General features: G+C 34.4%; 2 protein-coding genes across 3 annotated transcripts; one reads left to right on the forward strand and one right to left on the reverse strand.

The window, feature by feature from the left end:
- The first annotated feature begins 13,477 nt into the window (after positions 1-13,477).
- LOC123564692 (N-acetylglucosamine-1-phosphotransferase subunits alpha/beta-like) lies at positions 13,478-28,656 on the forward strand. 2 transcript variants are annotated; one of them, XM_045358436.2, is made up of 9 exons: positions 13,481-14,073; positions 14,898-14,959; positions 17,230-17,334; positions 17,663-17,834; positions 19,334-19,504; positions 20,292-20,596; positions 23,141-23,275; positions 23,505-23,609; positions 24,285-28,656. In XM_045358436.2, the coding sequence occupies exons 1-9, from the start codon at positions 13,903-13,905 to the stop codon at positions 24,418-24,420; spliced, it is 1,362 nt and encodes a 453-aa protein (XP_045214371.2). In that variant the 5' UTR covers positions 13,481-13,902; the 3' UTR covers positions 24,421-28,656. The 2 variants fall into 2 exon arrangements, with proteins under 2 accessions (XP_045214372.2, XP_045214371.2); XM_045358437.2 differs by lacking the exon at positions 23,141-23,275 and having other exon boundaries at positions 13,478-14,073.
- Positions 28,657-43,316: 14,660 nt separating this feature from the next.
- On the reverse strand, positions 43,317-54,892 carry LOC123564693 (N-acetylglucosamine-1-phosphotransferase subunits alpha/beta-like). Its single transcript, XM_045358438.2, has 9 exons — positions 54,701-54,892; positions 53,993-54,075; positions 50,040-50,144; positions 49,255-49,426; positions 48,678-48,848; positions 47,937-48,241; positions 47,450-47,584; positions 47,099-47,203; positions 43,317-44,523 (listed from the first exon to the last, which is right to left on the reverse strand). Exons 1-9 carry the CDS (start codon positions 54,806-54,808, stop codon positions 44,385-44,387), a joined length of 1,323 nt encoding a protein of 440 aa, XP_045214373.2. The 5' UTR covers positions 54,809-54,892; the 3' UTR covers positions 43,317-44,384.
- Positions 54,893-72,089: the final 17,197 nt, after the last annotated feature.

Consider the following 72,089-nt stretch of genomic DNA (forward strand, 5'->3'; position numbering starts at 1 on the left):
TGTCGTTTAAGTTTGCTTAAACGAACCCGATCACCAATTTTAAATTTTGGTTTACTTTTTGGTATCTTTAAATTACTATATAAATTAAAATAAACAGTACCTTTATTCAAGTTTTTACTGGCTTCAGTCTGTGTCATTTTTATACTAGAATGTTTTGTTTTGTTATATTTGTCAACCATATCCTGTAAATTATCTAAATAAGTATAAGTATTATTTGCTGTAAAATATTTCCACATTATTCGTTTTAAACTTCTATTAAATCTTTCAATTACTACAGCTTTTCCTCACTAAAGGTATGATACATGTTAATCTTATTTTTATTCAGAAATGATTCAAACTTTTTACTAAAAAATTCTTTTCCTTCATCTACCCATCAATTTGTCGGCTTTCTTCCTTCTGGAATTATTTTTTCAAATGCTTCAGTAACAGATTCTCGAGTTTTATTCTTTAATGGAATAACCCAAACATATTTACTGAATATATCAATAAGGGTTAACAAGTACTTTACACCTTTATTATATTTTGAAAAAGCTTGCATATCAACTAAATCAGCTGACCAAGTATCATCAATGTCATGAACAATCACTCTTCGTTTCCTAAATTTTCGTTTAATTTGTTTGTGTAATTCGTCTGCTAATTCATCGCCCCATATGATTTCGGGGGTCTTTTTGGGTAAATACTCTACCCCCTTTTCCCGTTTTTTGATTTTTTCCCCAAACCGAGTTTATATTTCATATTAATTGCAGGTTTTACAACTAAATGTTTGGCTATCTTTACTCCAAATGTTTTTGATTTAGTGTTATTTAAATTAGACAACATTTGTTTATCGCATGTACTTTTTTTACACCACTGCCGTAGCAGAAGTAGTGGGTCTTGCATACTGCGTCCAGTTCATTAACAGGAGGTCCGTTATCCAAAGGATTTCCTGGCCCACAATAGTTATATCCTGGGAGTGTTAACCCTTTCTTAGGTAATAAAGGTAACATTGCTTATGAATATCTAAATTACCCCCTGTACTTTTAACAAACTTTGATTTCATTCTTCCACAAGATGAACATGTAGCCATTATCATTTTTCTCCTGTTTTTTTGTTTTAACATAATGAGGATTTATATTATCAGTAAATCTTCTTTCTTTCAAACAATATATTTTATTCTGTAAACTCATCTATATCATATGTATTTAAAACTTTTTATTTTTTCATTTGATCAAAGGGACAAAATTCCACACGGCTTAACTTATATAGTAACTAAAATCAGGAACATGAATTCTCGCCAGTGAGATTAATTCCCGCCAGTGAGAATTGCCACGTTGACAAATATGAATGTCAAGTTCCACGCTGACAAAAATGACAATTAAGTTCCACGCTGGCAAAAATGACAGTAAAGTTCCACGCTGGCAAAAATGACAGTTATATTCCACGTTGGCAAAAATGACTCGGGCGGTTATTGATTTCTCACTAGAGAGAATTAATGTTAGTGTGTAAAGTTAATATCGGTTTTTACGATACTTTTTAAAGTTAAATATATATTTTTTAAAGTAAAATATATATTTTTCAGTACTTTATTTTAATCTAAAAACTCCAGAGGTGTATTTAGTAGAAATAATTTACCAAAAACAAAATTAAATAAGGGGTATGGAATAATCAATTTAGATGACTCTATGGGACCTGGAACACATTGGGTTTGTTATTTTAATACTTTTTACTTTGATCCATTTAGTTCGGCACCACCTAAACAAGTAATTAGGTATATACCAAATGTAAAGTACAACAATATTCAATATCAGAGCAAAACGAGTGTATTATGCGGATATTATCGTTTATTTTTCATAAAAATGTTACAAAACGAAGTACCGATGTATGATTTGTTGTATAAAATATTAAAACCTAATAGCCAAGGAGAGAATGAACAGGTAATAATAAATCATTTCTATTAATCAAGTTGATTGTTACTGTTTATTTTTAATACAAAAAAAATTGAAAAAAATTGTTTTTAAATTTTTCAAAAAATGGTAAAAAGTACGCCAGAAGCGTTATATAACTACTAACTTTAATAAATGTAGTATAAGAAATGGGGGTTTGGTGAACAAATGGAACAAATGGAACGAGTGAAGTAAGTGAATTGAGTGGAATTTTGTCCCAAAACTCCCATTTCTTATACTACTAGCAACAACTGATCATATCTATTAAAGTTACACGTAGCGTTTACATACTTGTAATGCATAATTTGTAAGTTTATCTAAGCCTTCAATGAGGTATATGGGTAAGCAGTCTAGTAGTCCTGTGGTCTTCATATTGAAAGGTCGTATACTAATGAAACTTTGGGTTACGTAATCGGCTTTGTTCACTGTTAGAAAGAGCTGCCATATAACTGCTGTTTTTACAATACAAAAATATTGGATTTGGAACTCTCAGTTTTATTGGCGGTATTGCAGCAGTGATAGGCCCCCAACTTGTTTACTTTGTAAGTATATAAACTTTATATTCCTCAAATTATGAAAAAATAATATTGCAGTTTTCTTGTAAAGCAGTTTCAAACTTCTGTGACGCCTTCATGGGGAAGAATTGACCTCATGACCGATATTGCAGAAAATCGATATCAGGGGAGACAACAGCTATATGGTATTGGTAACAGGTGACCGGTATTGCGATGTCGATATCTATTGCCTCCGGGTATTGTCACCTGGATGTTTATTTCAATATCAAGTGTAATAAAAGAGACGGTTTTTCATAAGATAATTAAACAAGCTTAATTGAAATGTCACTGGAGTTACAAACTATGGAAAAGGGATTTTTCATTAGAAATAAAACAAGTCATTTTTATCAAAAGAATGTTTAATATGTAATTTTGCTATCTGTAAACCATTTAGATTCAAGTTAAAGGCAAAGATCGATGAAGTCTTCTTTTTTTCTCATTTTCAACCAAATCTGAAATGTAAATGACCCTTAATCTCTAGAAAAAAGGAGGTTCGTATCCCTAGACACTTCCTTTTATATTTATATAGCACTAGCATTGATATTTTTACGGCGTCTCCCATCTATAAAATACGCTGTCGTTGAAAAATAAAATCTGACATATATATTTAAGAAATATGATCTGATTTTACATTTGTTTTAAATAACGCTGTCTTTAAGTATAATATGTGTAAAAGACCTAAGTAACAATGCCCCCCCCCCACCCAACCACCAAAAAAAAAATCGAACTATGTTTTATAACTTTTACGGCCATAACACATTCTTTTCAAGTCACAAAATACAAATAAACTTGACGATCATATTTTAGAATTGACATTTTAAAATTGTCTGATTGATATGTATTATACCTGCTGCCACTACCACATCCATTCTTATGTCACAAAAATACATACGTAAGTTTTTTTGTTTTGTTTTTAAACAGCTGTTTACAATTTATAATTACACAGGTGTAGGTTTTGAATTTTTTATTCTGAAATGGTTGAACATCATACATATTCAGTAATTTTTAATAATAAAACATATTGGCAAAATAGGAAGTTTAATGAATCGAAAATTATGGTATGTTTTGTAAAATTTAAAAAAAAAAGATAGTGGCAATCAGCGTGGTACAGGTATGTTGCCGTATTCTAGCAGACATTATTCATTTTAATATGACTACACATATTCCACCAACATATGAAAACTGTTTGCAAAATAAAAAATATGCGAAAGATTAAAATCGCATGATAATTATACCTTGTAATTACAAAAAGAAAATACCCGTAATTCAAAACGCAATTATAGCCTTATCAGTGTTATAAACGTCTGTGTTGTTTTAACGTTCCTTATTTAGAGGTAATTGGCAAGTTTTATTACAGGTCCAATAAAAAGGATTTATGCGTGATGCATACAACATTTTTATTACTTCTATAAACTATCATTCAATAGGATTACAGTATAGAAACTGGTTTCATGTAAAATTATCTTGAATTGAACGTTAACAATAAATTATGAAAGTAAGTTAATCACGACGACATTTATGATAACTGAAAAGATTATGAAACCAGGTAAAATTTTCACGAAACAAAAATATATCATTAAGTTATTGAAGTAAAATTCAATTCTGTTTTAAATGCAGATATTATTTACATTGCAAAAACATTCTTGTACACAAAAATACTCCAGACATATTTTCCACCTTTAATTTGATCAAGGCGGACCTTGAATTTATTTACTAAAATTTATTAAGTAAAATATATACAAAAAAATCTATATTTTACCTTTTTGTACATATTTTAATCTTTATTTACGTCTCATTCATGTACAATATCACAGGTACAAGCTTACATTTCAAAACATAAATAAAATTAGCACATGACCGTTCAAATTTGAACTACAAGAGACAATCATGAAATATTACAATATCAATTTAATCATAAAATATAGTTATAATTAAGTTACTAAATAGGACGTGTAGAAAAAACTGCTGGTAAAAACCGAGAAGCTGATATTAATATTGGCTTTTAAAGGCCTAAAAACTGCCATAAAGAAAAAACAATGATCTTAAAAAACTGAAAAGCAAAACACCACTAACGTGTATCTGGTAAAAAAAAAGATTTAAAAAATCAAGTATCATAACAGGTCAGACTTGTTATAAACTGATTAATACCAACCTCTCGTTTTAGATTTTATTATTAGTCAATTCTCATCCATATACAAATAAAAAAAAATCATTTAATACTAGATGCCCGCTGGTAATGTCGAGGCCGCCTGCTGTCAAAAGGACTGGGAGTCGCACAGGACACTTAAAAGTCCAGGCAAAAATCCTTATAAGTAAAGATAGGTCATAATACACCTAAAAATTGGATGTAAAGTGCATGTTGTACTACACAAAAGTGGCCTAGATATTTCCCTACTACCAGCTATTTATATTATATTTATTTTTACAAGCTATTTATAGAAAAAAAACAAAGGGAAGTAATTCTAGCTTCTTGCGTATGACACTTCGTTTCTTGATGGTTGACACATGGCCAAGTTAAATCAAAATCCCTCCATGCATAAAAAGAAATGCTTTGGATCATGTCATTCCTGTATATAACCCTTGATCTGTAAGTATGAACTCGACCTTAGATCTAGTGATCTGATTCTTGCGCCTGACATCCCATCTCATAATGGTGAACATTCCTGTCCAGTTACATCCGAATTTCACCATAACTCCAGTTACATCCGAATTTCACCATAACTTAAGATGAAATTCTTCGGACCAACTCATTCTTTAAATTGACCTTTGACCACCTACTGTGATCTTGACCTTTAGGCGAGGGGCATGTGATTTGTGTACAACACTCCTTCTAATTGAGATAAAACATTCCTGCTAAATATAAACAAGATTGGTCCATGCATGTCAGAGTTATGGTCCGGACAGAATCGGACGGACGGACGGACGGACGGAAGGACACCCACAAGCATGGACATGCACTGGCCCGCCAAAAAATGGCGACTCAGATAATCTCACCGCAAGTCGGCTCAACAATAAAATGTACATGGCGAGATAGAAAATTATAAAAATATTTTTACATATTAAACAAGTGTACATTATTTACATTGGTAAAATTGTCTCCTTTGAAGTATTAAGAAGCAGGTTTTGGCTAAAATTCTTATCATGTTATTATCAGTAAAAAGCAATTTCATTTTCTCACTATTACTTAAACTCATAAAATTAGTAGCAGAAACTCTGGCACTCTCAAACAGGGTATTTCTTATGTCACTATACAAATTGCATTCAAGCAGTACATGGATCTCATTCTCAATGTTACTGTTATTATTGTCAGAACAAAAAGGGCAAAATCGCCTATCAGCAGGCAAACATTCATACTGCCCAGTTTCAACACGCAGTGGAGCAACTCCAGTTCTAAATTTACACAAAGCTGATCTATGACATTTTGGTATTATCATATTACAGTACTTTTCAACAACATAGTCCTGTTTAAATGTACAGTAAGTTCTAAATTTGTTACCACCTCTTCCAGATGTACCCTGAATAGCATTGACCTGACTGAACCAATCATTTAACCACTTGTTTGGTTTAAGGTACTGATAAATCATCATACTGTGTTAAATTATATTGACACAATTGCTTACGCACATAATGAAACCAGTTTTTACAATTAGCAGATTTACTGTTAGCCCAGAGTGCTATTCGCTTATTAATTCGGGAAGAATTAGTAGTCGATAATCGCACCCAATAATTAACCACCACTTTCCATTGACAAATGGACACGGGTATCCAACCCATATCACCCGAGACAGCCAAAGTCGGGGTATATTTTCCAACTCCAAGAAAAAATCTCATAGCTCTATTATGAACTGCTGTAATACAGGAAAAATTTTGTGACCCCAAACTGAAGCCCCATAACTAATAACTGGCCAAACTAAAGAGTCATAGTGTTTAGTACAGACATCATAAGGAACATCACCAATAACCTTAACTTTGGCAATGAGTAAACCCAATGCACGGCTAGCACTCTGAGCTACCATCTTGGCAGTAACATTAAAATCTACTATTCATTAATTAACAAACCAAGATATTTGTAATTGCTAACATATTCTAAAATACTACCGCCACATGTAAACACAGTACTACATCTAGGTACAGACTGTATACGAAAATGGACAATATTACTTTTATTGACGTTTATCGACATATCATTTCTGTCTGACCAATCATTTAAGGCGTTTAACAAAGTTTGAAGGTTCTGTGCACTATCTGCTAATAACACAATATCATCTGCATAAAGCAAGATGCATACAATATCATCATTTATCTAAACACCAATATTCAATGATTGTAACAAATTAAACAAAATGGGTGACAGTATACAGCCTTGTCGTAATCCACAATTTACGTCAAACCAATCAGTCTTATGGACATTAACTCGGACACAAGATGAAACTGAGTTATATACGGACTTTATGGCAAACAGCATTTTACCGCAAATACCCACATTTTGTAATCTACGCCACAGTTTCTGTCTATTTATAGTGTCGTACGCTTTTCTAAAGTCAATGAAAGATGTATATGTAGACAGCTTGCATTTTTTACGAGTTTCTACAATATTTGTTAAAGATGATATATGATCTATGGTACTTCTTTTTTTTCTAAAGCCATTTTGCTCCTCTGCTAATATGTTGTTACTTTCAACATGAGAATTCAGCCTATCATTCAAAATTCTACAGTAGACCTTATAGATCGCCGAAGCAAGTGCAATGCCTCGATACGAAAGTGGATCTCTGGGATCTAATGTAGAAGATTTAGGGATAGGGTTGATTACACATTTTCCCCATATAGACGGAACAATACCATTGTTAAAACAGAGATGGAATAGCACATGTAAGAAGTATACAGCAGTATCATTATACAACACTTCTGCTGGAATTTCATCTGTACCATACGCCTTGCCACGTTTTGCCTTCCATATAGCCTTCTGAACTTCAGAAACAGTAATAAACCCATTAAAAGACCTTTGGGTACTTTCATTTATAGCATTTACAGCATCCAAATAAAAAATGTCATTACTATTATTATTTATAAAGAGAGAGCTAAAATCCTTTTTCCATTTATTCAACACATCTTTAGTAGATGAGGTCACTGTCCCATTATCTAAAATAACTTGCTCTGGGATAAGCTTTTTCTTACTTTGACTAACTCCAATTTTACCAATGAACTTCCAAAAATTATTTTGATGCACCTCACATTCATCTTACAGCTTAACCTGCATGTTGTACCAATATTTCCTCTTAGCCTTCTGCACTTCACGGTCAAAATGTTTACGTGTTTTAATAAATTCTGCCTTAAAAATATTCTTTAAAGTTTTATTATCACAAGCTAACCACTTTTTCTCTGCAATACAAAGCTTTGACCACAAGTCAGTGAGCGACTCATTCCACCATTGTTTACCTGGTCTATGCTTCCTATAGTTACTGGAAATATCTGGATTAACAATTTTATGTGGGATACTTGAAAACATATTACTCTTAATCATTTTACACCAATAACGATATACATCATCTATATTATTACTATTTACCTCCTGACTTTCTAACTTATCAATAAGACTATTTACTTCATCTAAAACAGCCTGGTCACTCAAAAAAGTGTTAGGAACATTCTTCAAATCAAATTTAACATAACTAAAGTCACTGTTTTCAGAAGACTTTACATCAATGTTGTCAAAATTTGTAACAATATTCCATGAAAGTAAAGAATGGTCCGGAATGCTTGTAGGGGCAATATTTGCAATATTTCCAGTGTCTGTTACCATGTCTGCAGTCAAACATACAGTAAAATCACATAAATTTTCATAAGATATTATACAATAATCTACAACAGATGCTCCATTTACTGATATTGAAGTAAAATTCTGTTCACAATCACTTCTACCATTTAACATACACATATTAGTATAAATCAGAAAATCTATAAATAACTCTCCATAGTTATTTGTACCATAATCAATAATTTTACGTTGAGGTAAATCATCCACTCTAACAATAAAATCATCAGCATTGCCACATCTGCTATCAAAATCACCACAAACATATATGGAGCCATAGTTTTGGTACTGATACACACAAGCTAAAAAATGATCATAAAATGCACCAACGTCAAAATGACGAGAAGAATTTTCTGGTGGAAGGTAACACACACATGGCATAAGAATGTAATCATGGTATTTATGCTGTAATTTTACCATAATATACCCTCATGGCTATTATCTAAAACTGACACATCATAAAAATCTAATAATTCATTTTTAATTAAAAAACCGACTCCACCAGAGCCATTTCTGGCATTTTTATGAACTAATTTACGGTTTAAACCAAACCAAGTATACCCTTCAATATCTAAAACTTCATTGTTACACAAATGAGTTTCTGCTAACCCTAAAATATCAAAATGCTTAATTACAATACAGGAAAAACGTAAAATAAAGTTATTAGATTCTGTATTCACATTCCAGCCACGAACATTCCAAAACCCAGCTTTCATCTATCTCCGGTCCTGTTGTCTGCCCCCGTTGTTTCTTTGGCCACGGTTTCCTCCTCTGTAGTTACCTCTGCCCGCACGCTGCATGACAGAATTGCCCTGAAAAGAAGAGTCACTGGGACCATCAGAACCATTCCCACCCTGCCTGTCACTTTGTTGGTTATTACCCCGCCTGTCATTGTAGGAATTATCACCATTCACCGAGTTAAAACCACCCCGCCTGTCATTATTTGAGGAATTTCCCCGAGCACTATCAGAATTGGTTCTTTTAAACACACGCGAGCCCTTTATCACTAAATCATTCTGATTTAAGACACTTAGAATGGTCCGGAAATTGTCAGACATTCTTCGCTCTGACAATGACACATCATGGTTAATAAAAACTTTGCTATACTGCCGACTTTCTTCCAACCTCTTCTTTTGTTGCATAATCTTGCGTTTGTCATCATGCGATTTGAACTTTGCTATGACCACCTCTGGTTTCCTAGAGTCTCGGTTCTTTTTTCGCTCTGCTTTTTCACATTCTACCCCCGATACCTTCAAACCATCTTTAATCAGAGTATTTACTTTGTTGACAGTGTTTTCAGAAGTAGACTCTGGGAGCTCCCGGATGACAACATTCAAAGAAATGTCTTCCTGGTGTTTAAATTTTGCTGATGCGCTCGACACATCCTTTAATTTGTCATTAATACTGTCTAGCTCAGTTGCTACCTCGGCATGAATATCACGTTTTACATTGTCAATGTTTACCTCAAACTCTTTCCGTATCTTAGCCACTTCTGTAGACACTCTCTTATCAAGCAGTTGTGCTACTTTTGTAGAAATTTTCTGTTCAAGACCATTCTCAAGTAGGTCCATGCGTTCGTTCAACGCTGAAAATTGCATATTAAGGTCTGCAGATAAATCTGCGATTAAGTTCCTGACATCAACAACACCTTGCTCTTGCATTCCAAATTCAGAGCTACCTGTTATTTTTGCCTTTTTCACTTTCGAAACACTATAAGATTCCGAGTCACTAGTTGAAGGCTCTGATCTATTCCTTTTCTTTGGTGATCTAACTCTATTGACCCTTTGTGTTGACATAATAGAGTCCACATATTCAGCTGCATCATTCTGAGCCATTCTATCTTCTAATTTCTGATAATAATCACCCTACTAACTGTTATTGATAATATAACTTCAGAAGTTCAATCACAACAATATGACTGTCTATTCCGAGATTATTTCCACATATAATGCCACATAGAAGGAAAAAACACTGATCGCGGAAACCGGCGACAGACAGGAACAAACCGGTGCAGGATTTAACAACTCTCCGGATCGAAAGTCCGGGTCAACAAAGTCCACCTCAACAGAGCGCAATTACACAATATCCTCTGATTTCTAGTCTATATACACTCTAATAATGTTCATACACACAAATATGCCTTTTATGAGCGCTCCAAAGTCCTGCAAATAATTATTTCTTCTAAATTTTAGCACGTGAATGAAAATGGCGGTCGTTTTCAAACAACTGAGTAGAAAAATAGCGACAGTTTGCATTTGTGATCCAAGGGCCGATAGAAAAGCTATCTCTTTTAATGTTTAATTGACATAATTGGCATAATTGACACTGATATTTAAATGTATATGAAATAAGGTGAGAACAACAACATAAGAAGAAATGCGCATCTCTTTCTTTTTAGAACCGAAATATTAATTGCAATATTTAATTGCAATATTTAATTGCATTTCTTATATTGCTAATTTGTGATATTAACACAAAATGAATTACTCGCGAAGTAAAATTACATTAAATGATTAAATCATTACTTTAACCTTTTGATCACAATACCGTATGTTCACGCGGCATAAATATATCGTCTGTTTATGACGCTACAACAACAACTTCGCGCTGAAGTTAATTTTTCTTCGAAATTAGTGGAAATAAACCGTCTGAGAACGAATCAAATTTTTATTTCACAAAAATGAAATAAATATCATTCAAAAGATAAATTCAATGAGAGTAGGAAATTTCTTGCATCTAAGCTTTCATATCAATGGTTTTATACAAAAAAAAAATGCTTTGAAGAAACGCATGTATGAGATTTTTGCACATTTCATATGGAAAAAAGAAGGGAAAAAATGACGAGATGATGGCATTAAACTTCATGTGAAGAACGAATCAAAAACTAAGATAAAATTTAATTTAAAAAAAAAACCTTGTGATGAATCAAATGTTGAACTTTGGTAATATTTTTGCACCTAAGGTTTCTTACTTTTAGTAATTTTGTTATTAAGTAAAATGTGTACATGCCCTTCTTATTTCTATATAGAAAGTCTGACCGCTATCGATTAGTGGCCGGAGGAATATTCTTCGGTATGTCCCTCAGACACAGAATACTGCATAAATTGCCGTGAAACCTTTGGGTATAGGGTCTGCCCTAGTTGTAAGCCATAGTCAATTTTAATCACGGAACCTATATTTTTTGTAGTCGTAAGAGCAGTGATCATTTGTTCCTGATTAACCTTTAGAGATTTTAGCAAATTAAATTTCATAAAGCGTTATACGTCAAATGAATGCATTCATTAAATGGAGTGATATATTCTTTTTCAGAACGAGTTCTTTCCTGGTTTGTTATATCGTACCGATTTATGTCCATTACATACCATGATATCGGTATTTACACAACACAGATCGATAAACTTTTATGTAAATGCGAACTTTTGTATTTTTTGGATTGTTGGGTTCCAGTTATGCCTACACAATTAAGGTCATATGGCGACTTTCCAGCTTTTTAATGGCAAAAGAAGGCCCAGCTTTCTCATTTAGGCATTTTAAGGCGATGGCGTGTTTGAAGACATTAAAAGCCGCTGCTACTATTTTCTGTGTAAAAACAACAATATATATCAAATTTATATCAGCATTTCCAGCCTTTCACGTCTTGTGAGACTACCCTTGTCTTGAAGATCAGTCTTTAGGCAATCAATAAACAACAAAAATGTGGGGGTGACCATAATGCAATGAAACCATAGTCACCTGACTAAGACACGTAATGAAAACGATAATATTGCGTAGGTAGACATCAGGAAATACCTATTTTCACTTTTATTTTACTGAGCAGCTTCTATGTACACTTAGAAGCATATAACAGCTTAGAACCATCCACAGGCATTCCTCTAATAAAGCTTATATCTGGCATGAAATGGCCATAACCAGGCGGGAAAATTGCACTATATACTTACATTAACTACATTCGAGTGGACAACGAAGGCATATCCGCCGAATTACTACTTTCGTACCTAGAGCCATCGACATTCCGTAAATCTGCTGGAAGTAATCATAAATGAAAGAATTCTACACCCAAAGGGGACCGGTGGTCTAGTGGTTAAGGTGTCGGCCGCTCAACCCAGGATTCGTGGGTTTGAGACCCATTGGGGTCACGGACAAGACTTTTCATATGGTACTGGTGTTTCAGAAAGCGGACACGAGAGTGTTTCAAAATAGCTTCAAGCTTTCATCACAATCGAGCTAAAATAAATTAATATAAACTAAACGGGTTTCTGAACCTACTAGGATGATAGGCAAGTGATTTGAATTAAGCGGCCACAACCATCGGATCAAGGAGACCACCGTGGGAAACAAGAAAAGACTAAGATGTTTTATATCTTCAAAATGTTTGATGGTAATTCTGTTACATTTAACATTACATTGTAGACAACTCAGATTTCTTTGCTTAATTATTTTTGTTTTATTTGTTTCGTACATGAATACCTGAACTATTCATTAACAGGCTAAACTTTTCTCAAAATCGGGTCTTTCTTTTTTCTTAAATTCACAATTCTGTCAACTGACTTCTTTTCTTTTTTTATATTGTTTTCCTTGAGATCAAATTTGATTTTTATTGCGTGCATAGAAAAAAGCAAATTTCGAATCCGCAAAACAAAATCTCACACTCTTACCCTGGTACCCGTCTTTCTGTTATTCCATCTCTCTTCTCTTTACAGCTCATATTCTTCTCTAAAACAATGCTTTTATACTTACTTACGTAGTATTATTGTGTTGTCCATGATAATGCCTTAATTCTTTCTCTATTCTCTCAAAACATCAATGAAGCCGGCTGTTACATGTACATACATTATCTCAAACTATTATCTTTGACTAACTGATCAGTTCGTGAAGATCCTATTATCTTTGACTTACTGATCAGTTCGCGAAGACCCTATTTTTATTTATTTCATAAAATAGTTTGATCGTTACTGAAATATTTTCCAGTACCTACCTTTCAAAATGAATTTTCATATTGTGAGTAAAATATTGATATCTGAAAATATGTGCTCTATAAATGTTCCCTTGGTGGTAAATAAATATATCCAAAAATTAAATAGACAAGCAGACAAAAGCCGATATAGAATTAAGATACGAAATGATAGCCTGCTGTTTCATTTGTTATTTCAATATGTTAATGATTAGACGCTTGTGTACAAATACTGTTAATGATTAACGCTATCACTGCTCAAAACAATATAACAAATGTTGCCAGTGTGAAAAGAAATCCGTAAGTACATTGTATGTAGAATGGACTTATGTACGGATAAACAACAATATATCGTTTTTTTTTACAAACATGCAATGAATATTGTTTTGTTTTTTGGTTTTGTTAACAGTGTATCCTTGTGTGTAATTCGTACCGAAGATGATAGTTCTTTGGGCATTCTTTCGTGTGGAAAGGTATTTAACGAAATACACTATAGGTTAACAAACATGTCATGAGTTAACGAATTTTATAAAAACATATGTGCGAGAATTTCAATCAGCTGAGTTAAACTAATTAAGCGCGAAAATTAAACATTTTTGCTGAAGTTTATTTGTGTTTCAATGACTTGTGAATGTATGTTATACAATAAGAAACATATACACTATGCAATATTTGGAAACGTTCAAACATATGGCAATGTTTTCTATGTCATTATTTTTTCATACGATACTTTTACCAAGAGCTGTAATGCATCGAAATAGACTCACTTCTATTTTAATAGTTTGTTTTTGGATATTCTCAACTTACCTTCATATTTTGGCGGAATTAAATGTGGTAAGTGAAAAAGCTTATATCTATATTTAATTATTTATATATTATATTATATGATTACATTTTTCTTCCACAGCTTATGCTCCTTAGAAATTTAGACTTTGCAAAAACTGCTGTGGGGCCTCAATGACCGAATGGTTAATGTTTGTTGACTTCAAATATATTGCCACCTTCCTTTTTTGGTACAAATTGAAATGCTGATTGTTATCATGTGATGGCTCACGGAAGGTTGGTAGTTCACATAAGGCACCATTGCCTGAAACAGTTTCATGTTGAGAATCCTTGGTCTTTTTCTACTAATTTGGAAAGTCACCAGATAATGTAATTGTGTTGTTGTAAGAAAGTAAATAATGTCACTTTAACTTCTAAAGTTCAGGCTCTATCTTGCACAGAACATCGAGCAAAATTTTCAAAAATACTTTTTTTCTTTTGTGTTGATAGCTATGTGTCTAATATATTTCACCAAGTGAATATAGTTCCAGTAGTGAAAATGATACAAAACATGTATATTTCAGATAAGTACAAACTTGCGCAGTGCAGAGTGCAAATAGCAGTATAAAATACGAAATGATGTAGATTTTAAATAAATTACGCATTTATCCTTTTTGTTACCCGAACGACCTACCATATAGGATAAGAGACTTTGTTTCAAAACAAGCTCGTCTACGGCATCATGTTTAATTCCAAAGGTGTAAATCGGGATTGAATATGATCATTATCGACTTTATGGAAAACCTTTTGGTCCTCTTGTTCATTAAACCTAGGCACATATTACATTGTTTTGTCAGACTGTATGCTTGTTTACATGTTGTATATTTTTATTCTAGATAGAAGAGTATAACACAAGCTTGTACGACGACGGTGTTACATTACGCAACATTATGCAGATGTAAGTCAGTATATGATAGAATTAATTTTATTCTTCTAGAACTAATGCATAATTCTGACACGACCGGATTCAATGTCCTATTAAACAAAGAAGGCTGAAAATTGTGTATTATTATACAATAATTCATTATTCTGACGTCACAATTATTACGTCATGGCGTTAAACGGCATAGCGGCGCTCTGAAAAAGAAACCAACAGAAAACAAGCAAATATGTGATGGATGTCATCAAGGATGTAATTCTACTTATAAAAAAGTCCGTGGTAACGTGTTAGAATCGAAATAATGTATCTCATTAAGTGATCTGTACTCGAATAAAATCATTGTTTGGAGTTCAGATGCTTATCATTATATCACTCGGGGGCGCGTATAATTCCTTCTCATCTGAACTCCAAACAATGCTTTTATTCAACGACAAATCACAAAGTGAGATATATCATTACTTAAATAATATTGCTTACAGTGCAGTAACCATGTATAAGTTTGTCACATTTCAACAGAAACGATTTCTAAGTGGTATCACACCAATCAGATGTTTTTATACACTTCCTTCTCTTGACCTAAATTGATAAGAGTTGACCAAGACATTCTTTCTTCAATATTGACATTGACATATAACAAGTTTCCGGACAATTAAAGTTGGGTCTTCAATCTACAACCATTTTGATCGGTTGACAGTGATATTTACAACGTCTAATCTATGCACAGAAATCACTTGGGCGGTAGGTGCTAGGCTACTGTTTTCACATTTTCCTTCATTTCAGTTTAAATATAAGACAATATTATTCATGTTATACATTATTCTAAAGAATTCCAAGGTAAATGGATTTTTTTTTCATTTTCAGAATATTTTGTTTAGTTTGATTTTATCGCCAAAAAATGAATATGATGGTGTATTTTCGATTGTAAATTTCAGCCATTTTTATCAACAATTATTTTAAATCGATTCTGGATTTATTTTTAAATGGATTATTCAAAACTTTCAGAATATCTTAGCTAGCATAACAGCAACATGCATTTCCGTGCATTCTTTTTTGAGGGGTTGAGGAATTCTAAACAACTTTTTCGAAAATTGTTATTTTGCAAGATTTTAACAATAGGAAAGTACATTTTTGACCATACAAGTGACATTATTAAAGATATTTTTAAAGTTCAGATACATCCTACTACTACTTTTAAAGACCTATAGAATGAAGTATGGTTTATTTTAAGACCAAGCAAAATAAAACTGCAGTTGAAAATACAACAACAACAATAACAACAAACAGTGACAGATTAGATGGACCAAACTGAAAATACCACCATTTTAATTTATCACCTAAACGTTATTAGTGTATTATCAAAAAATCAGATATAAAGCTATCGCCATCAAATGTTTCTGATGTAAATAAATCATGTGTGTTATATACTTTGTCGTGAAATACTGTGAAATATTGATGAAATATAACTCGTATTTTCATTGTGTATTTTTCTTTTCAATGAATTTCTTCTGATTCCCGAAAACGCCCTCAATCATACCGAGTCTGTTCATATGTTACTTGGTTGCCTTCTGTGCTTCCGAAAGATTTTCGCAGATTTTACTGGCACCATTAGAAGATAGAAAATGCATATGTTTAGAGAAATACTCTTTTTCCGTAAAAGTAAAAATACGACTAACGATACGTTCTCTCAAGATACATTATCCTGTGTGTATACGAGTATATGGCTTTATGTTTCTGTCATACGAGGCGAGACGAAAGTGAAAAATCACAGGATTTTTTTTCCAAAATGTTTGAAAAAACGATATTTTACAAGTTGCGTAGCAACGAATTACATATATTCACACAAAATGAAATGAAAATAAAAACTATATAAATGATACATTTTTAGTGTTTTTTTTTTATCTTTTATATGCTGAATGCTTTATACAAGTCTTTATTGAAAAGAACAAGATTTCATCTTTCGCGCTGCCGATAAATGACATACATGCAAATAAATACCGACAACCTATAGACTGTAGCAGTTTTGTAGGTCGCAGCCGCTGGGTTTAACTTCAGCCCACACAATTATAAGTCATATGGCAACTTTCAAGCTTTGTAAGGCTAAGGAAGGCCCCTGGTACCCCTTATGCCCCTTGTGCATTATTTCTGGCACGGGCAGGCACTTGGTATAATCATTTACCATTCGTAAGCCAGCTGGACAAAAAAACTCAACTCGAACCCATAGCGGCACTCAGCTATGTAGGCCTTCTGAAGCCATATACTTTCAGTAATAGTTTCCTATTCATTTTAAGTTCTCATGGCGAAGATATTGATATCGTTTACACATGGGTTAACGGATCAGAACTGCAATTTATCAGAGACTTGGATGATTACACCACAAGTATAAGCAAACCCAGGTACCATTTCAGTCTTAGACTACAAACTATTGAAATTAGATATAAAGTACTAGAATGAATTCAGTTAGTAATTAATGAATATGTAATTTTAATAGTAGTTTATTGAAAAGAGTCATACTTGAGAAAAATTACCCTTATTTAAATGTTTTATCTTTTTCATCATTTACTTGATTTAGTTTTAACAAATCATGTATTTTGTTATGTTAATATTTGGCAATGTCACAAATTGTTTTTAGAATATTTTATAATCCATAGCATATTAACAGCAAAATATATTTTACCTGACTTCTTTCTGATATATCTTACATTTGTGTATACAACTCTACAGAGCAGATGTGTTGGCGTTAAACAGATACTTTGACTATGGCACTCTGAGATATTCATTGAGGTCTGTGGAAAAATACGCAAACTGGATAAGACATATCTTTCTCGTAACAAATGGACAGATTCCAGACTGGCTCAATCTCGACAATCCTCGAATCACTATTGTAACACACAAGGTACCAAATTGCTAATTTTCTACTCACTCGCGACATTCCTCGTACCAGAATTGTAACACACTGTTTCTTTTTGCCTTTTTGCGAAATCTTTGTTTCTCATTTGTAATACACAAGATATATTTCTTCTTTTTTGCTCACTAGCGACAATCCTCATATCTTATCTTTAAAAACATTAAGTATCTATAACACAAGTTACATTAATTGGCCATATTTTGCTTTAATCTCTTTTAAGGTGCTATTTCTAGAGATATTGTTAATAACCACCGCATTTTAAATCATATAAACATTTAGAAAGACTTGATTTTTACCAAAAAAATAATTGAGATATATGTTTGAAGAGCTTTGTTATATTTCGAACCACTCTGAAGGTAAAAAACTTTATCATATACATACTAATGAAATACTGCAAAATATTGATGAAATATAATTCCTATTTTCATAGTGTTTAGTTTTCACTGCTGTGAAACATACTTCACTATATTTTCACTGCTGTGAAACATATTTTCTATATTTTCACCAGTTTCCGGAACTATTTTTGTTTTCTTGTCAGTGACCCTGGAATCATTTGAAATGAAAAAATGTATATGGATAGTGAAGCAAACTATTTCAAGTCAAAATATAGAATTTACAATGATCGCAACCCGTCTGTTGTACATTCTAACCGGTGTATGTACGAGTGCACGACATTTAACATTCCGCAAAGGGACATTACTCGGGAGACGGTTCGAAAACCGCCAGAAAATAAAACCACAACAATATGTCGAAGTTAACAAGATTTCAAGATTTATTTAGACCATGGGTTATTACAACCATGTGATCAGAACAATAACAGCGTACCAAAAAAAGTAACTAAACATGTTTATAAACAAAATAGACATAAATTTTATGCTGTTTCATATAATAGGAATTACTAAGGCACAAAGGTTGTGTTATTTTAAAGGGGAATGACTATTTGACTTTAGATAATAGAGTCTTACAAAATAACATCAATTTAACAAGTTCTGGGAACTGTGAGTTGTACGTAACTCGTACAACTACACTTTCATATCTAAATAATGTAAAGGTAAAGTTTTTCCTTCATTTAAAAATAAGACGAAATTTCGACTGTGCGGAAAATGTATTGTTGTTTTTTCGCTCGTTCCAAATGTAAACAAACGACGTTTTCAATCATTTGTATAATAAATAGAAAATTCAAGTTTTTTTTTGCATGAATATGGTTTTTATTTTTATCGGATGGTATAAAAATAAAATATTTCACGAGTGGCGTAGCCATAAGTGAAATATGATTTTTTTTTTCATACGACGGGATGTATCTTGTCTATATGACAGAGTTTCAATTTATATATTATTATAAAGATTTTTTTCAAACACATTTCAAGCTGCATATATTTAAACTTCATATACAATACACCTTCGCGTATGTTATATAGTATATAAATCATTCGCTAAATGCGAATTACAGTGTATGTATTACATTATAATCATCATATTTATTCTAGGAAATATTTCCTGACAAAAGTCATCTTCCGACGTTCTCGTCCCCAGCCATTGAGTGTCATATACACAATATCAAAGGGCTTTCAAACAATTTTATATACATGAATGATGACATCATTTTAACATCCCGACTCGAACTGTCCGACTTTTTCACAGCAGATGGCAGATATAAGGTAACGAGAGAATGTTTTCATGATTTTAACATATTTGTTTAGTTATGTTGACAATAATCGAGAACCATTATTTGACAAAGAAACACTAAATATTGAGAATTGAAAACAGAATAAGTGTATACTTAGCTGATGGTTTTATTAGAAATATACAGAAGAACGCCATGTCAGATAATTACTTTATTGTTTCTTTTTACAACAGTAAGGAAAAGCGTGTTAATCAGTTAATATTCTAATTATTAAACGTACTTAACTACCTTTTTTAATCCAAACATCTCTTAATTATACGAATTTCTTTGAACAGCCTCTCTATCAGGGGTAGGACGTAAATGGTGGTTTAAGTGAGGAATTTGAATTAATAATTCTAAAGCCTTAGTTATCATAAATTTGGTCGAACTTTTACTGTTTTTTTTACACACAAAAAAAGCGTTGGAAAAGTGGACTTAAACAGGACTTCAACTATTTATCTCCGTATAAAGAGTTCAATAACTTTTTTACGGTGCCAGGTACAGACTCGGGGTAAATTATCGGGAGGAGATAAATAGCGTGGCCACAAAATGCCATGTTTCCAAAGTAAAAGAAAAACTCACATACTTGGCAAAATATCTGCGTGATGGTTTGTCAACAAAATCCGCCATATTTACCCGATAGACACAATTTTCTCACTTAAACCACAGAAAGACACCATGTAAGTCCCACCCCTGTCTATATTTCTTGTCAAAATACATTTTGTATGCATCCAGCAAAGGTGGAATCGGTGGTAATTTTTAAACTTTCTTTACATTTAAAGCTACGATTTATGCACGAGAAACTGGAACGGTGCAACAAATTATGCGCATCAAATAATGTGAGTAACGGTGTATGTGAGCCGGAATGCAATACTGCCAGCTGTGAATGGGATGGCGACGACTGTATAGGACAAAAAGTATTAACATATACTGAAAATGACAGGTTTTTCATGTTTGACAGCTGGACGGGCTCAATGATGCACTCCCATTTTCTCTTCAATAAAGCCTTCGGTCCTGCGAATAGGTACATACCTGAACATGGACCACATATGTTTCATAAAGATATTCTCCGTCTTTTACAGAACAGGTAATATTCATATTGGATATTATGTTTATTTAACCGGATACAACTGAATCTAAAAGGAATCATATGGAAAAATTAGACCCATCGAGTTTTCACACGAGTGAAAATATTTTATATAGCGCAAAGAAGGAGCCCTTTACTTTATTTAAATTCATGGAAAAAGTATTATAGGTATTTTAGCTTTGCAAACAATGTGATAATATTCAATGCATTGTCTTTCTTATGAATATTTTATTTTAAAAATGAATTTAAAAGAAAATGGTCTTTTTGCGTATACTTTATGTCTGTCTATCTACAATTAGAAATATAGTAAAATATGGATAATTTGCTGACATTTCTTCTGTTTAACAAAGAATAAATAGATTCTTATGTGTGCTTAAAGACCTTTGCAAACGACTTAGTAATCTATATTCATTTAGCTATTGTTTCATACTAATTTTAAATTTCTAGGTGAAGAAGAAAATGGTCTTTTTTTAAGCATTTTGCAGATAAGTATAGGTTTTTTTTCCTTATCGGAAAGACTCGAACATTCTCGTATGTTTCCGTCAATTCTTACGGAATTTAAGCTCCTTAACGGTAAAGACTGATATCTTCTCATCCGCTAAACAGCACACATGTACGGATTCATAAATTAGTGGACGCTCCATAATATGATTTGGTTACAGCCAATAGTCAATTTTAAACAGCTTGAGGATCGAAGTTCAAAATTTAAAGTTAGAAGTAGAAAATCAAAATTCAAATTTTTAAAGGATTTCGAGACAGAATTGAAATAAGATTCAACAGGATGACCGAAATTCAAATATTCTGAGGGGAGCGGTCGTCCAGTGAATAATGTGTTCTCATATGACACCAGTACTGGGTTTTCCCGGAAGCAGACTGTTTAAAAGATAGTTTCACATTCAATACCAGTTTTAAATTCGATTGCTTTGAAAATTCGAGCATGCTTGAAATATAATACCGAGAATAATCTATTTAGATTTTTAACAAGGAGCTGTGTTCAATAAACGTTTGATGCCCCGGTGGCCTCCTTGTCGATACAAAGCAACCTAAGTCCAAAACGAGGTCAAATTCAAGGTCAAGGTGAAACTGAGGTCAGGTGATGTCTGAAGATGAGGAATGGTCACAGGTTACATCTGCATTAGTATGAAGTCATTCTAGTAAGGGGTATTGATGCTAGACGAAACGGTCCCATTTGGTTAACCTCGTACGGATGGACGGACGGACGGACGGACGGACGGACGAACGAACAGGCGGACAGGACTATCACTATATGCCTCCCGCATCAGCAGATGCCGGGGGCTAAAAACTTGAATTTCGATATATTCGATCTTGCACGATTTTTATTATACCCCCGGCACCTACTGATGCGGGAGGCATATAGTGATTGTCCTGTCCGTCCGTTCGTCCGTCCGTACGAGGTTAACCAAATGGGACCGTTTCGTCTAGCATCAATACCCCTTACTAGAATGACGTTATACTAATGCAGATGTAACCTGTGACCATTTCTCATCTTCACGCATCACCTGACCTCGGTTTGACCTTGACCTCATTTTGGACTTAGGTTGCTTTGTATCGACAAGGATGCCACCGGGGGCATCAAGCGTTTATTGAACGCAGTTTCTTGTAATCTTTGAATCTTGAGCAGATCGCAGTTTCAGTATTATACTGAAATTCAGCTTTTCAAAATTTGAAGTACGATTTTCGAGATGGCTCGACACTGATTGCTTGCTCGATATTTGACTTTTCATTTCAATATCAATCTTGGAACAGGCCGTTCATTCAATACGAGATCGAAATTTGGCTTTCTGGAATATTATAAATTTCGATCATTGAGCTTGCCCGAAATTATTTCATAATCATGAACATCAAAGAAAGTATTATAAAAGCGAGTTTCCATCTGATTGTAAGAAAGTAGAAATTATTTTTGGAAAGTCATTGTTTGGTTTTATAATAATTTGTTTGTTAAGAATACCGTTATAAATGGTATTCTGATTAAACCACCGATAGCCATTTAGGTTTCTATTTTCTAATCTATCTTTGCAATCACTGTAAATTAGACTTAACAATATCCCTAAATCCATATGATCAAAAGTATTAATGTAACGGCACATTGGCGAAAAAGGGTTAGACATCGGCCTGAAATACGGAGTAGGCCGAAAACTAGCGAACAGTCTTGACAGCCAATTTACCTGGCCAAAACGTATTATCGGCTTTTGTGGTGATTTTCACGATGGGTCTAATTTTCCCATATGTAGAATCTGATTTCGGGATGTGTTGCGTGTTTCTTTTTGCTGTTGTTTTTTTTTTTTCATGAAAAATAGCGTGCCTTGTTTACAGTAGTTTTAAAGCTCATTCAAGATGGCCATACAGTAATTAACGAACTATAACACTCTTATAACGCAGTAATAGACATTCAGTAAAAGGGACAATTTAAAGCAATTGTTCAGTTAAAACAGTTATGTCTAATTCCTCGACGGCTAATAAAAAAAAACTATTTTTTCCATGTACCATTATGTATTCTGTCCACAAAGCTGGATTTCTTTGCAGCTTTCCATTTGAATGGAACAAAACATCTTCAGTCAAAATTCGACACCACCTGACGTTTCAATACCAGTTTGCATACAACAATTTCCTTTTAACATTAGAAGAAAATGGAATGGCAAATATAAAAACAAATGTGACGTAAGTACATATAGTAAGTGTTCTTGCACAGAACTAGCTGTATTATCGTTTGTTGCCTCTTAACAATTTCCAGTCAGAAATAATGAATATTCGGCCAAAATAGTCAGCTGCTGGATTGGATGTAAAAGAATAAGTGTCCGAAAACAAGAGGTGTTTCTCAACAACTTGTTTATGTCTCCGAATTTAGCAAGATATAGATCATAATTTTTCTTCTTCTGTGAACCTTCAGTTTTGTGAAAGAGTGCTGCAACAAAGACATACTTGAACTTGATAACAGAGATTTCACAGCTAGAAGAAAACAACTAGATGAAGCAAAGAAGAGGCTCGTACTCATGTAAGTATAAATTGACTAACTAACAGCAGTAACACCAACGGCAACAAAGAACATATATGCATATATCGCGGACACCTCGTCTTCTATGCAAAAGTACAAGGTCAACGATCTCTCAGCGTCAGACAAGTTCATAGAACAAAAACTTCCCGATACCGAACCTTATAAAAGTATATATATATATATATATATATATATATATATATATATATATATATATATATATATATATATATATATATATATATATATATATATATAGTTGTGAAAATGAATGGTATTTATACAAAAATACAATGGCCAAATGGCACAACTAGTCAACAAGGAAACATCAAACAAATGCAAGAACGCAATAGGGCTTCGCCTTTGGACGTTCAGTGGCAAAAATGCCCTATAGGGGAGAATAATCCGTTTAATGAGTCATATCAAACCCCTCTCTTATTTCTATTTTCCAAACATTTCCCCGTCTGTGGAATCACAGTATGTCAAACACAAAATGCACGTCCATTGATCACCCCTAATTGTTTAAATTGTGTGGGTAGGTGTGGGGGGGGGGGGGGGGGGGGGGGGGGGGGCTTAACTTGAAAAACAAAAGATAATAAACTTCATGAGTAAATGTCTTAAATGTTTTTAAATCTTCATGTTATGTAACGTATATAAATTATCATATTTATTCAGACAACCAAGGTTTTTGGTAGTAACAACACGATTTTTGCGGATGATGTATCCCGTCGAGAGAGAAATGTTAGTGAAAGACATTTCAGGCTTCCTTCATGAATTGCTACCCACACCATCTCTTTATGAAATCTCCTGAAGTTGAAATGTGTGTGCTGATGAACCAAGGACATCATACGAAACGGCGTGTTATGAAAGGTTAAACCAGGCACGAGTCTTTACTTCAGTCTCCAAAATTAATATCTAGATGATAGTTCGTAAGCGAGAGGTATTATACTTACTGGTGACAATCAGAATTTTGTAAGATTACTCATTCGGCTATTCACATGATTTGGAGATGGACAGCCACCTCGTTGCAATTTTATGGAAACTGATTAAACAATGCATGTTTTACATTTTATATCACTTTTATAACCATCATCATACTAGTATATGAAAGGTGATACTCAAATCTTATTGCAAAAACACTCCGAGAGAAAGAAGAACAAACATCCTTCACAATTCAGGCTATACATTATAAGAAATAGTTGTCTCAATATGATCAGTGATACAAATTCAAATATTTTACTGTTTGTTGAAGAGGTACTACAGAGTAAACAAACATATAATAATGTGTGTAAACACAAACAACAGCACAAAAAGTGATATGATAAACATAAATGTAAAGCTATGCAGTACAGGGTGATCCACATTTACTGATAATATTTCGTACATATGTATTGCACATGAATATTTTCACCAACATTATCATGTTTCATTTATTGTATAGTTTTATCTGTAATATAACATGTATTCTAACATGGCTCGATTAGATTTCCAGTTGAACAAAGAAGGAAATCAAGCTCTGTATATTCTGCGATAAACAACGGTTGACAGGCGGACCGGTAAGAGAGCATTATGACGTCAAATTGTCACATGACGTCTGATAAATTACTACTCACGTAAATAAGGTCCGGCATAATATTTATTAAAATATGTCAATGAGCATGTCGGAATGAAAACAATCAAGGCCTTCTTGTGTTTTATCGTCTAATTCACCACGGTTCATCGTTAAGATGCTTCAGTATTTAACCACTCGGGCTAACGCCCTCGTTGTTCAATTCCTACGCAACTGAACTCTGAATCATGGTACATTAGACGATAAACCACTCGAAGGCCTTGATTATTTATTAAATATATTGGATGCATTATGATATTTAATACAATTTCGTATGTCACTGATGTTGACGTCATAGGCATACAAAATTGTATCATGGATCACCAGGTATACTAAGTATGGCCAATAATTTTATATATTTGATCTGAGATCTTTCGTAAGTAATTGCTAGAAAATACAATGACTGCCACAATATCATTCCAAGATCTATTGAGTCTAGAACTGAATACATATCTTAAACTTGACTGTATAACTTATTGCGTATTGTTACCGAGTGATATTTATCACAACCATAATATTTCAGCATTTTATTGTATACTTTCTTTTCTGATAACTTTAAATATGAAATAGATATACGCAAATGGAAGGTTATTTTAGCATTTTTTAAAGTTATACATGACTTTAAGAAAGAAGTTTTAACATAGTCCATGATCATGCTGTTTTCAGATGATACAGTTGTACTTGGCAATTCACAAAGATAAATAGACAAAAGTCTAGATTTACTATATAGTTGTTGTACTGAGTAGTAGTGCTTGGTGCTACATGTAGTGGTTTCAGAGAAAGTAGTGCTTAGTGCTACAGTGCTACAGGTAGTGGTTTCAGAGAAAGTAGTGCTTGGTGCTACAGGTAGTGGTTTCAGAGAAAGTAGTGCTTAGTGCTAAAGGTAGTGGTTTCAGAGAAAGAAACCGCTTCTTGATAAACTTTAGCCGTGGGGATATTTTGTTTAGCTGAGAAAATTTAATTTGTCTACGAATTTATGTTTGAGAACAGTATTTAACAATACGGGTACTAAGAATAATTGTTCATTCGTTTTATTTGATGCAGCCAAGATATGAGGGTACTGGAAGCTAATAGTAATTGTAATGATGTTTTTGAAAGTTTGTGTGAAAAATTTAAACACGAGTGTTTCAGCCGTTTACGGCTTACTCGCACGTTCAACAATATATATTCAGCTAAATACGTAAAAATGAATATTATTTTCGTTTACTGGAATTCATTATCACGATTTTTCAAGACGTGTATAAAGAGTGCCTTGATAACGATGGCAAAAATAGCTGGTTAACAATGTTTAAATTTTTCTAATTTGAAAATAATCCATAAAGTGTTAATAGTGATATATATTATTTAGAGTTGTGCAAAGATTATGCGACATTTTATTTCGTGGAGCGTGCGTTGTATGAGTACAAATGCTTTACTTATACAGGTTTACAGTGTATGATTCAGTGTTTTTTCCTCAGAAGATGTTCAGACCTTGTTAGGGACAATTCTGTCGAAAATTGCATGCGCATATATCATTAAAGTTTAACAGATGCTTTGATTTGGACCATAATAAAACAATGTTAATCATTTAAATTTGAATGACAGTTTATCATGTTCATATGGACTTACGACGTTTTAGAATGTAGAGTGAATACACGCTTTCCATGAAACAAGATCTGTAGAATCCCGTGGGACTGGATGGTGAACGAGCCCATAGTGCGAGGGATTCTGCTGTTGTTACACGGAACAAATGCGTGCTATCGCTATTCTCGCATAAAACATAACAAGTCTAGAATATCCAAAAATAAGACTATCAAAGCAGACTGCTGCACGTGGTTATGGACACATGTTTTATTTATGCATTTTGAAAAGGACTGGAACAGCATATTAAAACACGTTCACTAACAGCGCGCGCTCATGATATCTTTGGTCTCCATTATCGGCAAAAAAAAAAAGGTTATATGCAGACAAGTGTGTTTTCGTAAACATTCGTGTTTTTATGTGTTTTACATGTCTCTGTATTTAAAGATTGTGTGTTTTGTTTTATTCATATCCTTGGTTGTGCAATAGATGTCAGTGTTAGTGTTTGCGGAAATAGCACAGTACATAATGCAGCTGTAGCAGTGGTAACGAGAATAATTATTGTTCCTTTCCTTTAATGAAATATTTGATCACAAAAACCGAATCTTACTCAGAAACTGGCATTTCGCCTTAACATTAACAGACATATCTTGTCTTTGAGTAGTCATTTATATCTTTTGTTCATATAGTCCATGACAAAGTTTGAATATTTCCTTTTCCTCATGTATACTGAATACAACACAATAATTAAAAGAATTTCCGGAGTTGTAGATAATTCGTGAATTATCAAAATTTCTTTCATTGCTTTAAAACTTTAAACTGTATTCAAATGTATTGACTGAGTACGAAATACAGTTCAACATTAGGTCAAAATGAAAACAAATTTCATAGACTTTTTTACGTTCTACGTTCCGGAATAATTGTTTCGAAAAACTTCTGCAGATAATATGAACAAATCTTAATTTGTAGAATTTTCTGTCATATTTTCTGCATTGTTCATGATATATGCTAGTTGTTTCATAAGTTGATACCATATTTGTTTGTTTCAACTTCCTGTTTTTGTTGTTGTTGTTGTTTGTTATATATTTGAAACTCTTATAGCTGTCATAAAAGAAAAAAAAACTTTTTTCATATCATCGCAGTTAAATCATACATTGTGTTACATTATGGAATATATTATACGTGTGCATTCTGAATGAATTTTCAAATGCTTGATGTAAAATTAATGTAGTTATATTGTTACTTATTTAGTGATAAAATGTTGTCTACATAAACTAGAATATTTATTATAGCATTCATTTTTTAAAATGCCTTTTTAGTCGTGACTACGCATAGCCACGATCGCTTCTTTGAAACGCAGTTGTCATTTTTTTTTCAATTTTAAAATACTTATTTCGCCGAAGTGATCAACAACATGAAAACATGAAAATTATCCACCCGGGATCTGAAACATTCATTTGTTGGGTCTTGTTGGCGTGCGGATATTTGGCCATATCTTTTGTGGTTGAAAATGATAGAGAGTTATTTACCTTCAATCAATCTATATATATAGTATACGGGTGCTGGATTTATTTTTGGGTCCTTCTATAAAATTAATGGTTTTCTATGATATATAGCATCATTATTGACCAAACAAATGCGCCGAATGCCTATGGTCACTTCGAATGAACTACCGTTGTTAGGAATGAATTCAATGTTGTGTACGTGTGCAGGTCGTGAGTGCGTCCACGTGCGGTGAGTTGCGGTTTGTGGAGGCTGCATTTGTTTGGAACGTGGCTTTCCCTGTTGGATATTGATCTTTGTTTTTTATCTATCTACAATAAAATACATATTCGGATGAATGGAAGAAGAAAATTAATAAAGTCCTATTTTCATTTTTCTGCTGTTTTGTTATTTCTTTGTGGAGCAGGCTAATACTCCAAAGTGTCTATAAGATAGTAATAGACGCTAACTAATGGAGGTACAGTATCAAATTGACACGGCAATATATCATGAGGCCAAATTCCTTATGTAACCACAAGGCTACACATATATGTATACCTTGACAATGTAACTAAAATACAAACTTGAATAAAACACTAATTATTTTAGATGTATGTGTTTTACAACTGCGTCAGATGTAGTATTTTGTGTGTTTTTGCTATGTATTTTAGACAATTTTGAGCGGAAATTAAACGGTAGTAAATTATTTAGAGAAAAATGGAAATTAAATATCATAAGGCAGTTTTAATATTCCACAAACCATGTATTTCATATGGCAAAACATTCACTTTTACAACAGATGGATTATAAAAGTCTTAAAATGGTCAGAGATCACTGTTTTGTAATTTAAGAACTGGAAAGAACAAATTAAGAAATGCACTGGGAAAATTAAGACAACAAATCGACGATTTTTTATATAAAAGTTACAACCCATGGAATTTCACAAGGTAAAATATGTTGATAAAAACGGATGTGAAGAAAATAGTCCCTGCATGTGTGTCTCAAATGTCTCAAAATCAGTCAGAACAATTTGAGGACTGTTAGTAAAACACCTGTGATATAACATGGATAGATTGCTTTTCTCTAGCTTTGAAATATAACAAAACAATAAACTAACAGCCAGGGGAAAAGTGGAATAGTGGTGTTAAGTGTCAATGATATTTGTCTTACTTTTCGCCTACTGTGCTCGGTCAGCTGTTGAGGTGCCTCTTTGGACACCTTTAGAAATTCACATGACTGTCACATATGTTTCGACATGTGTGTATACATCTCAACCTAACAGTATGATATAGATGTAAGGCATGTTCAACAGCTGGACTAGACTAGTTTCTGGATTGGGAATAAACTGGTTCAATGAGCCTGTTGTCTCATTTATGGTGCTTATGTCCATTTTCTAGTGTTATTGTACACAAACTGTGACACTGTACACATTCACAATCTGTTTGGGGTTTAGTAATGGACCTTGAAGATTGTTTAACTTACTTGCTTCGAATTGTACAATCTACTACTAATTCTTAGGTAAGAATACACCCGACAATAAGACTCTTTATCTGAAACTGTACAGCATCAGTGTGAGAGGGATAAATTCAAACGTACATGTATGCTATGAAACGCGGCAAGAAATACCTAAAGTTTGTAGAATGCCCACTGCGGTTTTCGTAATGACTATGAGGGAGAAAAAAGAAATCTGATGCCTTACGATGTTCTAATTTACAAAGAAGCAGAGTAAATTGTAACGATTGTATTGCAAATATATAAGCTATAAGCTTGTTGCGTGTAGATAAAATGTTTCTTTTTTATGTTCGACCTTTTATTTTTCATGCAATCATTTCAAAGAGAGATTAAACTGAAGAATTATAACTGTTATTTGTTTTAGTTGCCAACTGAGTCAGAAGCTACTGACGACATTTTAAAAGACTGCATGTATGAATACGCTGTAGTAATGTTTGTATATATCGTAAACAGAACAGAAGTATGTACAGTAAACTGAACGTATATGGTCTCGGCTTCCACATGACTTTGGTCCTCTTTTATATTCCATCAACGAAAACATTCCTTTCTGCATCAAGACACTAGTCTATTAGTCTAGTCGATTCAATTATTAATCACAGAAGAAGGGTTGAATCAAAGGCACTGTTTGAACTCATAGGTTCAGAATATTGCTTGTAACAAGGAACGCTTTGTAAAAGTGTAATAGATATGTATATAAAAAAATTACGCAACTAGGCTCCAATTGTAGTATATTGTGATGAAAATAAAAAAAAGTTCACACATAAAAATATCATGGCTTAGAAAAGTATAAGAAAAGTATAATATGTTGATGCACTGAGGTCAGTAAAAAAAGAATGCAGGTGAACCTTGTTACCCTCACTTTTAAACATGTGAAACAGGAGATAGTGGATAAAATAAATACCAGTTTGTTTGCCATTGACAACAGTGTCGCTTATATCAAATATTTCACTTACACAAGTGTAGAAATGAATATTTCTGCATGCTTTATGACTGACCTTGTACAAACCTGAATGTGTTTATTACAGTTTGACAGTTGTTTTGTCCTTTTTTCTTTCTGAGAAGTTTCCGGTATGACACTTAAACAAGTGAAAATTCTACGCTTAAAATAAGAAAAAAGAACAATGCTATTATGCCATATAAAGAAGTCATACCATTCTCTATGATATTTAATCAGTACACATGTCTTTCAGACATGCAAATCATATATGAACCTAATAAATCCATAGATCTTGTACAAGGTTATATGAACAATGAATCAAGCGAGGGAGCACCAATCAATTAGAATTGACTGAATCATGTAAACATGGTAAAGATAAAATCAGGTAACATTTGTCTTCAGAAATGTGTTCAGTTAGTGGATAGAACTTGATTAACTTATACATTGCTAAAATTCTACAATGGACTGGTCTATCATTGAATTTGGGCAGTATAATTTATTATTTGAAGGGGTGTCAACTGAAAATTAACTGACTGAATAGCGAACAGTGCAGTCTGAGGCTGATCTTGGTCTGCACTGGTCGCAAAGGCAGAATCACATGCCGCCAGCAGGCTAAAGGCTAATAATCATGTACGTGAAAAAGCCTTGATAAAATAACCGGATAGATGTTATGAAAAGCCACATAACAGTTGAAAATGAACACCAAAATAAATTATCTCATTAAAGAAGAAAAAAAATGAACATTGACACCTTATTTCCCTATTCGAAAGAGTTATTTATAACGTTACTATAGAAGGTAGTGGCCAATTATAGTCATATTTTGTATATAAAAGGTTTGTACCTGTTCTCAGGTGTGTCGCTCCGTTTTTCCGAACCAGTATAACTAATCAAAGTCTCGGGTACAATGAAAAAGCATCTGGGTGACTCAGAGGATGAGTGTCATTACGTAATGGCTTGGATGGGCAAATGACTGCAATGATAAAAATTCCTTTCGGGCGTTTCAATTTCGTTACCGCCATTGTTATAGTAGCATGAGTCAGCGGAAATTGAACGTATGGTCCGTGTATCCCGTGTTGCCCGTGTCGTCCTAAAACATACTTCGATACTGACATCTGCACTTCGTTAGAATTGTAAAATACGAATGAAGAAGCTCTAAAATACGAAAATATGGCGTAATGTAGGTATAAGAATAGGTTCTGGTCCACCAATACTTTGTTCTTTTGTCAATATAACATGTATCTTCCTGATAAATCGTCAAGTAATTTCAAAAGTATGTCCTTCTATGTAGTTTTTCAAAATGCGAATGAACTACATTACGTTCCGCAGTAAAAGAAGAATAAATAATCACTGTCGAATACATGCATCTGTACTCAATAAAATATCATAGGTATTTTGATTTAAACTAAGTTGAACGAAATTGAACCAAGTATAATTAAGAATGGCGGCAATTTTGTTTCCATAGTAATATTAAACAAAATGGCAGATTTGGTTTCTTTATATATTCATTTGAACTGTACATCCTAAATTATGTGAAATGAAATGTCTGCCTTTACCATTGAGAACAAAAATATCATACTTTCCGTCTTACTGTTTTAAAGAGTTTTGCTAAATAAATATATAAGTAGTGTGAAAATGATGCCATAAGCATATAAAAATGAGGGCCTGAATAGTTTGCTATTCTCTTAAATTTGAAATTCCCATATCTTTTTCACTATTGATCTGATTTTAAAACATCAGGAGTAACATATATTTTAAGCTATCATTTTAAATATTTTGTCGTATCCAATTATCTTTTTTTTTAGTTATGTCCATTTAACTTACATACAATATTATACAAAATTAAAGTAACTAGACTTGCTCCTTGTGTACTCAACTCCTTATACACCTTTCCGCTGTTTCAAAAGCATCTTGGTATAAATTATCAAACATGAGAGTGACATGGGCATATTTTCGGATTAATTTTTCTGGAGGTATGACTTTACAATACTAAAACTGCATCTATGTGTATTGAACCCGTTGTGTGATAAACATCATGTGCATCAGGAACATCAAGTGCGCATAATATCGACACAATTATCATTTAAGAAATAATAGATACATGTATGTTCCTATATTATAACAGTGAATAGAATATATGCAGGAGTTCTGATGTGTAGTAATTTAAACACGAGTGCGTAGCAATTTTTATATATTTATTCATATCCCTTTAAAATTATTCTGTCAAGCACATTATGCGATGTTGACATTACACTTATTTGTATAGTTTTCGGAACACTGAGCAGCTTTAGTTCAAAAGGCAAGTGGGCTATAGTGTCACAAATACTCATTGATGATCTTATGAAAGTTCTATGACCGAGAGTCCTGTTTAGGACATGGTATACAAAAGTACCTCCCATTTTCTTGACAGTCATATGTTGCCTTTTGTAAATAGAAATGGCACAAATCTCTACAGCTGATAACATAGACCACGTTTTATTATGTCTCCCCCAGGAGACATATTGTTTTTGCCCTGTCCGTCCGTCCTTACGTCACACTTAATTTCCGAGCAATAAATGGAGAACCATTTGACCTAGAACCTTCAAACTTCATAGGGTTGTAGGGCTGCTGGAGTAGACGAACCCTATTGTATTTGGGGTCACTCCATCGAAGGTCAAGGTCACAGGGGCCTGAACATAGAAAACCATTTCCGATCAATAACTAGAGAACCAATTGACCCAGAATGTTGAAACTTCATAGGATGATTGATCATGAAGAGTAGATGAATCCTATTGATTTTGGGGTCACTCCGTAAAAGGTCAAGGTCACAGGGGCCTGAACATTGAAAACCATTTCCGATCAATAACTAGAGAACCACTTGACCCAGAATGTTGAAACTTCATAGGATGATTGGTCATGAAGAGTAGATGATCTATATTGATTTTGGGGTCACTCCGTCAAAGGTCAAGGTCACAGGGGCCTGAACATTGAAAACCATTTCCGATCAATAACTAGAGAACCACCTGACCCAGAATGTTGAAACTTGATAGGATGATTGGTCATAAAGAGTAGACGACCCCTATTGATTTTGGGGTCACTCCGTCAAAGGTCAAGGGCACAGGGGCTTGAACATTGAAAACCATTTCTGATCAATAACTAGAGAACCACTTGACCCAGAATGTTGAAACTTCATAAAATGATTGTACATGCAAAGTAGATGACCCCTATCGATTTTGGGGTCACTCCATTAAAGGTCAAGGTCACAGGGGTCTGAACATTGAAAACCATTTCCGGTCAGTAACTTGAGAACCACTTGACCCAGAATGTTGAAACTTAATAGGATGATTAGTCATAAAGAGTAGATGACCCCTAACGATTTTGGGGTCACTCTGTGAAAGGTCAAGGTCACAGTGGCCCGAACATTGAAAACCATTTCCGGTCAGTAACTTGAGAACCACTTGACCCAGAATGATGAAACTTCGTAGGATGATTGGTCATGCAGAGTAAATGAACCTTAATGATTTTAGGGTCACTCTGTTAAAGGTCAAGGCCACAGGGGCCTGAACATAGAAAACCATTTCCAATCAATAACTTGAGAACCTCTCGACCCAGAATGTCGAAACTTCATAGGATGATTGTTCACACAGAGTAAATGACCCTTATTGTTTTTGGGGTCATTCCGTAAAGGTCAAGGTCACAGGGGCCTAAACATTGATAACCAGTTCCGATCAATAACATGAGAACCACTTGACCCAGAATGTTGAAACTTCATAGGATGATTGAACATGCAGAGTAGATGACCCCTATTGATTTTGGGGTCAGTCTAATAAAGGTCAAGGTCACAGTGGCCTGTTCATGTAAAATCATTTTTTGGAAATAACTTGAGAACCACTTGACCTACAATGTTGAAACTTAATAGGATGATTGGACATGCAGAGTAGATGACCTCTATTTATTTTGAGGTCACTTGATCAAAGGTCAAGGTCACAGGGGCCTGAACAGTGACTTGAGAACCACTAGGCCACTAGTGTTGAAATTTAGCGGGATGACTGGACATGCCAAGTAGATGATCCCTATTGCAGCCAACCATCAGTGTCTCTTTGACTTTCGCTCCTGACCCCTATTGACTTCGTGCCTATAGGACTTTGCATTGGGGGAGACATGCGCTTTTTTACAAAAGCATTTTCTAATTTTCATATTTATTATTAGCAAACCTTACAACATAAAACGTAATGCACAAATGTCATCGAGGACAGTGCATTGCGGTAGGTGGAAAACATTACACAACAACTTGATAAAGGTACTTTATATCAGATATATATATTGACTTTCCTGTAAGATGTGTTTGCTTTACAACAAATAAACAGATGTTGCTGCCTATTTTGTATGAGCGGAAAAGTTCACATTTTGTCCTTGTGTTCTATAAGAGTAGTTAATATCATACCTTGGTTAAAATCAATTGACATTTGTTGTAAATAAACAATATGAGCACATTTCACAATCAAATAATTAATCTAGGGTTTGTTTTTTTATTCAGAAAATAACATATTGTCAGTATATTCGTAGGGGTAATGGGTGAAGTAATGAAACGTGGGTTCTTGAATTAAGGAAGTAGTATACATGTATTATACATTTTGAATGCGGGAGCAAATGCGAGAATTTAGAAACACATTTACGACAGACTTAATGTGTTTGTATATTCTTTTGGACAATTATGAATAAATTACCATAGACGTCATGTCAAGGGCACGATGTTATTTGTTTAATATTCTGCTTTTACATTATCCCCGACATTCCATTTTGGTCATAAAGAAAATGAAGCAATTGAAAAAAAAATTACAACTGTTGCTTAGAAATAGAGAATATGCGTTACCATGTAATCCCGAGTCCTGCTACATATATATACTGACGCCTCATTGAAATTTGGCGTTATTTTTTTCCTAACGCTTTTAATTGTTGTGAAATGTAGTAAATCTACATGTACTCTGACCGACAAACACAGTGAACATAAACTCGCGCGATTTCATTCAGCCATTTGTTCACTTCATGTACCTGGTCATGATTTCCTCGTGCAGTCCTTGCATGTAAACCATGTGGTTTGATTGAACGATTTGTGCACATGTACATGTGTAATACGACACACAACCATATTTTCAGCTATTCTCTGAAAAAAAGTTTAGTTTTCGTAATGCCGAGGCTGAATTCTGAAGAGAGGGCTCAGGTTTTGGCTATGCTTGAATGTGAGCGAACGCAGGAACAAGTTGCTAGACGTTTTAACGTCTCTCGTTCGACAATTGTGCGTCTTATTCGACGTGTTAGAGACATGGGAACGTCTATCGATAGACCACGTTCAGGTAGACCGCGTGTAACGTCAATACGACAGGATAATTATATACGTCAACGTCATTTACGTGACAGATTTGTGACGGCGCAATCTACGTCACGTATAGTTGTAGGTAATCGTGGACGTCCAATTAGTCGACATACAGTGAGAAATCGACTCAGAGAACGCGGAATTACCTGTCGTAGGCCCTACCGCGGTCTAATTCTAACGTTACGCCACCGTCACCAACGTCTTATTTGGGCCCGCAACCATCGCGGCCAGCGTTGGCAGAACGTAGTGTTCAGTGACGAGTCGCGTTTCAACTTGTGGAACGCCGACGGACGTATCCGTGTCTATAGACGACGCCATGAACGCTACGCAAACAATTGCGTTTTGGAGCACAATCGTTACGGTGGAGGTGGAGTAATGGTGTGGGCAGCAATCAACCATAGGTTTAAGTCCCAACTCGTCGTTTGCCAAGGTAATCTCACAGCCAGGCGTTACATCGACCAGATATTACGTCATGTAGTTGTCCCTTTATTCCGTCAACGTCAAGGATTAGTCTATCAGCACGACAACGCGCGACCTCACGTTGCACGCGTCACCAGGGACTTTCTACAGGCTAGAAACATTAATGTTTTACCTTGGCCGGCGTGTTCACCGAATTGCAATCCGATTGAACACGCGTGGGATTATCTTCGACGGCGGTTACGCCAACGTCAACCCCAGCCAGCAAACGTCCGGGAACTGGTAGCAGCGCTGCACCAGGAGTGGGCCAGAATCCCACGGTATCTGTTACGCAACTGGTGCGGCTCTATGAGGCGTCGCCTTGCTTCTGTGGTTGCTAGCAGAGGTGGCCACACGCGCTACTGATTTTTCAAATGCAATTTCTCCGACCGGGCTGTTAAAATTCAAGATTTAAGCTTAATGCGACAATGAAATGAGTTCTTATTGACCATAAATTCTTGTAAAGCATCTAATTTGCGAATGGCATTGTTCTTTTCTAATTTCGAATCACGGTTAACGAAAAATTGTATACCGAGTTTGAATGAGGCGTTTCTTTATCTCGTCAGTGTATTTTAAGCACAAATTAGAAAGTTGATGCATATACTAATAAAATTATCATATACGCAGACTTCAATACATAGCAGCAAAATCCAAGTAAGCTGAAAAGTGTTTCATATCAATATTTAATATAAATATTTTAGAGGGTCATACATTTCAAACATGGATAAAAATGTTACTTGAAGGGACAGCGAGGGAGAATGAAGTTCGAGATTTTAGCAGCTAAACATTCAGTTGCATGAAGTACAATGAATTGATACGGATTAATGAATTTAAATATACTCTGCTGACAAGGTATACCAATCCCTTAAGAGTGATCAACCACGCTCTCAAAATATCCATATCTGATAAAGTTAATTTTGTTATTTGCAATAATTCATCTTTTAGTTAACGGTATTGTGTTTTTAATCATTACCATTCAAAACCTATTACTGAAGGAGCTCTTATCCTGTTGTAAGGGCCCGCTTTAGCTTATGTCTTGTTGGTATATTAATATATAGATACTTGTTGCGATTTAATCTCCTTTTAGGTCCTTTCAGTTTTGCACATGGAAGAAGAAGGTCGTTTGCAAATAGATGCGAGGGTTGATTTTGCTTCTTATCGAAGGAATCCTCGATTGTTTATACTTGCTGATGTTTAATATCCCACCCTCCACTCCCCTTATTTTGCTTGTGTTCTCCTTTTTCTTTATAATTTCAGGTACATCTTATGTGTTCAAGTTAGCCTACACCTTCCTTCCCTTCAGTCGTTACAGCTTCACAAGGAATATTGGCAGTTTTCACATGTTGATATATGGACATGACAGTGTCTGTTTTCCAGAACTGTGAAATGTGTATGTGTCATATATAAACGTTTAACGTAGTCACTGATTCTGTATGTCTGTTTTTTGTATACCTGATCTCCGCTGAATTCTGATCCCAGGTTCGGCGGTTAGGTCAGCCTCCACCAGTATATCTAAACGTTGTGTAATAAGAAGTTTGTTTGTTTCAAGTATACTGTATTAGGCCTCTGTTCACAGGGCCTCCACATCTGCATTTTAAACATATACTTTATATCATATGTATTTGTATATTGACATTTATGTGAAGCTGTGACCAATTTCTGCCAACCATTAATTTAAACGAAATTAGATACTAATTGCTTGCTATAGTAAAATTATAAATAGTAAAAGTAATGTATTCATACAACTGTCTGGGTTGTTCTTTTTAGTATTATCATTTCTGTGCCAAGCTATCATCAGTAACGAAATCAACACCTTAGGAAAATTGTTCACACTATATTTTAAGTAACTGTTTTGATATCAAATTAGTGTTTCTTCTCTGTTGTTATACATACATGTATTACAGATAAAAGAAACTTCACTTAAATACACTACACAACATTTTATAATTATGTTCATGAATAAAGCAAACTGAAGTATGAGGATTGATCAATAAATTCGCGTACATCGTCGATATTTCCATTACAGATAAAGGTGACGCTATGATATTTCACCATTTTTAGAACAATATAAGACAAGTATGCATGCAATTGTTTAACTGAACTTTACTTTGTATATGACAATTATGAATCACCAAAGCAAGAAGTAATTTACAGATAATCTGGACACTATAACCTGACGGGTAATAGATTCATACATAAACTGTACACTGCAAACATACACGAGGCCACTCATGTACTCACAAAGGTTAAAAAAACGTATCATCCATATATGGCAATTTTTTCATTGTTGCAACCTGTATTCACATATTTTGATTTTCATTTATTAATGTCCGTAAGTATTGACCTGGCACTCATTAATCTTCGCCAGTACCTATAAAGTTAACCGATGACACTGTGTGGTAGAGTGTCGACTTCGATACATTCAAATTCAAAGTAGTGTTATATTATCGGTTACACATGTTCCGTGAATTTCAATTGTTTTCTTTTGTAGTATTTATTTTTTGGAAAGGCTGGTGACAAGTAATTTGTCTTTTAATCTAAATACTTTTAAAAATCTTGTATTAGACGTTTTCTACAACGGTTGAATACAATTGTATTTCTTTCAATAAATGAACTATAAATATCATGATAAGTTTGATCAGATAAGTATGGCAATTTCTTTCCTTTTGAGTTTGCAGATAAAATTTGAAAAAAGATATGGTTAAACATAGGACTCGATCCCACAATCCCGAGATTGACAGCTAAATGCTTTGTCCGCGCAGCTGCCTACACATGTGACATCATGTATATTAGGAAATGTATATGGAAAAGGTATATCGCTATTTAGGTCCAGACGCCGATAATTAATTTACGGAAGTATTCAGAATATTCATGAGTGCTTTATCTTTCAAAGGCAAGGAAGGGAGGTAATCAAAGAACATGTTTCAAGGGAGATATTCTTTTTCTGAAAAAAAAAGTTCTGCAGTGCGAGTGAGATAGAAAATTATCTCATTGATAATTTTCAGTGTTTCACTCGTTAGCATAAAATAAAAAGTAGTAACAAGAGAAACACATCTCCAAATGCATGCAGTTATGTGTAAATATGTAGTGAAACAGTTTCTTTCTCGTTGCAGTGATAGATTTTAGGAAACATTTACAAATACGAGCTTGAATAAAATATCAAAAGATTAAAGGTAGCTCATCCGTAATGACAATCGGTAATTTCAGTTCGATTACGTTGTTTTCCGTACGTGATTTAGGCCATTCTTAGGGACATTATTTCAATTCCATGCTGGAAAATGCCGAAACAACATACGAGAATACGAAATCGTACGGAAATTGCTAAGAGTTTTTAAACGTGTTCAACCTATTTATATGAAACAGTAAATGCAGTAACGTTATGTGATTACGACCAGCTTCTTTTTATATATTTCATCCTACATCAAAAAGTTATAGTACGCACAATGCACATTGATTGATAGGTGATGACGATATTTTTGTGATTCGGTACTTTCCCATATGTCTTGAAATCGACATAGTATTACATAGAAGTTTCGTTTGCCTATTTGATTTAACTCTGCAAAGAAATTCGATTTTTGTAAAAAGTATAACATGTGCTTATAAATCTGAAGCTGAATGGCATTTGATGGTAAAAGAAAAAAATACAAATTAAAGTTTATTCTTTGACAGTCCACAACTTTACCATTTACCTTTAGACAGGAAGGAGAGAAATAAAATGGGAATTTTTACAGTTTGATATTGAAGAAAATAGTACACATGTGAGATATATTTCTAACCAAATTTAACTTTACATGTTACCTTTCGTTCAGCTTGTGTAAAATATCATTTTCAAATAAATCAGGGTCGCTTCTCTGTTTCTGTCTATTTCTAGGTCCAAAAGCTTGAACAGACAATATGTGTACATTACTGATTTTTTCCAAGCATCAAATGTACTTTTTTCACCTATTTTAAGGATCGACGGCTTTACCAAAACAGTCGTCACCATCCAATTCACAACTGTCGCTACAACATTTCCAATAGTATTATCCATTGTTGAAATTTTCTGCGTTGCTTTTTTATTTCAGTCTCTAAGATTTTTGCTAAAACAGTAACTTGACATAATAACAGGAAGTAAGTAACATTAAGACCTCTTGAATCAATACAGCATCGTAAGGCAATAATCTTCTCACATTGTGTTAATGATTGGCTAGTCTTGGTCTTGAAATGGACCATTAATGCAATTTACCACCATAGCAAGAGTTATCAAACATAAATTTAAATAGTTTAAATCATTTGAACTTAATTCTTATCAACATATTTTAAATAATTATCTAAAGTAAACACATGTGTAATGTCGTCATACATGTACATGAACCTCTTAGGAAGTCCTTTATTTTTATACAGGTGGCACTCTACTGATTGAGAAGCGAATCTTCGTAGGTTTTTTAAGTTGAAAAACAAAAATGCCCTGAGCTTTCAATGAAAATACTACAATATCATAACATTTAATTTTTTTCTTTCAAATTAATGTGTCAACAATCGCAACAACACAAAAAACATTTAACTGCTAAAAACAGCTTGTGTTTTACAAGTAAATAAGAACGGCCAGCAAAACAAATTCTTTATTGTTTGATATATAAATCCAATTCATTTTTACTTCATGACCTAGTTCTATAAGTAGTTCAAACAGAAAAGATTTATGAAATAATGAAGAGCGAGCCTTATAGATTCTCCTTCACAACCCCTACAACATAAAATTGCAAGCTACTGAAATATTTTCTTATTATTGTAATTTTAGATTACTTTTTCTATCATAAATCTCTTATGTAAGAGTCGGAACCCAGCTAGCGTAAAGAGAAATGACTACGTTCATCGTATAAAGAAAGAGTTCCAAAATATCCACCAAACGTGTATGGGTTTGCTTAGCGCGGTATTAATAAGGGAGGGCGTTACACATAGTTGATTTTACTGACGAAATGACACTTCCGTCGGGATAACCGAAACTTATCGAGTTTTCATTGTACAAACTTCGTACGCATTTCGTACTAATCCGTATTAAAGGTCAGTCTTGGAATAGGAAACATCCGTGTATGAACATTATAGTAGTTCATGTAGTTGTAAGCAGTTCAACGTCTTTGACGACTCAAGAACTGGTGGTTAACATTACCCGAATACAGCTGCTGATGACAGCCCGTTAAAAAAAAGTAATTACCCTGATCAATCCGCAGCAGCCCGCCCGCTTAACTAAATAGGGAGAGCGTTGGTCTACGGATCGCGGGGTCGTGAGTTCGATTCCCGGACGGGGCATATGTTCTCCGTGAAGAATTGATGAAAGGCATTGTGTCTAAAATCATTCGTCCTCCACCTCTGATTCAGTGGGGAAGTTGGCAGTTACTTACGGAGAACAGGTTTGTACTGGTACAGAATCCAGGAACACTGGTTAGGTTAACTGCCCGCCGTTACATAACTGAAATACTGTTGAAAAACGGCGTTAAACCCAAAACAAACAAACAAATCAATCCGCGGCATTCAATATCAGACAGAATTAATCCTATTAGTAAGCTTATTCGGTGAAAGACCGCAAAAATCCGCAGTACCTCTGTTCCTAACCGTTCATCATCCGCATTGTCTTTTGATTAACAGGTATCTGACCGCTGCAAATCCGTAGCAATTTACAGCAGATATTGCCCATCTGTGTTCCATTTAACTCAGTTCTCGTGCTATTTCCGTATCAATCTGTATCAAGCCTTTATTAACTAAACAATACCTACACGGATTGTCCAACATTCATGGACACCCGTGAGGGACAGTCAGTCAGTGTCAAATTCGAGAGCCCAATCCGTGAATGTGTGACAGAGGCTTTAAATATACTCGTATTTCGTCTAAAAATAAACACTTTAACTTACAGAATTATCATTTCTTTAAAGGATATAATTCTGTGTTACTGAACGCCTCTTCGAATCACAATGAAGAAAACAGTACTTTTTGTGTTGAAACTGCTGTAATGACATTAGATGTATTGGTGCGCACGGTATAAATTTAACGTCGTGAATTTGTTTAAACTTCGTTCTATCCTGGTTTTTTTCTTTTATAAATGGACACCAAGTTATTAAACGTATCTTATTTTGAGCTCATCTGATTTTGAAAAAGAAACCTACGAGGTAATATAGTCACTTGATCGCGGGTTCCTCATCTTTAATCATACAATACTGAGAATGATGAGTTCTTTTCTCTGAAATAAGAACATTGATCACTCTTGGTATACACCAATTAGATTGATATTGACTTAGTTGTGTGATGTTTTAACAGATATTACTACATGTGTTATTGCATGAAATAGCAATTTACTCCTTTCGTAGCATTCCTTTCGGGCAGTTCCGTACTTTTTATGATGCTTGACTATTCAAGTCCGTGAAATCGAGTTTCAAATTTTGATTTGTGTCATCTCCAGTAATTTTAGCAGGATCATGTTTATTTTTAAAATATGTTTCATAACGTCAAGAAAATGTTTTCCCTGCATAAAGATAATTAATTATGGCTAATAAGAATGGAAACAAACCTTTTTTCCGAATTTCAAAATCAAACTAACTAAAACATTATAATTATAAACCTATTAGCAAACAATGTCAAAAATTAACGTATTGATTTTTTTGTCCAAACTGGCTGAACTTGACTTGAAAATACCCAATAAAATAGATTTTTTTTACGATTAATCCAAACAAATCAAAACGATTTAGAAACTTTGAAAGTTCCTGTTACTACCGTTTAAGTTCTTTAGATAGTATGTAAACGAATGGCATTGTCCTATACCTAAAAAAGAAATCGATTGTCATCTTTTAATGGAAAAGTTGTATCAAACAATAGTTTACAAATCAATTTACACCATATGTTGCTAATAAACAACATGTGTATATTTCGCAATTAAATAACTGATCATGTTTCTTCATTCAGAAAAATACAAATATTATGTCAATAAATTCTAAGTGGTGATTTAGATACTTTATTATATACTGGGTTGTGTTCATGATTATTTTATAAATGGCTAATATGCGCGAATAATGGCACTCGAGAATTAAAAATATTCGGGAATAATTGCACTAAAGAATTAAAAATATTTGTGAATAATGGCACTCGAGAATTAAGAATTTTGTGAATAGCGGCACTCGATAATTAAAAATATTAATGAATAACGGCACTCGAGAATTAAGAATATTCGTGAATAACGGCACTCGAGAATTGAAAATATTTGTGAATAACGACACTCGAGAATTAAAAATATTCGTGAATAATGCTACTCGCGAATTAAAAATATTCGTGAATAATGCTTCTAGCGAATCAAAAATATTTGCGAATAATGCTTCTCGCGAATCAAAAATATTTGCGAATAATGACACTAGCCCATTGGAAATATTAGTAAATACAAATGTGCCTCACGTTGTAAAACCCTTTGCGAATTCTTTACATCGCGAATAAGGCTGAAAATCATTAAGTTGCTAAATAAAGCCTATGCGAAAATCATTCAGTCTACGGTATGTTTATTCGAGTAGTACTATGCTGATGTCCTTATTAAGTTTCTAATGCCGAAAAAAGCATTTCTCCAGTAAATTGCTAAAACTGAGTCAAGAGTATGTTTAATTGTGCGTTAATATAATACATTTTATCTTGAATGTAATGTTTATAATTATATATCGGTGGTACTGTATATAGCAAGTTAAATCATGAAAGAATATTAGTGGACTTTTAGACTAAATTGCTCAATATTCCTAAACTTTCTCTTGGAATGTTTTCCATAGATCTGAGGATTATTCAAAGAACAATATCAAGTTTTAGAAAACTTGTTGTGAACATGTTTCCTCGAAATGTTCATCTACTGTTGATTTTAAGCTGGTCCTAAATCTTTCTTTCAAACGTTGACGGTTTTGGAAACATCTTTTCAAAGAAATTCTCTAGGTCACGTTTTATGTCGTTTATCCGCTGACTATTCAACGGTCTGGTAAAGTTACCTGTCACAATGAGATACTTCGGCTTTCTGAAACAGAAAGCAATGCTCTTGTTACATAATTGCCGTAAACATAATCAAAGGATCACTAAATAAGTGGCAAAGGATAATAAAAGAAACGCATGAACTCATATGTAATCGAAACAAATATTAACATAAAAGAACATATATAATATTTTTCAAACCGATACATATACCACCAGAAAGGAGACACAAAAACTATATATAATCTATCAAATACTTCATTTGTACTAGAAAAGGGACACACATAATCAAATAATTTTACCACTAAAAGAGACCGAAGCATAAAGTGCTGACAACACATAAAATAACAGGGTTACAAACATTTAAAATAATATCACATTTCTTAAATATTAAATTTTAGGAAATTCTATGTAGTGTAGTGCTATGCAGTGCTTACAATGCCATTAAAATGTAAAGTATGCGCGAAAGGGGGAGATGAATTAATGACTGTCCAAAAGTTAGTTATCCTTGCATTTTAGTTTATTAAGGGGCTCTGTTGCATTGTTTATAATTTGTATAATAAAGTACAGCTACAAAATAAAATTACAATACTATTTGTTTTTGGCTAGGTTTTCGAAGAAAAATCCGGCCTGTAGATTAGGTCTGTCCGGGTGGATGGGCTGGTGGGCGGATGGATGGATGGAAATAATGAGTCCCATGTTAACCTTTTTGTTCACTCAATATCTGGACAAGTATTTCACCTAGGATCTTGAAACTTCATAGGTATGTTGGTCTTGATGTGTACATGACCCCTATTGATTTTGGGATTACTGAGTAAAAGGTCAAGGTCACAGGGACTTGAACATTGAAAATGGTTTCCACTCAATATCTGGACAAGTATTTCACTTAGGACCTTGAAACTTAACTTCATGTGTTCGTTGGTCTGGACTGGGTCAAAGGTCAAGGTCACAGGGACCTGACAATTGAAAATGGTTTCCGCTCAATATCTGGACAAGTATTTCACCTAGGACCTTGAATCTTCATAGGTATGTTGGTCTTGATGTGTACATGATCCTTATTGATTTTGGAGTCACTGGATCACAGGTCAAGGTCACAGGGACCTGAACATTGAAAATGGTTTCTGCTCAATATCTGGACAAGTATTTCTCCTAGGACCTTGAAACTTCATAGGTGTGTTGGTCTTAATGTGTACATGACCCCTATTGATTTCGGGTTACTGGGTCAAAGTCAAGGTCAATGGGACCTGAACATTGAAAATGGTTTCCGCTCAATAACTGGACAAGTATTTCACCTAGGACCTTGAAACTTCATACGTATGTTAGTCTTGATGTGTACATGACCCCTATTGATTTCAGGGTCAAAGGTCAAAGTCACAGGGATAAAAACATTGAAAAATGGTGTTTTTCTTAGTTTTATTTTTTTACACCAATTTATTTCTTTAATTTCATTTTCTACTTGTCCATTTCCTGTCTTTCCTTTTTCCTTCAATAGTGCTTATTAATTTGGAGATTATTTGTTGTATGCCTTTATTAGAACTTTAATTCATTATCACCCCCTTCAGAAAATCCGGCCAAAACGCATTCAGGCGTTAGTTGCTTGTTAATGAATTGTTACCAGGAGAAGGAAGGTGCATGGTGTATTAGGACAGGTTTTTTGTTTTGTTGGGTTTACTATCTCACCGACAAATATAGGTCACATAGCATTTTCCAGCTTTGGTGGTAAAGGAAGACTCCAGTTGCCCCTCCGTAAATTATTTTATCACAGGCGAGCACCTGGGTAGAAACACCGACCTTCCACAAATCAGCCGAATGGCTTCAACGCCCCGAGTGAGGCTCGAACCTACATCGGTGGGGCAAGTGACTTGAAGACAGCTACCTTAACCAATTGGTCCCGGAGGTCCCGTATTAGGCCAGGTGTGTTCATAATTGAGGTTATATAGTAGTACACACTAGCACAAGACCATGAAGAAGGTATCACTGTACATGTTATACCCTAATTCTGTATACTATGATAAAGATGGTCATGAACAGGAAAATATACTAGCCTATTCCAATCATGCATTTTTTAACCTAAACCTCAAAGTTCGGTATGTGGGTACAAGTGGTAATAAATCTTCCTTCGTGCATCAGCTCACAATGTCACCAGGCTTCTTATCGCAAAGATACTACATATTTAATGTTTTTGTCAACGCTAAAGAAAATTTTTGGATGAACTGGAACCCTACTGATCTTTCGATCTCTAAGGGACGGGAACGTTTATATTTGGGTAAACGGTAGTATAATATAGAAATGAAATTGTTTGGATTAGGTCCTTTGAAAACTATTAAAGAAGTTATAAGAAAATAATAACTCTTAGGCCAGGCCCGGTACATGTTTTTCCAGAGAATGTTCGCAATTTCGTTATTTATGTCACGATTCTTGTCCCTAAGTTTGGGCCAGATCCGATTATAAATGAAAGATGAGTAATTCAAAGTATTTGGCAATCCAAGTTTACAGCATTCTGTAAACTTTCATAACTCATTGACAGAGAATAGTAAATTCACATTGTTTTTACACGAAATAATAAGAAAATCAGACATAATTATGATTTGCTTGGAATGCATGTAATAAGCCTAACATACTGTAGTTTTTTTGATCTATTAGTATTTAATAATTGCTGTTTCCAAAGATCATCTTCTCTATTGTCAATTGCAAGCATTTCCATTTCACAGCATTTAGTTGGCTCTCTGTGAAAAAGAAAAAGAAATGCTCAATAGTGTGACGTTATCACAAGCGTAACAATTTTTCACGTGGATCTTAATTTATGTATTTCTTATGAGCTGATAGCAGTTTAACTATATCATAAACGTTAACTAGATACATTTAATTATGAAGCATAAGGCATACATTTTCATTTCATATCATCTTTAGTTAAAGGAAATACTAACGAATACCAGAGCAAATTTAAAAAGGCAGTAGCAGCATGCTCTTACATTGTGCGTGTTCTTATACCACTAATGCCTCGCATTATAGCATCCACCAAGAAGTTATAATATGCAAACTGCAAGTTGACTGTTAAATGATGACGAAGTTTTTGTGACGAGGTGCTTTTCCATTCATCTGGAAATCTACATAAATTCATGAAAATATAATTCCCTCATTAAAAGATGCATACCAAGTTATTAAACATTTTGATAAATATAAGAATCGTCCATATACAACTCAATCGAAACAAATCAATCAAAGGACAATTAATGATATTTTCTATATGATAGTAATGAAATATTGTGGAATAGTATATCATACCATTTCAATGAACTGAAGAATCAAATTTGTGACAATCATTTCTTACAAACATGCATCTCATTTTTCATAATTATGCATTATTCTTGTTAGGTAAGAGAGAAACTGAAAACTTATATCGTTTGATACTGACTCAAACACACTTGACGAATTCTTCTAAGAACTTAAAAGTTTTACCTTTCGTTTAGTTGACGCAAAATATCTTTATCAAATAAATGCGGGCCGCTGTTTGGTATTTGTCTACTTCTAGGCCCAAAGGCTTTATTGAACAGAAAATATGTGTGCAGTATAGATCCTTTCCAAGCGTCAAACATAAAATTCTGGTCACTTTTTGAGTAAGGATCAACGTCTTTACCAATACAGTCGTCACCATCCCATTCACAACTCTCTGTATAACATATCTGGTCGCATTTTCTATTGTTGACTCTTTCTGGTGGACACTTTTTATTACAACGTTTAAGACCACCTTTATAAAACCGTACCTTTAAATAATAACAGCAAGTAGGCTTTGCACCTCTTGAAACATTACATCATCGCAATAAAATCTGTAAAAAGAACCTTTGGAAGCATAGAACGCAACCAAGCAACATTGCAGACTCAGTTTGGTAGAGTCTGTTCGACAAAATCTTCATACAGTATCCTAATGATTGGCTAGTTCAGCTCTTGGAATGATTATTTGAGCAATTCTTCAATATTGCGAATTTCATTACACATGAATAAAAATCTTCAAAATATTTGAAAGGAATTCATGTCAGAGTATTTCATATTCATTACACTAATTTGCTGCAGGTACATCTAAGCAATATGGCAAATAAGTAATCATACCTAATATGAAGCCTCGTTTTCTCTTTGTGAACACAACCAAAGCCAATATTGTATTGTTTTATAACTATATTACAACAGTGGAACTGTGAATACCTTAACTTCTCCAGATTGTGTCACAAAATCTTCTAACACAACTGCTGATGTAAATATGATATCGTTGGACATGTATATGAACTTCTTAGAAAGTCCTTTTATCCTATGGAGGTGACACTCTACTGCCTGAGAAGCGAACGTTGGTAGGTCATTTTTGTTTTGAAATATTTCCTGCAAATATTTCAAATGAGTAAATTCTTCTCAAGTAAAGAAAAGTTCCTTGTCATTGAATTTGTACTTAGTTAGGAAAGAAGTAAATATTGCTATTTAAAAGATGCATGACAATGCAGAAATATTTCTCGGGCATTTGTAACAAAGTCTATGATAATGGCATTTTCATAAAATTGGGAAAACACATAAACACATTTTTATCGTATAATGGAATACACAAATTTATTATTACTAAGAAATAAGCGAATGTTAACAAGCCAATAGCATGCAATGGAACGTTCAAATAATATTTATAATAACAATAATGATCATAGATAACGTAAGGTTACAAAATAATTAATGTTTATTTCAGCTTCATAGTCCTGTTCATTACTAACATTGTAAATTTTAATACTGTCAGCCGTACCTCATGTGTAACTAGTGTCAATCGGGGGTTGTCAAGTCTCAGCCAGCTGGGTATTTGTCCATTTGTAACTAAGAAAATCTTTCTTATCCAGTTAGCATTTTGTTCAACTGATCTGAGTGAATATTTAAGAGGTCCAAAGTCAAAATACCTGTTGAGTACCAATACATCTCCTCTGCAAAAGATGTCTCATAGAATGTAAAATGCCAATTTCAGAAAATGTTATATGATTGTATATCGCAGTTTCGGGTAATTTTAAGACTATACACTAAATAATAAATCAATAGTTTATAAAATAGAAAAGATGGAAACTCCACAGGTCGCTCAACACGACAGAAACGAAAATGTTGCAGGCTCGGTTTGACTGAGCCTGTTCATGAACGGTAGTGGAAATGCATGCTACCGTCGATGCCCTCTAGTATTTTATAAATTTAACATATTATGATTATATGACGAAGTACATGTATCACTTCGCGGCTAGGCTGCTGAAAGCTTTTCTGCATTTTACAGATTACCCCGAGTGCTTTCACAAATTCCTCAGAAACTTAAAACAGAAATTTAAGGATAACTGGCAACATTTAATGCTTATATTTTTTTTCTGAATACAGGGAATATGATGTTAGATGAAATACACCTACATCATTATTGACAAATATAATAGGTAATCTAGGACATAAACATTTTTTTCATTTTAGAAAGTGTTTTCTTATGTATGTTTGTAACTACTCCTCTTCAATGTGATATTTCAAAGACATAGAACATACCAACAAAATATTTAGTTCACTTACTGCTTTCTGTTGAGAACTTTTAGAAACGTTTCCAGGTCATGCTTAAACCGTTCATCCGATCCATTTACCCAAGTATATACAATATCAACAGAGTCATTGTCTTCGCTGTAATAAACATTTTAACGGCATTAGTGTTTTGAAACAAGTGCATTTTGCAAACGCTACCTGGAATAGCTATGCCATTAATTAATGAAGGTAATATATAATATAATATAATATAATATATAAATATATATAATATTAAAATTATTATAAAATTTGTAAATTTAGATCACAGACAAACGATGATGCACTTTATTATTCGGGCATTTTATGCCAGTTGACTCCTGTTACCGTAAGGCTAAAATACGTATACTTGTGTAAAAAAATCAAACTTTAAAAAAGGGAGCGTTGTTCTAGTGCTTAAAGTGTCAACCGCTCAACACATAGGTCATTGGTTCCAGTCCCACTGCAGTCACGACCATGTGTCTTCATGTAATCAGGTCTGTTATATTTTGATCTTCTCAGATCGTTCAGCACGACTTTTATGTCGTGTTATTGGTACAGTTTAGTTTCTCAACATGACCATTTCGGCCTGGGTGGTTCCAATACTCCCGCTTTCATAGCTTTGGGTATTGTATAATCACCCCTTGGATATGGTACCTGCTTTTTAATTTTGTCTTTTGACAGTTCCTGTGATACGCAGGCTCCATAACCTCAGATCCCCTTCCTAAATTCCAGTTTGTTTAGTTCTGCATTGTTTTCTCGTTTGGGGCAAACCCTTTATTTTATCTGGGGACCAAACGCCGCTTTTCATGGAATTACACGCCTCAACACGTGTATCATTGAAGGTTCCATGTTCATCGTCGTTTGAACACATCTGCGGATGTCTCTATTGCTTTTGTACTTTTAGCATGTGTAAATGTTGAGTTCTGCTCAACCCGGGGCTAGAGGGCGTGGACGGTAGCATGCATTTCCACTACCGTCCATGAACAGGCTCAATCAAACCGAGCCTGCAACATTTTCGTTTTTGTTGTGTTGAGCGACCTGTGGAGTTTCCACGTTTTCTATTTGATTATCACAGCAGCGTTGTTTGTGCCGTGTGGCGGCCGTAAAAAGTCTCCCCGAACATTCAATCAGGTCTGTTATATTTTGATCTTCTCAGATCGTTCAGCACGACTTTTATGTCGTGTTATTGGTACAGTTTAGTTTCTCAACATGATCATTTCGGCCTGGGTGGTTCCAATACTCCCGCTTCATAGCTTTGGGTATTGTATAATCACCCCTTGGATATGGTACCTGCTTTTTAATTTTGTCTTTTGACAGTTCCTGTGATACGCAGGCTCCATAACCTCAGATCCCCTTCCTAAATTCCAGTTTGTTTAGTTCTGCATTGTTTTCTCGTTTGGGGCAAACCCTTTATTTTATCTGGGGACCAAACGCCGCTTTTCATGGAATTACACGCCTCAACACGTGTATCATTGAAGGTTCCATGTTCATCGTCGTTTGAACACATCTGCGGATGTCTCTATTGCTTTTGTACTTTTAGCATGTGTAAATGTTGAGTTCTGCTCAACCCGGGGCAAGAGGGCGTGGACGGTAGCATGCATTTCCACTACCGTCCATGAACAGGCTCAATCAAACCGAGCCTGCAACATTTTCGTTTTTGTTGTGTTGAGCGACCTGTGGAGTATCCACGTTTTCTATTTGATTATCACAGCAGCGTTGTTTGTGCCGTGTGGCGGCCGTAAAAAGTCTCCCCGAACATTCAATCAGGTCTGTTATATTTTGATCTTCTCAGATCGTTCAGCACGACTTTTATGTCGTGTTATTGGTACAGTTTAGTTTCTCAACATGATCATTTCGGCCTGGGTGGTTCCAATACTCCCGCTTTCATAGTCTTGGGTATTGTATAATCACCCCTTGGATATTGTACCTGCTTTTTAATTTTGTCTTTTGACAGTTCCTGTGATACGCAGGCTCCATAGCCTCAGATCCCCTTCCTAAATTCTAGTTTGTTTAGTTCTGCCCATTGTTTTCTCGTTTGGGGCAAACCCTTTATTTTATCTGGGGACCAAACGCCGCTCTTCATGGAATTACACGCCTCAACACGTGTATCATTGAAGTTCCATGTTCATCGCCGTTTGAACACATCTGCGGATGTCTCTAAATTGCTTTTTGTTCTTTAAGCATGTGTAAATGTTGAGTTCTGCTCCACCCGGGGCTATAGGGCGTGGACGGCAGCATGCATTTCCACTACCGTCCATGAACAGGCTCAATCACACCGAGCCTGCAACATTTTCGTTTTTGTTGTGTTGAGCAACCTGTGGAGTATACACGTTTTCTATTTTTCCAATATTAAACAAGCAATGTTTCTTCCAGGAAGTGGACTCAAAAGAGGTTCAATAAGGTTCAATCTTTCATCAAAATCGAACTAAAATCAATTAGATCTTTTAGTGGATTTGCAGAGTGAGGTTGGGTGCTCACCATACACCGGTTTAAACTCCCCAGTGGTATTTTTGCCACTGACCGTTCCAAGGCGGTGCCCCACTGTGTTCCTTTATTTGTTCGTTTTGTCCTCGTGTATTTGCTTTGTGTGCGTGTGTGTGTGTTGGTAGTGTGCGCGTGTCTGCGTGCTGAGGGTTGCGTTTTATGGAGGCTGCTTTTTTGGAACACGGCTTTCCCTGTTTGATATTTTTCCTTGTTATTTTACAGTCACGTCGATACAATTTAGGTAATAAGCAACTTTTCAAACTTTTGGTGGCATAAGAAAACTCAATGTTCCTCCCCATGTATTATTGAAGGCATGAACAGGCTACTAGGAAGAATTAACGATTTTACGTAAGCCAGCTAGATGGCTTCCTTATTCTACATCTGAATCCTGTTTCGGACCATGTTTGTTGTTTGTATGTAAGCTTATTAATAGCCGCCAACGGTACTCCCCCAAGACGACTGTTAGTGGTAGGATAGTGCAAGATGCAGATACGGGACTCTTATTGCGGGGGCTCGAACTCCCGACACCTGGTTTTGGCAGTCAGACAATGTAACAACTGGACCACTGCGTCCGCTCTGGGTTTCGAACCCACATCGATGAGAGGCAGGTGCTCGAAATCAGCGACCTTTACTACTCGATCACGGAAACCCCAAAATAAATAAGTAACTACTAATATCATACACTAAATGGTACCTTAAAAATACTCTATATCATGTGTATCATATTGACGTTGTTGGAGTAAAATAAAGTCGTTTCAAAATTTTGATATTACACTCGTGTAATAAAGCTTTAACCTTTACGTCAATATATGTAAAGACTTATGTCAATTTGCCTTTGTCTTTAACAGATAAAGAAAGAAGAAATTTTGGAGTTTTAACAGAAAAAACATTTATGTTACAAAAATTATTACATTGATTTTGAGTATTTCCGCTTTGAATTTATTAAAGGCTTGACTGCAAATGATAAAATGCCCGACGAAGCCTCGCATTATTTTTACTTTATTCAACAAACATATCCTATAAGAAAGACATGCCTTAATATCCTCTATTAAAATTTTATTTTGTCCATTTCACTTTCTAATTTGTACAAAAAAGGTAACAAGTTGGAAACAAATGCCTCTGACATGTCATAGATGCTTGCCTGTAAATGTCTATTTGTTTAAACGTATGGTTGTATACTTGGACGGTATACATGACATTCTGAAATTTTGCTTGGTTTCCAAAAGGGTCAATAGTCACCTTAAAGTACCCTGTGGTGGCTGTAAGATGTCTCCCCGTACTTGGATTCGGTGTTGATGTATTTTCTTTTCCTCAAGACTCAATTTTGCTATAAGCCGGGTTGTGCTGTGGTGTAAGCCGGGTTCATTATCTGTCATGAACAGACTCAATCAAATCGACTCTGCTTTTACCTTCCTTTGTTGCGTTCTATATATCCAAAGAATCTTTTACATGATTTTTTGTGTAATAATTGATATACTTACATTCGATTTGTGCTTTCCGAGCTAGGTGCCTTGGTGGTATAGCTGTTATTCACATGAGAAGGCTGATCGTCGTTGTCTTCTAACTGTAATTGACAACCAATCAATAGAACTGAAGTATCATTAATTTGACCATTTAATTTCAGCTTTTAACCTGTACTTTTACTTTTCTTACGAGTCATCAAAGAAATAATAGACGATTTTGGAAGTAATGTATTTCAAATAATAGTAATTCAAATATTCAAAGAGATTGTTTATGCAATTATTTGTAGCAAACACGTTTAACATTTTAAAACTATTATTTATTTGTTTGTTTTGTTTTGGGTTTAACGCCGTTTTTCAACAGTATTTCAGTTTAAGATATATAATATCTAAATGTTGTATTATAGTACACAAACACAACCTGATAATATTCCTGATTATTCTTTATAAACACAAATATCAAATACTGTTTACGTGGTGATTTTACCCTATGTTGCGTTCACCGAAAAAGAAAGTGCACCCACGTTACAGAGTTATTGCGAATAATGAGATAGTCAATGTTTCTGTTTATATTTTTCACAAGTCACATTTTAAATCATCTCTTGATCCGACAAGGAAATAGAGGTTGAATAACATTGTGTTGTGTTTCGTTTTTAAGAGGTTATAACTGTATCAATGTTTATTTCGAAACATCAGGAATAGTCTAGTAAATAGCTGTATTATACCTACATTTAGCACATCTTTGTAGCGACGTACAGAAAAATAAAAAACAGAAAAACATGTTAAAAAAACTATAGCTATAAAATCCAGTCTATTTGTAAACGATTTGCAACACATGATATTGACATAAGATACAATATGGTGCTGTCGTAAATCGTTTGCGAGTTATATTTTATGACTCATGCTTGTTAATTGAAAAGGAGATCAATAAATATATTTAAACGTAGAAAACAACAAAAAAGATCATGTAGAACAAAAGATCATCTTGTACCTTACCTGCTATATTTATTCCTTTTCCTGTAATTGTTTATATTCCTTTCGAATTTAGACTGCTTGATTTGAGGTCCGTTTACAATGTGACTTTAAATTACACTTACTTAATTTTAGTAACAATAACAGAACAAAATTAGCCTTCAAACTTGTTGATGAACCCATTGAAAATCGCTAGAGGCGGAGTACCTCTACAGCTATTTGTTTTTGCAATTTATTTGGACTGCCCTATTTTCTCCAGTGAGTCAAACATTATTGTAATGAGGTAGCGTCAGACGTTCGGTGAAACGCTGAATACGTCAGAGATGTTTATTCTTCTCATTAATTAAATTAAGAATCCTGTTCAATTAATCAATAAAAATGTATGAAATGCATTACAAGTTGGGGTATAGGAGATTTTACAGGCTTTAGATTTTGTTCAAGATTCATGATGGGCAAGACATCATTGCATGTACAGATTGGCAACTTCTTGCCTCGGGCTTTTCAAACGGCGAATCTGAAGGCAATTTACGGAAGATTGTTGTCATTTAAACACCATTCCGAAGTAGGAAATGTTACTTTTATAGATACTCACATAACTACTTCGGTTTTTAATTAGAATAGACATCATTTTAGGCAAAACATACATGAACACTTCGATATTGGTGTTTGGCCATTCCGTACTCAGCTGTCCGTCAGTCAGGAGGCAATACTCCATAGCATTGCTTAGAAACAACTTGATAATATTTGCATCATGGACTATGAACGGATATGATAATTGTTTAGCCAGTCCAAACATTGCAAACGGGGAAAAGTGTGATAAATCGTGCCAACGTAGAACAGACAAAGCATATATGTACCAGAAAAGAAATTTTATCATATAAAACGTACATTTATAAATGTACATTCATTCTGAATATCCAAGTGGCGAATTGTTAAACAAACATTTTTTCATACACTAACAGACTTAATATTTGTAAAACATTTAATCATGTAAACATTACTGTAGCCTTTGACTTTTCAAAGTATTGAAGAGCCCAGGTGACCATGGCTGATGAACATATCGAGAATGATAAAAGGTATCTGTAACGGTCCAAATCCAGTCTTAAGCAAAATCGAATATCTTGAAATGTCATCCTCAGAGTTTTTAAACTGATTTCAGGCTAATTTTCATAATTTACCTGATGTAAGAGGAACAGACAGACATTAACAAACAAAGCGAAGACACTAGTTTTATTTTGTTTATGTACTGTCCAGTAACAATAAAAAATAAACAAGTCTTTTCAGATTTTCATCAGACTGTTAAACTCAAAGCCATTAACCATGATTTAAAGATTCATTTCTAATAAATCTTAAATACTTGGAAGTTTAACAAGTCCGACCGATTTGACATTTTATATCGACCAACATAATTATTACACGCATTTGGGATACTAGAAGACTATCACATCAGCGTTGATTGTGTCATGTGATGGCCGTAAAAAGCCTCCCCGTACAATTAGAAAGAGCTTTCATATTTCGATCTTTTCAGATCGTTCAGCACGACATTTGTTTTGATGATGGTACTGATTAGTTTTTCGGATTGAGTTCTTCCAATTATGTCGCTGTCATACCTTTGGGTACTGTTTAATCAGCTCTTGGTTATGGTGTCTGCTTTCAATTTTGCCTTGAGGAAGTTGCTCAATAACCTTGTATCCTATCTCACTTTGTTTAGTTCTGCCCATTGTTTTCCCGTTTATGACAAACCCAATATTTCCACTTGGGACTGTACATGGAATTTCAACTTGGTAACCATTGGAGGTTTGTTGCACCTCAAAATGGTAGCAACGAATTTTGGTAGTCATTACCAAAATTCGGCCGAGTTTTGGTAGTCACTATTAAAATGCGTTACACTCAAAGCAATTTGGTAGTTTACAAAAATGTAGTACCAAAATGCGTTGGATATGTACACATCAAACGCAAAACGGTACTAACAATAATCTCATGATTTACAAAAAGAATATTTTGTGACGAATGGACAGTATTATTTCAAAGAGAGTCATGATGGAACTTAGTCATTCATCCGACATTGACCTTTAGATCTTGAAAATATACTCAATAACGGCCCTAGATTCAATAAAGCAGGACCATTGGAATGGTCAATGCAGCTCTAACTTTGACCTGCATTGAAAAAAATTGAAGGAATTTGGCACAACTGTTCACCACAATTATTTGATGCGTCGTTCGCTTGACCCCGGGACAGGTTATACAAACGCCCATAAGTAAGTATAGACTGTTTGGGATCAAACTTCAGGCGATTTACAATAAAAGATCACATAAGACGGGTTGTATAATACCTTTAAAAGTATATAAGACCTTTAAAACACGCACAGAATTCACCATTTATGTTTATGTGGGATGTTTTAAAACATATCTAGGTGGAGGACCCACGTGTCATCCTCACAGTGATACTCTGTTTTACAACATTCAACATGTTCGTGCTTTAAAAAAATCCCGTTGTCCTATCCCTCACATTAAAACAACAAAACAATAAAATGTTATTGCATAGGAAGCGTCGTTTGAGGCCTTTTTCACACGCACAGGAATCTATAGTTTGGTTGTTTTTATACGAAAACTATATTTCGGGAGGGGAACTCCGAAACCCCTCCCCCACCATTTTTATATGAGACATTTCCTCCTTTTATCTTTCTGTTCTGTGCGTAATGTAAAAATGAGCACAGCAGGACCATTGGAACACACGCGAGAGAGGTCAATGCAACTCTAACTTTGACATACATCGAGAGATATTGAAGGAACTTGGCACAACTGTTCACCACAATTATGTGATGCGTCGTTCGCATGACCCCGGGACAGGTTTCACAAACGCCCATAAGTAAGTATAGACTGTTTGAGATTAAACGAGAAAAGGTCACATAAGACGGGTTGTATAATACCTTTAAAAGTATATGCAAGATAGACATGCAACCTCTTTATCCACCAAAAAATCTTAAGAATATTTCAATATTGTTTAATATAGTGAAATACAATTAAATAATCCAACCCGGTAGTAGATTTAATTTCGAAGGTTACCGATTAATGTATTCACCGAGAGTTACCGAGTTTGGTCGAGTAAATATCAGGAACTCGTATTTTTGTATACCGGACATTACTTTCTCTGGTGCTGGAAAAACTGTTGTTGGACTGCCGTTGTAGGACTGCCGTTGGGCTGAATGCACAAATGTACGCTCCTAAATTGTTACATCTGTTTTAAAGTTGAGGCTCAGTGGCATATTTTGTTAAGTGTCTTCCATTACTCGACTAAATCTACAATTTGGTTGTTTTTATACGAAAACTATATCTCGGGAGGGGAACTCCGAACCCCATCCCCCACATTTTTATAGGAGACATTCCCTCCTTTAATCCCTCTCTTTTGTGCGTAATGTAAAAATGAGCACAGCCCCTGATGTAGAAAAAACTACCAAAACACGTTCCATTACATGATCCTTAACATATCATATGTACCCTTGCAACGCATTTTGTTGCTACCAAAACTCGGCCGAATTTTGGTGGTGGCTACCAAAATGCGTTGCTACCATTTTGAGGTGTAACAAAGGTTCAATGTACAACACCGTATAAACACATCTGTGTACGTCTCTCTTATTGTTCTTCGTACTTTTAACACATGAAGATGTTTAGTTTAGCCCAACCTTGGGCTAGAGGGCGTGTACGGTAGCATGCCTTTTTATTTTAGTCCATGAACAAGCTCAATCAATCCGAGCTTGCAAAATTTTCATTTGTATCGTGTTAGACGACGTGTGGAATTTTCAGTTTTTATATCCCATTTGACCCAGGGCTTATAATTACCCGTCACATAATGTCTGTTACGTTATGAACAAGAAATACTGTAATATGGTCGACTTGGTGTTGTAATATTAAAAATCACTGACCGGTCTGGGGTCTCTATATACTGAAAAGAATGATCTGCGTTTGTTATTTCATTTTCCTTCTACTCTTAATTGTTTAAATATACGCCATGCTTTCTGTAAACAAACTCCTGTTCCAATGTAGTCAAGTGTTTAACATTATTTTAAACATACGTTATTTCAAACAATGTTTACAATATATACACTTTAACATTATCAAATACAAAGGATAAATGTATGAACAGGGATCAAAGCCGAAAGCTAAAGCTTATCAAGGTCGTCTTCTTAAATGAAGTTCTGTAGTAAATACGTAATAACTGTGCTTAATGATCTTGCCAGAAGTAATTAATTTCAACATGAAAAAGAAGGTATAAGAGACTATTAAGTAATGAAATGCAAATCAAAACAAATTAAAACAAAACATCTTAAAGATATATTAGACCCAAGTTCATACAATTACTTCACAGTATCTGTGTAAACATATAATTAACGTGTTTGTGGGTGTGTTAGGTTTAAAATTGTAGTACATGTATGTAAAACATGTATAGCTTAGCACAGTATGAATGTGTACTACCACTAAAGAATTCGAACTAGTAGTTTTTTTTTAATAACTGTTATCATAACATGCCATTAATTGTGAATGTAGCTCTACAAACACAGCAAATTTATATATTTAGTCAGAATTAATTAATTTGAAGAGGAATTTCTATATTTAAAGTTTGTAACTAAAATGTTGTAGTTAAAAATGCGCATTGGATATCTTTAAAGCGTCTTACTATTATATTTCGTAAGTTAAGAAGACGTTTGGTGGAGCATTGTCATGTTTAACGGCCTGACCGGAAAACATTAAACGATACATAGAGTTATATTCCTTAGCAGAAACGAAGGACACATTGTTAATTAAACAATTTTCGCATGAACAATATTTGATTTGAAAGAGACTAGACTTAAAAGGATGTTTTCTCATCAAAAAAATATTTCATCTTTTTCTATTACAGAGAAGACATCTGGATAATACAATACGCTAACTTTCGAGAGGTCTATAAAACGAAAGGGAAAATAATGTATAGACCAAAAAAAAACTGTCAAAAGATGTATATGCAGATAGGAATATTCGGTTTGAGAGTTCCAGTTTTGACTGCAATGATGATCTGCTGAGTTACCACCAAAACAGTTACACGAGAGCCGAATATACCCAACTGCAACTACAACCAGACAACAGTTTATTTTTCGTGCACACATTTTTCAAATTGCGGAATAAATAAAGCAAGACAAACGATTTGCTCTTCAGCACCTTTTCTTATACGAGCGTAATTATAGAAATCGGAGTAAACAATTGAATGAAGTATTGCCATGCAATACAAAGTCCCCTACTGGAAGGCACCTAATTTTCTCTTCTGCAGTATAACATAATGAACTGATATCTGTCAATGATGTATAAACAATATTGTACTATATATGCAATATAATATAACAAAACACTTGGATTAAAATTTGCATATATAAAAACGTACAGTTGTTTTCAGTTGGAATTTTTTTTTTGGCCGATTATACAAAAAGTTATCATAAAAGATATTTATAGTAACAACAAAGTGAAATTAAACCCCCCCCCCCACCCCCCCACCCTCAAAAAAAAAAAAAAAAAAAAAAAAACATCTATAAAAAATAAGTCCATAAAAAAACTCTTGACCAGGTAGAGATAGATCAAAATTCACCTAAAATTTGGATGAACCGTGCATGTTGTACCACAAAAAAGTGGTCTCAATTTTTCCCTAAGGCCAGTAATAAAAAAGTTACAATATAATCTATTTATAGTAACAACAAAGGGACATAATTCTAAAAAAAGTGTGCCTCATAGTGGTGTACATTTCTGCCAAGTTACATCAAAATCCCTGCATGCATGAAGAAGAAATGCTCCGGACAAAGTCATTCTTGAATTTGACCTTTAAGCTCTAAGTATGACCTTGACCTTAGACCTAGAGCCAGGGCTTTGCGCACAACATCTTGTCTCATCCAGGGAAATGTTTTTGCCAACTGATACTCAAATCCTGTTTTGCATGACAAAGTTATACACCGAACAGGAAAAAAATCCTACTGACCTTTGATCTCAAAGTGTGACCTTGACCTTTAAGCTAGGGTTCTGGGTGTTGCGCATGACACGTCGTCTCATCATGGGGAACATTTATGCCAAGTAATATTGTAATCCCTTGATGGATGACAAAGTTCTGGACCGGACAGGAAAAAAACCCTATTGACCTTTGTCCTCCAATTGTGACCTTGACCTTTGAGCTAGGGGTCCGGGTTTTGCGCATGACATGTTACCTCATCGTTAGGCACATTTGTGCTAAGTAATATCAAAATCCCTTCATGGATGACAGAGTTATGGACCGGACAAGAAAAAAGCCCTATTGAAATTTGACCCCCAATGGTGACCTCGACCTTTGAGCAAGGGCTCCGGCATTTGCGCATGACATGTTGTCTCATCATGGGGAACATCTGTGCTAAGTAATATTGAAATCCCTTAATGAATGACAGAGTTATGGACCAGACAGGAAACAGACCCTGTTCAATGCCATGTTAACATTTGACTGCTAAGTGTGACCTTGACATCTGAGCACGACACACCGTCTTATTATGAGGTACAATTGTGCCAATTGATATTAAAATCCCTTCATTGATGGGATAATTATGGACCGGACAGGAAAAAAGCCCTGTTGACTTTTGACCTCAAATTGTGTCCTTGACCTTTAAGCTAGGGGTGCGGGTTTTGCATATGACACGTCGTCTCATCATGGGGAACATTTGTTCCAAGTGATATTAAAACTTCAAGGATGAAAGAGTTATGGACCGGACACGAAACAGACCCTGTTCATGCCATGTTAACATTTGACTGTTAAGTGTGACCTTGACCTTTGAGCTAGGGGTCTCAAAGTTGTGCAAGACACATCATCTTATTATGAGGTACAATTGTGCCAAGTGATATTAAAATCCCTTCATGGATTGGAAGTTATGGTCCGGACAGGAAAAAAGCCCTGTTTACCTTTGACCTCCAATTGTGACCTTGATCTTTAAGCTAGGGGTCCGGGTTTTGCGCATGACACGTTGTCTCATCATGGGGAACATTTGTTCCAAGTGATATTAAAATCCCTTCATGGATAAAAGAGTTATGGACCGGACACGAAATTTCGGACGGACAGAATGACGGAATGACGGAAAAGCGCATTCCTATAGTCCCCGAAACTGGTTTTCAACCAGTAGGGGACTAATAAATTGACGCCATGACGTTTAAATGACGCACTCAAATGTTCTGGTTCAGGCATAATGTTATGTTTTTTTTCCATGAAATAACTTATTTTGAATCGAGAATTATACTATAAGGAATGAAGAGAATCTATCAAGGTATTTGATTTTATACCATTCTACATAAAAATATATAATCATAACACAAATCTTTAGTTGTCATGAACAGCACAAGAGTCATCTGTCATGGGGATGCGAGGTGGGTTTTGCAAGCATAGGTAAAATCACCGGAAAGGTAAAGTCAGTGGAAACTCACCGGAAACGCCAGTCCAGTGCGATAGAAGAGGATTGATTGAATCTGTTCGTGAGAGGAAGTGAAATGTGAAGCACTCATCGCGCCTCTTAGCACAGGCCCAAGCGGAACTCTTGTTATATGATACTTAAACATTAAATGGGTTCCATGATTCGAAAGGACAACGCTGTGTCCAATCTTTTGGAAACTTTTTACAGCAATCATGTCGCATTCAAACTCTTTATACCAACAACGTTTAGAAGAATAGAATGCAACCAAGCACAGAGGTAATAAAATACGTTTTTATTTAAATCTACTTTACTACAATGCTGGTATATAATAAGCTAAAAGAAGTGGTGTCGGAAAACAATAAGTTTATGCGAATATTCTATGCAAGCATTCACACATGTATAAATGTGCCGATTCCTTGACAGTATTACAAATTACAAGCCAGGCATACATTTTGAATATGACTGTACTTAATTTCTTTCTTTGACAGCAAACAAAATTAGACGCCTTCAAACTGGCTCCATCAGAAGTTTTTTCCCGCCTAGGCCGTTATCTATTGATGGCTCTTAATCTTATACATGATTACTTCGTGTACCTGCTTCTCTACTGTAGCATGTTAACTAAAACGATTATGAAAACCTAAAATTTCTAATTTTTGATGATAAAGCAAAATTTATGTTTGAATATCGTAAGAACCATTTTTGTACGAATAAAACATTTTGTTCAAACACAATAATGCACACACGCACCTCTAACATTAATCAGTACTGAGTTCCTTTCAATCAACTATGTACATTCTAAAGTAAATCTACAATGTCACACCAATTAATTAAAGAAACATTTGAGACTGGACGTATTTGCATTTCTTTTACCTATTTAGTATATTACGTTATTTTCAGCATACCATCTTAACCTGATTTATGAATTAATAAAACCGTGTTCTGTGTCTAACATAAAAAAAGTTGTCACTGAAGTATTCTATCTTTCAAAACTTGAAGGTCATGGGAATAAAGTTTCCAAGAAGTTTATGATGTCCGCTTCGATTATAGATTTTCTTTTTTCCGACATTGCCATGGTAAAACTATTCGTCAAAACAAGATAATTCGGTTTTCTGCAAGTAAAATTATACAATTATATACATAACCAAATGGGCTGCATTTTTGTTCGCATTAGAGTTTGGAAATGTAAGTTCTACACGACAATTAAGCTAAATTGATACAGTCTGGAAAGTATCCATCAGAAGCATGAAATGCAATCAAGCAAACATAACAGTAGATCGTTTTGATTGTCTCTGTTTCTGAGAGGTAATGAAATGTGTAACATCTCTTAAACTCCTCCACGGCCCCTCCCCCTCCCCCTCGCTGAAGTTCAACTCTATTGCATATATAAATTAATTAAATGCACGCCATATAACAACTCTGAATGGAAAGTTGAGTAATCACCTTTCTTGTAGAATTAATCAGTATTTCCACCGAGTAATATTACAAACCTTAGTGTGGATTTGTAAATGTGGTAACAAAAATAACTCAAATATTTTACACTTTTTGTTTCTGTCTAAATGTTTTCTCTGAAATGGTAACATATCTCCCCTTCCCTTTTGGGGGTGGTTAAACTGATCCTATCAAAACACCATCCGATTACTGTGGATTGTTTTTAACGTTAGAAATACAGTGATTGGAAATACAGTGATAATTAATGTCCGGACGTGAAGATGGTCAATCGGATTTGGACATGAATGAATTGCTTTTAACATTTGCAAATGCTTTTGGAATTTACTGAAACAATTCTCGGATAGGATATTCATTTTAAATTTAACGAATGGAACTAGCATAGATATCAAAGAGGAAGGCAAGCATTAAAACACGTACATGTATATTCTAACCTGCAACACCACTGACACTACAAAACCGTTTCAAAGGAGTCAAAATAATTACAGTTTCTCGTACAACTTGAAACACACTGTTATCATGTGAAAAACTATCATTACAATTACAAAAGGATTCACCACCACTATATAAAATGAATAGTCTGACAAATAAAGTTAAATTACTTACTTCAGTTTGAGTTCAAGTGAACAAACTTCAGTCTGCTTCCTCCTGGTTTCATCCGATCTGTTATCCATCATGAGTTTCACCTTGTTACAGCACTTTCGCGCTTTTCTGGTGAAATTGTATGACAATAAATTATTTGTTACGCTACATGTTATGCAGTCATAATTATCTATAGAATTATCTACAAACGAACGGAAATCAAAAGAGTCCGGAGGGACAAGTCAGATTGTGTTTGTAGTATGTTACAAGTAATCGTGTTCAGAAGTTTCAAGATGAACTTCAAAGACCACTTACGCATCACTCACTTTGTTGTGTAACCTCCCTTAAAGTGAACTTTTATTTCGACTTTTTTTTTTTATTTTTGATGAAATACATACAGATCAAATTGATCAGAACAAACGGAAGATGTTTTCTACACATTTACCGTCACAGGTTTTCCCTTGTTTCCCTTTAAATATGAAAGCAACATATGCAAAACGTTTGCAAAATTTAAAAGAAAAGAAACGTTTTCTCGGAATTGTGACTATGCCAGATTTTTGCAACGCTTTAATTGTACTTGAAATAAACTGTTGACGTAATTTGACAGCTCTCTTGCATTTGAAAGTTTTGTATCATTTTCACTAGAAAAATATGACAGTCACCTGTTTTACAACCTAGCAAAAATAATTTTGAAAAGGTCATAAGTCACGGATAGTTAATGTATGAAGTATTACATTTTTTATTTTATTTTATTTTATTTTATTTTATTTGAGTCTCATCCATTTACATCTTAAACACAAATACAAACAATAAAAATCACAAATATCATACAAGTTAATGGCCATTCTATATAGAATTACAAGAGACTATCTAAAAAAAGTACATTACACAATTAAAATCACAGTGAAGCTATTGCAAGTGTATTGTGTTGTACTTTGTGTTGTGTTCATTTCAAGTGGTGCGTATGTGTGTACGTGTGTGTGTGCTTGTGTGCGTGCGTGTGTGTACTTAAGTTGTATATAGAGTACCGTGTTGTGATTGTGTTGTGTTGTGCTCACATGTACGTGTGTGTGCGTGCCTGTGTTTGTAAAGTATTACCTCTGACAATGACTTAAGTAGTTCCTATGCAAAACTAGTATTTATATCAATACTGAATTACAGGAGACTTATTATCACTGTTAATTTGTACACACACATCTTTTTACATGAACCGTATTTATATGATAAAAACTGTGGAGCAGTCCCTAATTGAAAATTAAAAAAGTCTTAAAACCAAAATAAGGTATTAAGAATCTGACCAGTAATATGGGCACTAGTGTGCAATTAAGAAATGGTTTAAAAATCAGTTATCACCCTTGATCAGATCAAGGATGAACTAATTAGCAACTGCTTCTCAGATTAGATAAAAATACTCAACTCGTACTACAGAGTAAAACAAAATGTTACATCAAGACATTATTTATAATGATAAAACATCAGTGTTTTTATACAATTTTAAAAATTATACCTAATTATACAAGATGTTAAATCTAAGTTGAAGAATACTGTAGCAGGTTTTTGCGGTCACAATTGCCATATCTTTGTTGGAGAGTACAAAAACTAGTTTTTCATCTTCTGTTAAATTAACAAAATTCATGTTTATATTAGATGCTTTGTTTAACATTGGTTGCCTTAGTTCATTATATGAACAACATTCAAAAAGTACGTGTTTTTCACTTTCTACTGACGATTTACAAATGGGACATATTCTGTTTTCAATAGGGAGTTTTTCATATCTTCTGGTCACTAATCTAATTGGCGCTACACCACATCTAAATTTAGTGAAAGAGGCTCTGTGCTTTAAAGGCATATTCAAGCTCACATAATCTTCAGTTAAAAAGTCCTCTTTTAGTAATTTATAAATCGTTAGTTTATTTCCCCCTCTTCTACTTGTACCAGTGTCTCCACTAATAAGAGTTTTCCATTCAGCTTTATAAACTAACATAGCTGCTTCTACAATTTTATTACAGTAGCTTTTAGATGACATATTGGCACACTGTCTTGAAACTTCAATTAAATCTAACTTCTCATACCTGTATTGAAAACTTTATAATTTACTCTATTAGTTTCCATTTTCATAAATCTATGCCATTGTTGACTAACAGATTTTAACTGTTTCACATGTGATGGTTGCCAGGCTAATTCCCCATACACAGCAGCATTAGGTGTATACTTTCCGATCCCTAAATAAAATCGCATAGCTCTGTTTTGTATGGCATTAATACAGGAGTACGATTTTCGGCCCCATATTGGAGCTCCATATGCAATAACTGGCCATACTGTTGAATCATATAATTTAACAAATACATTATATGGCAGTGTACCCATAGATTTTGATTTAGCAATCAGTAACCCTAAAGCACTGCTCGCACTCTGAGCTGCACATTTAGCTGTTTTATTGTAATCTAAATATTCAGTAAGTAAAAGAGCCAAATATTTATACTGTCCTACAATTTGTAAAGCATGACCACCACACGTGAAATTAAATGTAGTTCTATTAGTCGACTGTGGACGAAAGTGTACATTATTGCCTTTATCTCGATTAATAATCATAGAATTCATATTACACCAGTTATCCGATACATCTAACATTCTTTGCAAATCATCTTCGTTTTCTGCAATAAGTACTACGTCATCAGCATATAATAAAATACAGACTTGTTCATTGTCTAAATGGATTCCTACTCCAATTGCTTTTATACGTGTAACTAAATCGTTTATGAAAAGGTTAAAAAGCATTGGAGACAAAGACCAGCCCTGACGTAATCCACAGTGGACATCAAACCAGTCGGAGTTTAGGCCATTAGTCTAATACAAGAGGATACAGATTGATACAGTGACTGTAATGCCAAAAACATATTGCCATTTATACCAAAACCACCTAATTTTTTCCAAAGAATATTTCTATCTATAAAATTATAGGCCTTCCTATAATCAATAAAAACACAGAAAGTTGACTGTTTAGCCTTTTTCCTCGTATCAATAATATTGGATAGCGACGATAAATGATCAATTGTACTTCTATTTTTTCTAAAACCATTTTGTTCATCAGATAAAATATCATTATTCTCTGTCCATTTAGACAAACGGTGGTTTAAAATTGAACAATAAATCTTATACATAGTACATGATAAAGAGATACCTCTGTATGACATTGGATCTCTTGGATCTATTGTATTGGATTTAGGAATAGGACTTATAATAATTTTGCCCTAATCTGACGGAACAATACCTTTATTGAAACATACAGTAAACAATATATGCAAAAAAAAGATACAGAACAATCATTTTCTTAGAATCTCCATTGGAATGTTATCGAAGCACCAAGCTTTATTATTTTTTGCATTATTGATTGCATTACGTACTTCAAAAATTGATATTTCTTCATTGAGAACATAACAATTGTTATTTGTATGGATATAGCTCTCATTATTATTCCCATGATTAGGACCATTTTGCATAATATCAGTATCTACTGGTCTGGTAAAAAGCTTACTAAAACCCATTTTCCATTTGTTCAGAACAATATCAACATTGTTTGAAATACCATTCTCTGTGGCTACTTCCATAGGAATAGCTTTTTTCTTGGACTGAGAAACGCCTATCCTGCCTATGGACTTCCAAAATTCTTCATGATTATTATCACAGTCAGCATGTAGTTCTATCTGGAGATTTATCAAGTAAGAACGCTTACTACGCTGTTTTGTTTGTTTGTTTTGGGTTTAACGCCGTTTTTCAACAGTATTTCAGTCATATAACGGCGGGCAGTTAACCTAACCAGTGTTCCTGGATTCTGTACCAGTACAAACCTGTTCTCCGCAAGTAACTGCCACCTTCCCCACATGATTCAGAGGTGGAGGACTAATGATTTTAGACACAATGTCGTTTATCAAATAGTCACGGAGAACAAACGCCCCGCCCGACGATCGAACTCACGACCCCATGATCCGTAGACCGACGCTCTACCTACTGAGCTAAGCGGGCGGGCGCTTACTACGCTGTACTTCCTTATCAAAAATCTTTCTAGATGCAATGAAATTTGCCTTATATATCCGCTTATCGGACGCAACTGCACATTTCAACCAAGAGTTTTCAGCTTCGCAGTACTTATTCCATAAAAAGGTTAGGCGTTCACTCCACCAAGGCTTTCCCACTCTACTCTTTTTATTATAATTTCCACTTTTTAAATAGACTGTTTTGTAACTTATCTTGTTATACATTTCTTGTTTAATAATACCACATATATTAGCATAAGTATTGTCAATATCAGATTTACATTTTAAACTCTGTCCCAATCTAAATATACAATTATGAATATCACTGACAACTTTGTCTGATTTCATAAAATCTAATGGGATACTGGTGAGATCAAACTTGTCATACGAAGACATAACAGATTGATTATCAGAACTATTATTATTATCATAATCTCTCAATGTAACCGGTATGTCATCAGACAAATTAACCAAATCTACAGTCCACGAAAGTACTGAATGATCTGGAATAGATACTGGAGACATACCAGTTCTCAAATGTACTTTAGTAATTAGTTCCGTGACTCGTGTGACTGTAAAATTGGAAAATCTGTCCAAGTTTTCATGCTGCACTATACAATACTCAACAACAGCACAGCCCTTGGACGATATAGATGTAAAATCATTTTTCTTAGAATTCCGACAATTTAAAATACATAAATTACAGTCAATAAGAAATTCTATAAAGTGTATCACCGTATGTATTTGAGGTAAAATCAATTACTTCTCTATCAGGAAGTGTATCAACTCCTGTAATATAATCGTTATTATCACCAATAGACTATTGAAGTCGCCACAAATAAACAACAAACCTTCATTTTGATAAACATAAATACTTGACCACAGGTTGTCATAAAACCCTTGAACATCAACATGTCTAGATGAATTTATAGGTGGTAAATATCAAACACATGTGTAGAATTTGACATTGGAAAATTTATCCTTAAAACACAGCCATAGAATACCATCAATACTATCATCAGCCACAGATATATCATAAAAATCTTTAAATTCCTTTTTAACAAGAAAAGCGACTCCGCCGGAATCAGATCTAGCATTGACATGAATAGATTTACGATTGTTACCAAAACATAAATATCCAGATAAATCAATACTATTATTATGCAACAAATGAGTCTCGGCTAAACCCAAAATATCTAAATTTAAAAAGTTAGTACATTCTTCTCTTATATGAAAATTATCACTGTTTTTGTTACAACTCCAGCCATTAATGTTCCAAAAACCAATGTTTGCCTAATGTCTATGTTGACGGCCTCTATTTTGTTGACGATTACCATACTGTTGATGACCACCATTATGGGATGCTCCTTGACCACGACCTCTACCTTGACCTCTAGGAGCACCTCGCCTTTGACGACCTCTTCTATTTCTAGAGTTCCATCCACCTGAAGAGTTACCACTTGCCACATTAGCAAAAGAATCACTCACATGTTGAGAATTTACATGATTTGGAGTATTTTCACTATTATTTACACTATTAAAAGCATCTGACTGACCGTGAATCACACGATTTCCGCGTAAAGACAGGGGTCCACCCCTGTTAACAGCATTTACGACAGCTCTTTGATTGCTGGTGGCTAGGCGTTCCTCCCTAGACTGGTCTTGATGAATGTAAACAAATGGGGTGTCACGAAGGTTACGTTTAGCTTTCATGACTTTAGAACGATCCTAAGCATTGGTGAAGGTAGAATTACAACACCAGGAGCAAAAGAATCTCTGTTGTTGCAATTTGCAATTCGACGGGCAGTAGTAACCTTTACATTATCTACCTTCATGTGGTCCTTGATAATCATATTAACTTTTTCTGCCACGTTTTCATTCACAGATTCTGGTAGTTTTCTGATTATCACATTTAGCGCCCGTGAATTACCTGAATGTTCGTCTGACGGAATTATCTGAATTTGTTGTACAGCATCAGGTATGGAGTTCATTTTCCCAGTTAATGTATCTATATCACTGTTAATATCTGCCCGAATAGTATCAATTCGTTCATCTAAACCCTTATTTAGACGTTTCATTTCTGAAGTCACACGTTTGTCTAATAATTGGGCAAGTTTGTCAGACAATTTTCTTTCAAGTTCACTTTCAAGTTGATCTATTCTATTAGAAAGGTTGGTATTTACATTTTTTATTTCACTCACAATGCCATCTGGTTTATTCATTTTAAGTCCAAGCCCTTCACTGTTGTTTTGGGTTTTATCTTGTTTGGATGGGGTTTGTCCTTCGAGCTTCAGCTATTAGCTGATCAGTACAATTGTCACATTCATTTAAAACACTGTTCTTTACCTTCTTTAAACATGTTTCATCACCATCAAGCATTTCCTCTGCCACACGTTTCTTGCTGGTTGGCGTGTTTGTTACTTTACCAACATCGACCCCCTCTGAAGACAGTAGTTTTTCACGTATTCCATTTGTTGCGGCCGTCTCTTGGACTTTAACCAGTTGCGAAGAAGCCATACTATTGTCCACAAAATCCTTATCATCCATGATAAATAAATGTCCCACTCTGTTAATTATATTAAGCACCAAAAGGTCGGCATAAAAGTAACTGCGGGACCAATCACACGAGTGCCGGACTTATCACACTAGGAATGTCTACCCATGCACCGTTTTCTTTTCGCAAAATATCAAAATTCTCTTGCCAGCAGATATTTCAGATTATGTCACATGTACAAAACGCTGTATATAGTGTCTCTCCAGAGTATTCAACAACTCTCAACTTCCTCAATACCTTAGTATCTTGTATAGCTTTTATTAAATTTTCACCGCCAAAAACAAGCATGTAAACACTAGGTCAGAGACCACCATCATGAAGTATTACATGACTCCTTATTTAAATCGCCGGTCCATAACTTGTGCAATTGACGGTCTATAATTCAACGCTCAAGGTTTGGTGATTTAAAACTGATCGATGATAAATTTTCCAAAAATAGTTGTCTGTTCAAATTCTTACTTGATTGTTTGTCTGAACAATTTTGATAATACTACTTTACATTATGAAAAAAAAAACAACAGTATAATGATAACAGAGAATACCTATCCAAACATACCTCATATCAGATACTACGTCAATTTGTCCGGTTTCTTTCAGATACTGTATAAACATAAACTGGAACTGGACGGACAGGTGGTGGCGGGTCTTATGAGAAGAAGTTAATTCTCACTCCTTGGGAAATCTGAAAAGTAAAATATATATATTTACATAACATATAACGTAGAATCTAATAGATAATTGACGAGGCACCTTTTCGTGATTTTTTAGATATTGTTAATAAACTTTCCGCTTCAATAATGATAGGGCTATGGTGGCTTGAACGTCCGTGTTGATACAAATTATTAGTTTTGCAGATGCAGATTTGAAGCAAACTTTGTTAGATTTATCTATATCTTATTTTGCATGTAACTATATTTAACATTTATAATTTGATTCACAAAGATGGAAAAAGTTCAGATTATTTTTTATTAATAAAAAGGCTGTATAAAACTCATCTAATGAAAAATAAATACATTTACTCTCGCCAAGTTTAAAATGTACATTTTGTTCAGCTTATTGATAAAATTTCTATCCAACAAATGTGCACC

Source organism: Mercenaria mercenaria, chromosome 2 (genome assembly GCF_021730395.1).
Source record: "Mercenaria mercenaria strain notata chromosome 2, MADL_Memer_1, whole genome shotgun sequence".
Classification (NCBI taxonomy): domain Eukaryota; kingdom Metazoa; phylum Mollusca; class Bivalvia; order Venerida; family Veneridae; genus Mercenaria; species Mercenaria mercenaria.

Bases quoted from the DNA above. Each gene is read 5' to 3' on its own strand.
- LOC123564693 (XM_045358438.2), bottom strand. From the start codon at position 54,808: ATGTGTTGCAAATCGTTTACAAATAGACTGGATTTTATAGCTATAGTT. The intron at 48,849-49,254 runs GTACGGCTGACA...AAATATTTGCAG, and splicing joins TGACACTAGTTACACATGAG to GAAATATTTCAAAACAAAAA. The intron at 47,585-47,936 runs GTAAAACTTTTA...GAATTTATGTAG, and splicing joins TTGCGTCAACTAAACGAAAG to ATTTCCAGATGAATGGAAAA.
- LOC123564692 (XM_045358436.2), top strand. From the start codon at position 13,903: ATGCAATATTTGGAAACGTTCAAACATATGGCAATGTTTTCTATGTCA. The intron at 14,074-14,897 runs GTAAGTGAAAAA...TTTTTATTCTAG, and splicing joins TTTTGGCGGAATTAAATGTG to ATAGAAGAGTATAACACAAG. The intron at 23,276-23,504 runs GTAAGTACATAT...GTGAACCTTCAG, and splicing joins AATATAAAAACAAATGTGAC to TTTTGTGAAAGAGTGCTGCA.